The sequence below is a fragment of the Lactuca sativa genome, chromosome 7 (assembly GCF_002870075.4).
Source record: "Lactuca sativa cultivar Salinas chromosome 7, Lsat_Salinas_v11, whole genome shotgun sequence".
NCBI classification, from domain to species: domain Eukaryota; kingdom Viridiplantae; phylum Streptophyta; class Magnoliopsida; order Asterales; family Asteraceae; genus Lactuca; species Lactuca sativa.
This window is the reverse complement of record NC_056629.2, coordinates 12205546-12277634: the sequence shown is the minus strand read 5'-3', so window position 1 is coordinate 12277634 and position 72089 is coordinate 12205546. Positions and strand designations below refer to the sequence as shown.

Genomic DNA, 72089 nt, shown 5'->3' with positions numbered 1-72089 from the left:
TCATTGTTTCACATATCAATCCATATATCACAACCTAAGATCATAACATATAAAAACTCCCCATGTGTGTATTGATCATGCCGGCGCCTTCCCGCAATCCTCACTGGTAACTGAAACACATAACACCAAACATTGAAAGCATAAATGCTTAGTGAGTTCCCCAAAATACCACATACAACACATATTAGCCACTCGAGGCTATAACTCTATATAACCCTCTGGTCAAAGTGTCTTAGTGGGACCATCCAGTCTCATAACTCTATGGACCCTCTGGCCCTAACTCTGTGGACCTTCCGGTCCTAACTCTGTAAACTCTGAATCACATATAGCACAGAATCACATAGATAACACATAGCATACAATATACTCTATCACATAACTCTAATTACCACTCTAGGTAAAGTATAATGAGAAGACTCACCTCGGGTAACTCGGTAAACCTCGATCTCTGAAATACTGCACTAGCCTCCGCCTAATTAATACAACTTCTAAAGGCTAGGCTAACCCCTCTCTATAAGTTCTCTAAGAAGGGTAAAAGACCATTCTACCCCTCTAATCGCTCATAAGTCCAAACACTGACTAAACCCTAAAAGTCAACAAAAGTCAACGGTCAAACTTTGACCCGGCTCGTCGAGTGCACTCGCGTGACTCGGCGAGTACATGCGTGTCCTCATTGCCACTGGTCCTCACTCGACTCGCTGAGTCAACCCTTCACTCAACGGGTCATAACAGGTCGCAAATCGTGGGGCAACCCGACTCGACTCGTCGAGTCCACTTATGAACTCGACGAGTTACTCCCATGTCAACACTAAAATGACCTCCTGAGGTCTGATCCGCTTTCCTAAGCTATAGATCTGGCTTCCCCTACGACCAAAAACAATGTAAAGGTCGAAACTTGACCCGCATACAATGTGTACAAGGCTATCTTTGGCCAAAGGCTTCTAAAATGGCAATCTAGACTCTTTTCTTCCTTAAACCAACATAAAGCCGATTCGGGAAAGCTCTCTGGACCTCTATGGATCCAGATCCGAAGTCCCACACCACAAGGGACCATGAAATCAACATAACAACCTCAAAAAGGGGTATAGAAAACCCTAGATCATAGATATTAATCCCTAAACAGAAAAGGGAACTCGATTTGGTACATCAATAGTGTAGATCTAGGCCTGAAACTCTGGATCCACAGCTCCCCTGACCTCCTCTTGCTTGGAACAACTTCTCCTATGATAGAACACACCAAAATCAATCAATATGGCCTTATCTCTCTATCCACTCGCTCAAGCTCTTAATGGGGTACTCTCTCTAGACAGGTAGCCACAAATGGAGGCCATAAAGGCCTTTAAATAGGGCACAGACCCTGAGAATTAGGGTTTCAATCCACAGCGCGGACTCGTCGAGTCCACTCTTTCCGACTCGTCGAGTCCGTTCATTAATCCAGTCAGCAGTTGCGGTCCTACTCGACGAGTCTACGACTCAACTCGACGAGTCCCTCTCTTTTTCTCAAAAATAAAATGATAAAATATAATACATGGAAATCCGGATGTTACATTCTCTTTACCACTCTCAATACTCTCAAGAAACCTAAAGGCGATTTCTCTAATGGTTCATCTTCTACTTCACGAACCTGTAACAATGGCCGATTCATCATCTGTTCAAGAACACACTGCTCAGTCCTCTTTCCTCACCATCAAGCCCAACCAAAACTTGATCCTCGACTTGGCTCCATTCAAATATGATGTGTACATGCTTCCCATTGTCGAGTGCTTGAAGTACTCACCTTTGGTTATTGCCTTAACCAAGGTTGAATGTGTTCCAATGTCACTGTTGTCGAAGGCCTTCTCATCTGCAAAGTATGCCAAGGAGGATGAAAAGATCATCTTTGAAGTTCTTGATAAGAAACACTCGTTCTCAAAGACTAGGTTTTTCTCTCTTTTATGGCTAACCTATGTCGATTCAATGGTGAATCTGGAGTCTATTTCTATTACCCAGATCTTCGACATGTTTTACCAAATGGGGTATACTGATCTTCTCACCACTATCACCCAGTTAGAGAAGTCATGTCTTCCACCCCAATGGAATGGTCTATTTACTCTTCTTTTCAAGACTGTGCTAGCAAATCATTCATGACAATCCTCTAAGGCCTCTACCATGGGATTAACCTCGATTATGGGTCCGCTCTTTGGGCACAATTGGTGCAGAGTATGAATTCTTCGTCTCGACACAGCGAGATCTCTTGCGCTCGTTTCTAGACGATTGTGGTGCAGCGGGCAATGGAAAAGCTCAATGTTCTGGTGATGGCAGACTCATTAATGTCATCGATTGCCACCTTCCACACTACGAATATTATCATTGTTGATAATTCAAAGTTTTTATTTGTGGGGTCTATTTCGGAGACTATGTACAGGTGTGTTTCTGGGGCTAGCAAAATTATCATTGAGTACAAGAAGCAACCTGTTTCGGGTCCTAGGGTATGACATCCCCATTTTCACGGCCAGAAAAGACCGATTTTGTTTATGCTTTATAAAAATCAGAGTACTTCTTTTAACAAAAATGTTGCGGAATTTGTTCCCAGAAAAACATGATAAATACGTTAATAAAATATTTTCGAAGAAACGTATTTATTTCATTTTAAAACGTTTGGGATGTCATCGTTAATACAGAAACATAAGCATAAACAGAACTTACAATTATTTACACTAGTGATCTACATCTCTTTAAATCTCTCAGTGTAATGTCACTTCATATCGTCACCTGTGATATAAATAAACTGAGTGGGTCAGGTTGGAAAACCTGGTGAGTACATAGGGTTTTCAACCCACAATAATATAATTATTATGTTTAAACAATCAAACAATCAACCCAATTACCCATCCCCATTATCTTCTTTACTCTTAAGGTTTTAACCTAAGAGTCATCTATCCTGCATTCGTTTATTCCGAAGTCCCTTACTTCCAGGGTTATAGGACTAGCACTAAATCCATAGCTGTCAATGTTCGTTCGTAAAGCACTAATTCCATAGCTGCTATATTCTACTCATCGGGTACTAAATCCATAGCTACCAGTGTTTAATAGGTACTAAGTCCATAGCTACCAATTCCTAACAGGTACTAAATCCATAGCTACCAGCGTCTAACTAATACTAAGTCCATAGCTACCGGTGTTCGTCCCATAGGCACTAAGTCTATAGCTGCCAATGTATACTCACATCATCTTCTATCTCTCATCATTCATCTACCCATCTCATACCCAACATATTCGTATATATAAAATACGTATACAGTTTAAATCCTTTAAAACATGTATAAAACGTTCATCCAGCATAGACAGCAACTATTCTAGAAAACAAGCACACATAGCACGTAGTTTATATAAAATACTTCATATCTATGTGTAAGATGAAAGGGACCATGCACTCACCTGAGTAGGTGGTGACTCAGCACTCGGACAGCGCTTCGATACTCTTAAAACAATTTTCCTTCGATAAAACCTAGTACCAATACCACTAGGGTTTAGTCTAACAATAACCGCGACAAATTAATAGCCTGACTATTATTATTATCATATAAGTGTTGAATAACACTCAATATAATTCATAATAATAGTCCAAATAATTATTTTAAGGACCTAATAACATTCATATAATTATTTGAAAGCTATATTAAAAATTGCGTAAGCGTAGCACACTTACAGCGAATTTTATCGAAAACCGGAACTTAATTGGAGCAGCGTTTCGAAACCGAAAGGCTCTTTTTCTCGGGACTCCAGAAGCCTCGGGGCTTCCCTCGGGAGCTAAGGGGTTTAACTAGGGCTTAGGGATGGTTTAGAGCTTTAGAGAGAGAAAGTAATCTAGAGAGAGAGTGGAAAATGTGCAAGAAAGTCGGCAGCCTTCGCTGCCTTTTAAAGTGCGAGCCTTTGGTCTACGCTGGGTGTACCGAAGGTTGTACGTTGCACGTTCGTCGGATAAGACTGCCAAATGTCGAAGCTTCGGTGGGGAGACATGGCTCAAGCTGGACCGAGGAGTAAAAGGTGTACGCGACGCGTACCCGAGCTCGGACGCTGGGCGTAATGCGAGGGTGGCGTGTCGCAATCCGAAGCGACTTCTGAGACCATCATCGGACGGTTGTGGTGTTGTCACGTCATCGATTTAGCAACAGTCTTCGCAAATTTCACTCTCGACTTCTAAAAATCGTAACTTTCGCATACGAGCTCCGTTTTTGACGTTCTTTATATCCACGCGAAGGTGGGAACGTACTCTACAACTTTCGTTTAGACTTTGCTTGCTAATTTTGGCTCGATTTTTAAATTTTATATTATCAACAGGCCGGGACAGGATTGGTCCATTAAATCCTCATAACTTCTTCATCTGATGTCCGTTTTCGCCCATCTTTTTCTCGTTACGCTAATCTTAACGAGATCTTCGATTCTCGTTCAGGTCGTGTCGGCTAAAAACCGCTCGATCTAATATTCGAATTTCGGGCTGTACACTGATAGTCCGAAACTTCGAAAAATCATAACTTCTTCATACAAAGTCAGATTTGGGCTTTCTTTTTATCGATGTTCTTAGTTTAACATATTCTACGACTTTTGTTTAGATTGCTAAGGCTAAATCTCGCTTTATCGTAAATTCACTATTTACGCTTCCCAGTGCCGTGCCGGTTCCGTCGCGAAACTTCGACGGGTCATAACTTCTTCGTTATAACTCGGATTTCGGCGTTCTTTATATGGACGGAAACCTTGTGGCATATTCTACAACTTGGTTAAGATTACTTATTCTTAATAATCTTTTGTCGAAAAGTCGTTTTCGACCCCTATTGCCTCTAAATTGACTAGCTCGGATCTATGGGCGTTACAATTAATTGGGTTAGATCTGATCCCACATCGGCTGGGAAGGAGAACTAAGCATTCCTTATAAGGGATGTGGATACCTTCCCTATCACAACGCGTTTTAAAGCCGTGAGGGTAGCAGATCCCATAAGAACTCTGCAGTTAAGCGTGCTCGAGCGGGAGTAGTACCAGGATGGGTGACCCCCTGGGAAGTCCTCGTGCCGAGTGGCCCAAAGCGGACAATATTGTGATACGTGTCAGAGGGGGATGTTACATAGGGAGCTTACTTCTGAGATGCAACGCTCCTTAGACGAGGCTGAAAGTGAAAGTGAAGATTCACAATCTGAGGGTTCACTTCATGGTGATTCGCCTCCACTTCTCCACAACAAGAGGTACCTTTAAAAGATTTTGTTCCAACTCCACCTCCTTCTCCTACTCACACTACTCTCCAATTACAATCGCACCTTGTCCACCACCTGTCACTACAAAATCAACCCCAATTTCATCTCAGCCACCACCTATCTACACTGAAACCACTACAACGACAACCATAGGCGAACCTCTCATCAATGTCAACGCATCTAATGCAGGGGCAAAGACTTCAGGTTTTGTCACTTCTACTACCACACCTCCTGTATTCTGAAGACCATCTTGCTAATGATGGATCGGACTTTGATACGTTCCATTATAGTCCTTTCTCCATTCAAGAAGACGGTGATGATGATGCTCCTCTCACTCAAAGGCATCTTAAAGAGCTGAACACTAAGCTTGATTCTCTTTTCGCACCTGCCGCTGCTTCTTCAAGTAATGCTTATTCTAAAGGCACAGTTAAGAGTTTGTTCAACTCTTTGGTCAAAGAGCATGCAGCGAAACTTGATAAAGCGAACAAAGTAGTTGAAGATTCCACCCTCTTAAACCAGCAAGCGACCGAAAAAGTCGATAAACTAATCTCAGAACCGAAAGTGTTCATAACATATCTCAATAATATTGTTGAAGGTAATATTGTCAAGGCAAATTAGGCCATTTCAAAGCTCAACACTTCACTGAGGTCTAAACGTGAGAAACTGGAAAAGCTTCACTCCAATATCTCTGACGATAATACTGCTTTTCACTCCTTGGTTTCTACAAGGCTCACCAAATTTGAAGATGATTTGGCTGTAGAAAGCAAAATCATGGATGAGCTCGCTCTTAGAACTACTCAACTTCGTGCTCAATCAATCAAGCTCAAGCAAGCGAAGTCTGAAATCGATGAGCTTAAGTCTGAACGAGCGGTTATGAAGTCATGTATCAGCGACGTCAATTCTTTGCTGTCTAATCTAATTGAAGCGCATGATTCCACTCTGACGATCACCATTCGCAGGCACTTAGCTGATAAGCTTCGTCCTATCTTTGCTCTTTTAAACAGGCTTGAAGGTGTTCCTAAGGACCATGTCCTTCCGAAACAAGGGGGAGAAGAGAAAACTGCTAAGGCATGAGGAAAGAAATCAAAGAAAAACAAACTGAGGGTTAATGTAGCTTCGGGTTCTAAAGGAAAAGATCAAGTGGGCGTTGATGATGAAGAAGACGAAAGTGAAGAGGATCAGTTGAAACGAAAGTCAAGGGAACATGAGCTTAATGAAAGTGATCGCATTGCGAGAGAACTCGAGGAAAAATAACAAAAAGAGAAAGAAGTTCATGACGCGTTGGAATGAAAGAAAACTCTATTTCCATCGTGGACTTTGGAGAAGTTAATGTATGAAGCTTTTGAATTTCCCAGCGTTCAGTGGTTGGAGCCGATGACTTCATTCAATCTGACCAACACGAGGGATAATCAGTTTGACATGCCAATAACGAAAAGGGCTTTCATTTTTCACTGCTTTGATTCCATTGCAAATGTTCCCTCACCAGACGCAAAAGTAAATAAAGCCTTGATTGACTTCTATCTTACTTATGGAAAACCTCAGTACCAGACTTGGAGTCTTCATAAACTAACTATAGTCAAGGTCACAGGGCCAATCGCAACTGGAAGCTTCGTGAATGCAAAATTCAAAGCGATACACGGATCTGATAACTCTTTACACGAGTTCACGCTTGCAGATCTGCCCAACCTTAATCCACATGATTGGATCTTGTTGTTGAATCTTCTTTTGACTGAAGAAGAAAAATAGGAACCCATTATTGCTCATTTGAAGTGAATGTTGGCTTCGTATATATATGAGGTGGCGAAGTTAGATGTAGAGATTGCTAAAGTAATGAAGCGAAAGCCAACTGTGAATCCAATCGGGAAAGCGAGCGACATGAACGAAATGAGCATGGGAAAGACCGATACAGCTCATTTAAATGTGATGTTTCAACGAGGAACTGATGTTCCTGGTGTTTTTCAAAAATATCTTTTCGCTCTGCCTAATAAACACCTTTTCTCCACAAGCTACCTTGAACATATTCTGGAGATTGTCAACATGTGCACCTTAAACGACAATGCTGTAAAGAGGAATTTCAATGACATGATTCGCTGGTATATCCTATTTTGCAGGGCTTTGATCGCTGTGATTCCCAAGATCTTCAAGACGGTTAAGAAGACACAGCAGTGAAGCATCTCTCGACTCAATTGACGCAAAGGGGGAGATTGTAAGGTGTTATGTATCGCGTCATTGGGCTTATTTAATTAGTCCTTTTGTATTCGATATTGGGCATGTCCATGCTGTGTCATTAATTAGGGTTAGATTATTAATAGTGCATGCATGCACCATAGTTAATATCGATCTGATCACTTTGATTGTAACCCTAGCACACCTCTACAGTAGCAATTCTTTATTAGAATTCTTATGAGGTTGTGTCTTTTAATCATTCGGCACCTTGTTGATTCATCTTGTGTTCTTACTTTACTTCGTGTTCATATTATACTTGTTCAATATCTATTCGATCCATAAGGATTTTAGTCATAACACACTTTGTATTCCAAACTGATCATCCAACTTCTGATTACCTTGATGTTAACACTAGAAAACAGAATCACCGACCATTCGCTACTGCCGCAAAACTTTTAACTTGATAAAAGGGATTAGATAATCCTTCGAGTAAAAGACTCATCCTGAAGTTAAGGAATCCATGAACATAATAAGCAACAAGAGGCAATATGGGAGTTAAACATTCTAGCGCTGAACAAGTCACTGATTCCATAACTGCCAAACCAATATGCTGCTGTTATAATTCTGAAACCCCATAACTTGCCAAACCTACACATTGGTAGAACCATTCCAAAGCACAATCACAAGCTTTTCTACCATCAGAACTGAAAACATCCATTTGACCCTGAACCCTTCAGCTAATGCCATTGACATACAGATTCCTTATATCATATCTTGCTGAAATAAAGATCTTACACATAAACACTAACGGTTCCCAACGCGAGTCTCAACCTTAAGCCAACTCGGTACATAACTCATAACCTGAGATCAGAGGATTACATTTTCAATTCACCCAAAATCTTCTGATCCACGGCAACCATTCACTAAACCGGGATATAAAATCCCCAAACCACCGCTGAGACTGCCAGTCTCACACCTGGTCCAGCCACCAGGTTCCTAAAAGTCCAACTGATAAGGCTACCCTAGTGTTACAACCCAAATTCAGGCAACCCGTTCATGACTCTTTGTATTCCAGGAGAACCTATAAAAAGGGCTCTCCTCCCCCTCATTTGTATGCACGAATTTTCTCTGCAATCTAATATAAAGTTCCCGGTTCTAATCTGCAAGTGTTGCTTAGTAACCTCTCGTTATATATTCGACTTACTTGGCCTTCCTTAACAGCAGGATTGCCAAGGTCGCACGGGTCTGAAATCGACCCCGTGACATGTGGTATCAGAGCAAAGGATTATCCTAGGTACTTCCCCAAATGTTGCAACACGATGGCAAGCAAGAATCTGTTATTACGCCCGATAATGTGGATGACCATGTAAGAGAAGCCGAAAAAACGAAGGCTAAGATATCAAAATCTCAAAGCAAGTCTAGACCCCTCCTGTGCCACCCATCAGCTCTAGGGAAGCTTTTGAAAATTGTGTCCAGAATGTGGAATCATCTATTGAAGGCATGTAGGTTCAAATCAACGACTTGTATGGACTGATTGATGCCTTGACGAGGGAAAACGCTATTATGTCCCAACCAGCCAAAACATTGATCGATCACGCGACCACCGAGGTCAAGCAAGAACTAGGCGCCATCTCAGAGGAGTTGCTAGCCCATAAGAATATTGTTGGAGATGAAATCCGGTCCATACGCAAAGAGATGGAGACTTTAAAGCGGGAAATCAAGAAGCGACCCCTTATGTTAGGGAAACTCGGGAGCCATGTCCCTAGCCCTAGCATCAAAGTCGCCAAACCTGATGTTTACATAGGAAACCGGAATGCTACCACGGTCGAAAACTTTCTATTCGGACTAGAGCAATATTTTGACGCAAGTGGTGTAGTTGATGATGCTGCAAAAATCAGAAATATTCTGGCGTTCCTGCGAGAATATGCCCAACTCTGGTGGAGGAGGAAGTATACTGAACGTGAGAAGGGAACTTACAACATTAACACATGGGAACAGTTCAAAATTAAACTGAGGAAACACTTTGTCCCATACAATGCCACTGAATAAGCCATGGGTGAGTTGAGACGGTTACGCCAAGGAGGTACTATTGTTGACTACATCAAAGAATTTACAACTATCATGCTAGAAATAGAAGATCTGTCGGATAGGGATGCCTTGTTCTACTTCAAAGATGGGTTGCGTGATTGGGCTAAGGCTGAACTAAACAAGAGGAATGTCTAAACTCAGGATGACGCAATATCTATGGCAGAATCACTCTTGGATTACAAGCCCCCGCAGAGGAACATGCATGCTGCAAGAATAGGTGGCGAAAAGAATGCCCCTAGGAAATTTGAGGATCCAAGGAAGGATAAGCCATGGTTCGACAACCAATTCAGACGTGACCCTCCGAAATCTCCTAGAAAATCGTGCTTTATTTGTGATGGTCCTCATTGGACCCGGGAATGCCCTAACCAAAAAGCAATGAATGCATTAGTAGCCGAGACGGTAAACAAAAACGAAGGAGAGGCATCAATACAAGAAGAGTTGGGTGCGATGAGACATCTTGTTGCCTTGACAAAGCTACTATCAAAGGAGGAACATGAAGAGAAAGGCCTTCAGTTTGTGGAGTTATCAATAAATGGGAAAGAATCGGTGGCCCTCGTAGACACCAGAGCCTCACACAACTTTCTGGATATGAAGGAGGCAGAAAGACTAGGGGTTTGATGCCTTCCCGGAAGTTGTACCATCAAAGCGGTCAACTTGGGAGCAAGAAAGATTTTAGGGACAGCCATTGTCAAGGTATGTATTGACAACCGGACATCGGATCTGACTTTTATTGTTCCTATGGATGATTTCAGGGTAATCTTGGGGTTATCTTTTTTCCGAAAGTCCCACAAATTCCTGATCCCCTCTGTGAGCTCTATTATCTTCCTTGATGAAAAACTCAACCAAGTGACACAATTGAAAGGAGCCAAAGAATCCGTGCCCTTGTTGTCGGCTTTGAAATTCAAGAAGAGGGCAAAAGATGGAACATGTTATGTTGTAGCAATCTGGGAGACACTCGAAGAACCCAAGAGTTGTCCATCTAGAAGGTTACCCATAGTGATCCAAGATGTTCTGAAGGAGTATGAAGATGTAATGCCAGTGGAACTGCCGAAACGATTGACCCCACGAAGGGAAGTAGATCACCAGATCGAGCTGGAACCAAGAGCAAAGCCCCATGCTACGAGTCCCTATTGGATGGCACCCCCAGAACTAGCAGAACTCCGAAAAAACCTCAAAGAACTCCTTGATGCAAGATACATCTAACCCTCGAAAGCCCCATTTGGCACCCCGATTTTGTTTCAGAAAATGAAAGATGGCTCCCTTGGAATGTGCATAGACTACCGAGCCCTCAACAAAGTTACTGTGAAAAATTGCTACCCTATCCCCTTGATAGCTGACCTTTTCAATCAGATGGGCAGTCCAAGATTCTTTTCAAAACTAGACCTTCGATCGGGCTATTACTAGGTTCAAATAGCTGAAGGAGACGAACCAAAAAATCGTGTGTATCACAAGGTATGGGTCATTCGAATTCCTTGTGATGCCTTTTAGGCTAACGAATGCTCCAGCAACCTTTTGTACCTTGATGAACAAGCTGTTTCAACCATTTCTAGATCGTTTCGTGGTCGTTTACCCCAACGACATAATGATGCACAACAAGACAATCGATGAGCATCGACAGCACTTAAAACGGGTTCTCCAGGTCCTACTGTAGAATGATTTGCTAGAGAAGTGCTCCTTCTAACAATAAGAAGTGGAGTTCTTGGGACACTGGGTCTACGAAGGAAAGCTAATGATGGATCCCGCCAAGATAAAGACCATTCAAGATTGGAAAGCCCCTACCAGAGTACCCAAACTCCGCTCCTTTCTTGGATTAGTAAAATACTATCAGAAGTTCATAAAAGGGTACTCCACTATAGCTACTCCCTTAACGGAATTATTGAAGAAAAACAGGGTTTGGTGTAACACCATAAATTTTCAACTAAATTTGTTCATTTTCAAAATCACTTTATTTCAAATTATCAGTTTTCAAAAACCACAATTATTTAAATTATCACAAAACACAAATCAATAATTGTTTGATAATAATCCAGGATCCTCTAAAACATAAACTCCATCTCGTGTGTACAATCAAGTCGGCGTCTTCCCATGACCCTGAGAAGTACCTGAAACACATATCACATAACACAGTAAGCACAAAGTTTAGTGAGTTCCCCAAAATACCACACACATCTCATTAGCCTCTCATGGCTATATCTCGATAGAGACCCTCCGGTCAATGTGTCTCAGTGGGGACCCTCCGGTCCCACAACTTGGGTTGGACCCTTCGGTCCTAACTCAATAAAGCTCGGAACAATACACAACGTAAATCACAAATACATAATACATGATATCACAATTCTCAATATAAGCATACAAGACCATTCGGTCACACAGTATCACCACTCATGGTAAGTATAGTGAGAAGACTCACCTTGTAAGTAAGCAAGTAATCCTCGTAACCCTCGAACGGTCTAATCCTCGCCTATACGTCATAATCATCTCTAATTAACACTTATCACCTCAACCTAAATAAGTTAAGCTAACCTCTTTCTCTAACCATTGGAAAGGGTAAAAGACCATTTTACCCCTCCCTGGTCTCCATAATCCATGTCTTGACCAAACTCTAAAAGTCAACAGAAGTCAACACTTGAGTCAACAATCCATGTTGACCCAACTCGTCGAGTGCATCTATGTGACTCGTCGAGTTCCCTCGTTTCCTCATAAATGTCGTGAAAATCCAACTTAACTCGTCAAGTTGTCCCGTCAACTCGTCGAGTTACAACGCGTCCATACTCTTCGGGGAAAACCCTATCCGACTCATCGAGTCAGCTCACAAACTCGTTGAGTCCCTTCAGTCCATTTTCTCATTAAGACGTTTTTAGGCAAAAATGATGTCTCATACTCTAGATCTAACCTTCTAAGGCTCACTTATCACGTAAAGTTGCAAGCTTTACATTCATGCATGGCATCTAAACTCAAAATGCCAAAACAAGCTCCATAAAGGGTTTCATGCATGGAGACTTGCCCAAAGCTTGATAAAAACTTGGATCTTTAGGCTCAAGGGACCTCCTTTTGTCTAGATCTAGAGTCTCAACTCCATGACAAGGTCCAGCAACTCAGGAACCACAAGATAAGGGGGGAAGCCCTAAAACTCCATAGAAACAGATTTATCAAAAGAAATGCTCAAGGTGGTAGCTTTTTACCTCCAAACTGAAGCTAGCACAAAGAAACACTTGATCCACAAGCCTCTTCTTGTTTCAAGGCTTGATGCTCTTCACTCTTCTTCAAAATGTGCACTAAAACACCCAAAGTTGGCACCTCTCTCTCTCTCTCTCTCTCTCTCTCACACACACAAATAGATATACACGATTAGGGTTTCTCACAAAGGGTTAGGATGATAGGGGGGCAGAAATGAAGGCTTAAGGTCCTTTAAATAGGACACAAACCCTGAAAATTAGGTTTTTCTCACCCAGCTCCTACTCGTCGAGTCGAGGTCCTCCAACTCGTCGAGTAGACTCTAAAATCCCGCGGCCATTACACTCTCTACTCAGCGAGTTGGTGCTCCCAACTCGTCAAGTTGCCCTACCAAAATGAACAAAATTAATTAAATAATATACCTGGGACTCGAGATGTTATATTTGGGATTGGAACGAGGAATGTGATGGTGCCTTTAACAAGTTGAAGGCAGTCATGATGTAGGAACCTGTCATGAAACTGCCTGATTATACCATTCCTTACGAAGTCCACACTGATGCTTCTAATTTTGCTATAGGGGGTGTAGTGATGCAAGGACATCTGATAGCATACGAAAGTCAAAAACTGAATGAGACAGAAAGGCGCTATATTGTACGAGAAAAACAAATGACGGGAGTGATACATTGTTTGCGTACTTGGAGGTACTACCTGTTGGGGATTCGGTTTATCATCATGACCGACAACATTTCTACGAGCTACCTCCAAACTCAAAAGTGCTTGAGTCTGACACAGGCACGATGGCAAGACTTCCTAGCCGAATTCGATTATGACAAGATGTACAAGCCGGGAAGGACAAACGTTGTTGCTAGTGCCCTTAGTCGGAAAGCCGAGCTGGCAGGAATTTCATCTACCCAACCTCCGACGGACCAAGTAATTTGGTGAAACTTGCAAAAGAAGGAAAAACACGCAGGTTTTGGTTGGAAAAAGAGCTGGTGTACACTGTGGGGAATCGAGTGTATGTCCCCGTATGGAAAAACTTGCATCGAGAGGTGATCAAGGAATGTCATGCATCATTGTGGGCGGGTCACACACGAATACATCAGACCCTTGCTCTCGTCCAACAACGCCACTACTAGCCTGATATGCAGGATGAAAATGATGCGTACGTGAAGACATGTCTCGTTTGCCAACAAGACAAAGGAGAACAAAAACTACCAGTTGGACTATTGGAGCCTCCGTAGATCGCCGAAAGACCGTGGGATAGTGTGTCCATAGATTTCATAGCTACTCTCCCAAAGTCCAAAGGGTTTAGGGCCATAATGGTGGTAGTAGACCGATTTAGCAAATACGCAACTTTTATCCCCGTCACAACGGACTGTAAAGTAAAAGAAGTTGCACGGGCCTTTTTCAAAAACGTGGTTAAGTTGTGGGGGATCCCACGCAGTATAATCAGTGACCGAGACCCAATATTCATGGGGAAATTCTGGAAAGAACTATTCAGACTCTTGGGGACGGATCTGAATTTCTCCACCAGCTTCCACCCACAGAGCGATGGCCATACCGAGCGAGTTAACGCCTTATTGGAGTTATACCTCCGAAACTACATGAGTGCCACCAAAAAGATTGGGCTAGACTATTGGATGTGGCTAAATTTTCCTTCAATTTGCAGAAAAACAAATCCATTGGAAGAAGCCCCTTTGAGATCATGATGGGACAACAGCCCCTTACTCCCGATGCATTGGCGACCCCATACACAGGAAACAACCCATCAGCATTCAAGTTTGCACAGGGATGGCATGAAAAAGCTGATGAAGCCTGGGCTTACATCGACAAAGCTAGAAAGAAAATGAAGAAGTGGGCAGATACAAAGCGGCGACATCTCAAACTCCAAGTCGGGGACCTAGTTATGCTAAAACTCCTACCAAATCAGTTTAAGGCATTGAGGTCATTACATAAAAACCTTATCAGGAAATACGAAGGACCATTCCCTATTACAAAAAGGAATGATTCGACAGCTTACCAATTGGAATTGCCGCCACGACTCTACATGTGAGTATGTTGAAGCGGTATCATAGAGACGGGGAGGATCCAGACCGCAACAAATCGAAGTGTGCCCCGCCAATGATTACTACACAATTTGACAAGAAAATAGATGGTATTTTAGCTGATCAAGTGGTTTGGAAGAAAGGAGTGCCAAGCAGCAAAGAGTATTTGATTCGCTGGAAAGGGGAGGAAGATGGTGAAACAAGTTGGGAACGAGAAGACGCATTGTGGCAATTCAAAGATGAAATTCGAAGCTATGAAAAAGACACAACAAGGACGTCGTGAAATCAAGTAGGGGAGGATGTTACAGCCCATATTCAGGTAGACCGTTTTTGCCTTGTTGGGTCTACTCCAGCCCATAGTTAGATATTTCTGGAACAGGTCCCTTCATTGTAGCTTCCAGAACGTGACTTTTCATTTCCTTGTCTCTTAGTTGGTTTAGCTGTTAGTTTTCATGACTCTTTGTATTCCAGGAGAGCCTATAAAAAGGGTCATCCTCTCCCTCATTTGTATCCACGAATTTTCTCTGCAATCTTATATAAAGTTCCCAGTTTTAATCTGCAAGTGTTACTTAGTAACCTCTCGTTATATATTCGACTTACTTGGCCTTCCTTGACAGCGGGATTCCCAAGGTCGCATGGGTCTGAAATCGACCTCGTAACACTAGCCTATGCATCACTCTATGTCACTAATTGGCCACATAATCATCCCACTAAAACCATGATCTACTTTGGCCCAACCGGTATCTACCAGGTCTCACCTTCACTGCCATAATTATACGGGCCTCGCACATGGGTCGCACCCAGTCTATACCAACAAATGGGCCACGCTGATGGGTCTCACTCCGTCGAGAGCTACACAGGCCTAACCTCACCTCGAACCCCAATGGTCCTCCTCCTATTACATAGAAATGCTCTCCGACAATACTGTTCGCCTTGCCCAATGTGCAAACTGATCCTCCTTTATACCAAGGACCAACTCAACCATGGTCTATCTCAATCTGGCGAATACTACGATCCCATCACAGACTTACAACGTTTCAACGACTTCCTAGTATCTTGGTGAATGTTGCGGCTACCTCGTAGTCTTACAACACTTCCACATTATCTACCAATCCAATGAATGCTACGGCCACTCTGCAGTCTTATGACACTTCAATTATGCCATGGCCACCGCCCAAGGTCTTACCACACCTCTACTGTACCGACCAAAATCAACCTGAGTCAAACTCGCATCCAACTATATACCAACCAAGTGTTCAGACAAGAACAGGCAGAGAGTCTATAACACCACCCTCGACCTAGATCCATCCATATACCCGCCATGTGTCACTAAAGATGTGCAACGAAATGAGAATATCATTCCTTATGCAATCCTTTAGACCAATGATTCTCCCCCACTTTCGTTCGACTGCGCCCTTCCAATCCATAAGATTTGATGGATTTCCAATCCATCTCGCAACCTTGTGATTCAAATTGTCGACATCCTGAGCTTACAAATGCCATCGTTCCATTATTAGCCAATCTCAATGATAGCACAACTCTTAAAATCCAGATGAATACTCCCCGAAATCTCAGCAAGACCGATAATCCGAATCACTTCCTATGATACAGCAACAAATCCTTAGGTCTTTTATGCTGGTGACAAAGACTATAACCCTTGACTGGAACTGGCGAATCTTCACTCCAACTTCCCGTCCTCAAAAGGATCTCTGAATTCTAACCATCTTCGACCCTTGAGATTATAAAATTCCCCTGGCACTTCCAATGACCAAACAAACTCATACGACTACCATCACCATCTTCTTGCTACCGGTCCTTCCCTAGCAACGGTAGTGATTGGACCCAAAGGTCCTTCCATAGACGACTGTTGATCCTACCGAAACAAAAGCTAACACGACTAAACTCTGACTTCATTGGAGAACTAACCAGCTAATCCGACCATAGACCTTCCAAACGATACCTTTGAATTGACCCCATCAAAGATCTGGAACAACAACCGAACAAACTGAATCCCGCTCAGCGAGATACGGCCCACGAGAGCAATCCCTACTAAAATGACCCATCTGACCACAACTGAAACATCCTCGACCTGCCTCCCAACATCCTCCCTCATGGGTCCTCCTGCACTTGGCACGACAACCCCGACCCTGATGGCCTCCCAAACATGAATCTTGAGTCCTAGGTCTCTTCATCTGGCCCACTAAAACCTGAATCTTCTCTAGCTTCCTCTTCCCGAGGTACTCTAAATCATTCTCACGCTCTCAAGCTCTGGCAATCATATCATTCAGGGTCTCGCACCCAGAAAAACTCAAAACTCCCTGATGTCATCCCTCAGCATGTCATGATACCTTACATTCTTCATCTCCTCGTCCGCAGCATTCTGCGGAACCAACAAAGCTCTCTCCCGGAACTTGGCAGTGATCTCTGTCACAGTCTCAGTCGTCTGGCGAAGGCCCTGAGACTCCCTCGCCAACTGCAGCACCTCAATATTTGGTGCAAACTCGACCCTAAACCAGGTCACAAACTCATCCCAATTCATTGTCACCAGGGATTCCCCTCCCAAAGAGAAGTCTACCTCCTCCCACAAATCTCGGGCTCTGTCCTACAGAAGACAGGAGGCAAATCAGACCTTCAACCCCTCAGGGCAGAATCTCGTCCTGAAAGCGTTAGCCATATCCGCTAATCATCTCCTACTGGTAATGGGGTCCTTCTCCCTAAAGAATTTGGGGGCGCCATAAGTAGGGGTGTTCAAAAATATCCGCATCCAAAATATCCGATCCGAAAATCCGAAAATCCGATCTGAAATTATCCGGAATTTCGGATATCCGGATTTTCGGATATCCGAATTTCGGATATCCGATTTTTCGGATTCGGATACGGATAGTGAATTTATAAAGTTTCGGATATTTTGAATATCCGATATCCGAAAAAAATAATTTTTCTTTATTTTTTAATATTTTAAAATGAGAAATTAGAAACATTGACATGCTTAATGGACTAATGTTCCCCACCATTTTCAATTTTTCCGTGACCATTCTTTCCAAACTTTTATTGCAAACCTTTCCGTTTACAATCGTTATATATTTGTTTGTTATAATCCTGGTCCGTTGGCTTATAATCAAAAACTATTAAGTAAATGCTACATATATTTATTTATTGCTATCGATATTCAACTATGTCGCAAGATTTAACATAGTTGCTATTATTAATTTTAAGAGTTGCGGTGATTTTATGGATCGGATGTTCAGATGTGGATATTTATTTAAAATTAATGAAATTCGAATATCCGGTTTATTATCCGAATCCGTATCCGAAATTTCGGATACGGATTCGGATATCAAAAATCAACTATCCGAATTTTCACACCCCTAGCCATAAGCATGCAACTCACAGAAAGAAAGAGTGTGAGCTCCAACAATAGCCATAACCTCAGTATGGAATGCGCCCAGATGCTCATCCAAAATCTCCAAAATCCCCTCCTTAACCGCCCCAAAGATCGCAAGAGTCTTCTCCAAAATACCGTGGGTAATCTCCGACGAGATGAACTCCCGCATATGTTCATCAATCGGCTTAGTACCTGCACCTGAGCCTGAACCCGAACCCGAACCTCCTTCCTGAGTGATCATCACCATTCTGAAAAACAACCATGCAAATTATTAGAACATACTAAAGAATCCTCATCCCACAGGCTTCCTAGATTCTCCAGGACTCTCCCCGATTCGAGTATGGATCATGTGCTTCCAGTAGTACAGGTCCAATACTACTTTCCACACCTATCCATACTTTCCTCAAGAATCATCCCGATTCCTCTAAGTCACCTTCTCAAACTGATACACCAAATACTCGCTAAACAGCGCAACTAAACACACTGAAGCACTTCCTAGGCTTTCCTAGGTTTCCGACCTCACCCTGCCATCAGTTGCTAAAGAACTCCCCGTAATGTCAGTTAACCACCTCATGAATACAATCACATGCAAAAAAAAAAGCTTAGATAATCCTTCGAGTAATGGACTCATCCCTACAACGGTTATACTCTAACAAGAGCTGTGCAATAGGGTCAAATCTATACTCTGAGATTATTCAACCGTTGTCACATGAGACTTAACATATCCACTTAATGGCTAACTCACATCATTTAAGATTTCCACAAAGCACAAAGTAAGCAATTCGTGCAATAGCACTCCAATCCATAAAATAACCACAGAACATTCAAACTCATACTAGGAACTTCCACTCTCACTGTCGGTTGCCTTATGCATGCAAATTATACACGATACATGATCAAATAGACTGTCGAATAAAAGACTCTACCCTAGGACCACAACCAAACGAGGAAAAAGAAATAAGTTCAAATCAATCATTCTACGACTATATGATCCTAATCGTACACAATTTTTAAAGCATACACTTCGCAATTACTGAGACCAATAGATATTCCCAATCTAGCATAGCATACAATGCTTCTTAGGCTACAAAGCATCACATATCAGGCCAATCTATCATGCAATTCCTGAAAGTATCCCTAGCCTCATTGTTGCATGTAATTCTCATAACATATAATCATAACAAACATGTATGGGTACTATGGGAATCACTTACTTGAGCTCGACCTATTGCACGCACCACACCCCCTTTGTCTTTACAAAATCCTTTTAGAAATTTATTCCCTTTTTCAAATATTTTTAGAAACTCATTTTCTTTCAAAGGATTATCAATTCCTCAGTTTGAGTTCAGACATACCCGAGAGTGTGCATGAATCCCTCAAACTAGGGCTCTGATACCAACTTGTAACGTCCCAAAAATTATGATGTAAAAATTTCGATTTTTAATTCAAACAAACATTAATTAACTTTAAATTAAACATTCATTATCAATTTTCTAAATATTCAAAGGTAATTTACAAGAAAACAGTTATCAGAGTACAATCCCAAAATCATCATAATGCGGAAACATAGGTGGATGCGTTGTGATCAGGTCGGGCCCTTCCCTTTTGATCCGGAAGTACCTAAAACCATAACCATAAAAACCGTAAGTACAAAGCTTAGTGAATTCCCCAAGATACCACATACCATACATACCAACAGGCCTAGCCTTCACATTGGGCCCAGGCCGCATATTGGGCCCAGTCCACCATAATGCGCCTAGCCTTGTCAAACCAATAGGGCTAGCCCGATCCAAAAAATGCAAAATTGACAAAGACAGTTAGCACCTACATAATATACAATGGGCCTAGCCCTTCCTGATCCATGGGCCTAGCCCTACATACAAATTGGTCTAGCCCATCATACAATGGGCCTAGCCCAGCATACAAATAGGCCTAGCCCGACATTCCATGCAATAGTCACAAAGACATCTAACATATCAAAACCTAGTGGCCGACATTGGTGCCTTCGACCCACAAGATAAGTGAGGAGACTCACCTCAACTGATGATAACTAAAACAACACTCGATCCGCAAGGAACACTGCTCCTCATGCTAAATCAAAACTAGAAACAAACCCAATCAATAGTTAGGGTTTAACTTAAAACCATGGTCTAGTCCATTCCTTATCGAGATAAGGGCAAGATACCATTTTTCCCTTTTTATACAAGCCCAACTAGACTAAGCCCAAGACCCTTAACTCAAGGCCCAAATATGACACATTGGGCTTCTGCACAGAACACATGGCGTTCCTCCATACGACGCCGAGCGTTCACACGCAAACGCCTTCCGTTTGCTCGATGTTCACCAACTTCCAAACCAGTGACTTAATGGCTTAAGATATCAACTCCAAACTTCATATCCATAGCTAATAGAACATTTAAAGCCATAAAGTTGCAAACTTTATGGCCATGCATGGTTACACTGAGCCCAAAAGCTCAAACTCCGACTCCTTAACCCGTTAAGACACCTCAAAACTTGCATGGAGTGAAAAGAAGGTCCAAGATCATAATTTTATCACTTAATCTACCCTAAAACGACCAAAAGGACAACTCTTTTGGTCTAAGTTAGCTCCTACCCAAAAAGACCAAGAAAATGGGGCTAATAAGCATAAACTTCTAACATAAACAAGATCTAGAGATATGATGATCAAGTTCATAACTTTATACCACAAAATGATGCTCCATGATGTCAAGAGTCCAGATCCACAAGCTAGAGAACAACCACAATACTCCAAAGATCTTCCTTATCTTATCAAGAACACTAAAATGATACCAAAAAGATGCACAAGGCTTCAAACTCTCATACACACTTAGGGTTTTCAAAATAAGGATGGAGGCTGGAGTGGTGAAGGGTTTTGAGGCCATAATGTTCTTTAAATATGGTGCAAACCCTAAAAATTAGGGTTAGGTATCTACGTGTAAACGTCTGGCGTCCATCATAGAACGCCTAGCGTTCTATGCCAAACGTCAGGCGTTTGGACCAAAGTGCCAAAAATTTAAGAAAACAAGGGTCTAAACTGAAAAGTTCTTTGAATCGGGTGTTACACCCTTTAAGTCTTAAAGTCTAGATCTTGGTGATTTGCACCATCTTAATAATAAAGTTGGGAGCTTTATCCATTATGAAGCCATTAGGAATCAAATCTGATGTTTTAACTTTGGTCCTTATGAATTAAGCTCTTTTTGAAGAAAAGCCTTTCAGACTGAGGACCACGGCATGGCCAAGGAACGTCATGGCGTGGCGGCGGGACTTATCGTGTTTGTTTCGTCTGGACGTGCCCACGGCATGGTAGCAGATTTTGATCGGGACTGGATTAAGTGGCCACGGTGTGGCCATGGGTTGACCACGACGTGGGTGTCAAGTGGATTGACTTTGACCAGTTGACTTTTGGTCAACCTTGGGTAGCATGGAGTACTTGACTAAGGTCTGGTAGTGGTTTGGCTTCAGGAAGCTTGGGTTAGCTGATCTGTTGTTGAGGTAGGTGGTAGCTTCTGTTGAATAGTTCAGGTGAGTCTTCTCATAGACTCATACTCCCTCTGTCCCAAATTGATAGTCCACTTTTGATTTTTGAAGTCTTTTTTCTTCAACTTCGACCTTAAATATTTTTATTTGTGTTATATATTACTTGATAAAACTTATAACAATGAAAAAACATTTAAAACACAATCCATTCATATGTTTTGCATCAAGTATTATCTATCAAAAACAAAAATATTTAAGTTCAAAAATGAAGAAAAAATACTTCAAAAGTCAAAAGTGGACTATCAATTTAGGACGGAAGTAGTAGTACTTACGTGTCGAAGGCACCAATGTCGGCCCATTGGATTATGTTATAATATGCTAGCTGTCTTTATGATTTTTGCATGTATTATATGTGTTTGTATGTATACCAGGCGGGGCCCATTGTATGTATGGTATGTGGTATTTTGGGGAACTCACTAAGATTTGTGCTTTCGGTTTTATGTTTATGGTTTCATGTACTTCCGGTACGAAAGGGAAGGGCCCGGCGTGACTACATTGCATCCACCGGAGTTTTCCACATTGGAAATTTTCAATATTTACATTGATGTTTAAATTGTATATTCACTTTGATCGGTTTTGGAACAACTCATTTGTATGGTTTATTGTTTTAAAAATGAAAATTTTACTATGAATTTTTGGGACATTACAGGAAATTTTGAGAATATGTCAATTTTTTTCTTTTGGTGATACGGTTTTTATTCAGGGGTGTGTAGACATGAAGTATAATATTTAAGTCCATGATGACGAAGGCAATCTTTAAACTAATGGTTGACATATTCTCCGCCATTATCAGATCTAAGAATTTGAAGTTTAGCCGAAAATTAAGTCTATATCATAGTGTGAAAGGACCACTTTAAACACTTCATCTGTATGTTTGAGTAAGTAGAGCAAGGTCATGTGAGTACAATCATCAACACAAATCACACACAAACGAATGTTATAAATAGTAGTCACATGAGAAGGGGCCCATACATATGAGTGCATGTGTGACAATTCAAATTAGAGTTTTGCAAATTTAAAAACATATCAAGAAATAAATTTTTCATGCAACCAAAGGAAGGGTGTTCCACCTGACGATGTGAGAGCTAAATCTTTTGCTCTTTAACATTAACCTGGTGGTGTATGTGATATGTTTATCCCTTGCTAAAATCATCCATGTAGTATAGTATGCCCCTCCTAGTATCACACACAATGATCTCCTTGGTGAGAATGTCCTGGAGAAGGAAGAAAGTATGGTAGATAATAGCGACAAAATTTAGATCTGCTGAAACTTGATTAATAGATAACAATTTATGAGAAAGTGACGAAACAAGCAAGTTATATGTAGAGATAAAGTGGGTGCAAAAATCACAGTCTCAGCTCATGTGACAAGGGGATGCGATTTCATTTGTGTTTGCAATACTCCTACGTTTTGGTGGTGTTGTTTTAGAAAAATCAGTTGCATTATATGTCATATGATCGGTGACCCTGAGTCAAGTATCAAGCATTATTATCATCTTCTTGAAGGGAATGAGAATGTCATTATGATAGTTACATGAATCTGAAAAGCATGTTATTCCTTGTGATGGCTCGACTGGTGGAGTGAAAGATAAGGTTCTATTGTAACCAATGCAACCTAACCATCAATTCTTGGATTGTCACATCGTGCTCGTTCCATCATTCAGGATAGCCATGTAGTTTGAAGCAACTTTCACGGGTGTGTTTTGGATTTACCACAATGAGAACATTTAGTTCCATCAGATGTGGTTCATGACTTTGTGTAGATGGATTTTACATTAGCCAGGAGAGAGAGTTGGAAGATGAAGACGATCATGTTGATCTAATGCCTTTGGAGGATAATACGACTCCTAGAGTATCATTCCCTTTGTCAGAGGTCATAACAGTTTGTCGAATAGTTTCTTAACAAACTTATGCATATGCATGTTCAACCGAGGGAAACGGGCATGTCTGTAAAACATCCCCTCGAATTTTATCGAGACTGTCATCCAAACCATCAAAAAAAACATAGACCAGATCTTTTTGAAACAGATTGTTGTAGTGTTTAATATCAATGGCACATTCCATCAAATTTGGACTATGAAAGTCGATTTCACACCACAAACCTTGAAGGTCGTTGAATTATTTTTCTAAGGAATCGTCGACTTGTCTAAGGCACATTACATGTCGTCGAAGGTTGTATAATTGGGAGGTGTCACTTTCGTCAAAGCAAGTAATGGTAATGGAATCGCACACCATCTTGGTTGTTGGAAAACGAATAAAATTGTTGATGAGTGACATGTCTATGGAGTTAATTAACCACCATTTAACAATGGCATTATTTGTTCTTTGTCTGCGAAAGTTTAGATATGATGGAGGGAGGTCGCAAATGATATGACCCAACTTGTATTTAGCAGAGATGTAAATCTCGACAACTGGAGACCACAATACATAGTTGGTATCATTCAACTTTCTGCCAATCCGGGCAGCAAAAGTATCTATAGTTGGGGTATGAACATGTTTGTTCAGAACTCCGGTCATCCAGTAGCGCTATCTTGTTATCTCGTTGATGGTAGAGTCGGAATGAGATCTACTATGGCCATCTTCTGAGTTATCGGTCTCCACCATAGTGTTGAAAAAAAAGGTCAAGAAAATAGAGAAATTAAGGATGAGGCTCTGATACAATGTCAATTTTGGAGAAACCCTATATTCTATTACTTCTCACAAAATAGAGTATACACATATATACACATAGACATCTTCTATCTTTGGCTATAAAGGAAAAATTAACCGTTTGATTACGGGATTTACATCTTTAATGCAAAGATTTATTCCTAAGATTTATACATTTGATAGCTTACACCAACGCAAGATACATAGCGATCATCGATTTGATCGTTATGCATCCTAGGTTGAACTTTTCCAGAAAAAAGGATTGCCGACTCCTAACGAGAATAACAAGCCAACAATAACTATTTTCACTATTCATTCGTCATAACCAACATAAAATACTCGGTGCGGTGTCGATTACCCTTGATCAAATTGATGATCATTTCGCATCAAACTTTTCCAAATCATTACATTTGCCTACAATGTTCTTAACCACATCGATGAAGCCACGCCTCAATCGATGAAGCCACGTAGGAGAGAATTAATGCAATCATCAAGCAATGGGTTTTCAGTCTCTATATTTACTCCAAACCATTGTAAAGTTGTCATTTGATTGTGGAAACAAATGCAATGAATCTTCCAAGATAACAAAGATTTAATGGTTTCTTTATGATTAAAAAAAATTGACGTTTAATCGGAAAAAAAAAATGTAATAGCCGAATCAAAAAAATGAAAATTGTAAGGGCTAAATAAAAAAAATGAGACATGTATGGGCCAAATTGGAATAAAAGAAAAAACTAAAGTTGAGTTTAAACCAGAAAAAAATGTTTATATATAGTTTTTAATACAACTAACCCTAGAAATACCAATATTATGATACCATACATAAATCTATATGGACATATTTTAGTATCTATTATCCGGTGGACATAATTTCATATCTATTATCTAGATTACACTGATTAGAAGATCTCAAAAGTTGACATTACAAAAGATAAAAAGTTTTTGGAATCACCACATACATATACTGAAAATCTATAAGAGCCCAATTTCAGAAAAGATCTATAGAATGAACATCAACAGTTGTGTAACGACCAAACCAATTCTCTATCAATGAAGTTTCAAATATTTTATGTTCATTGATGGAACAATCAAAGGGAAAGCCCGAAATAGTCCACCCGAAATGCAAGAGAAAAAGGAACAAAGAAAAACATTTAAAAACACAATAAGGTTGAGGATTAGGGCATTTACATCTTTTTTTCACATATGAGGGTCCATGTCCATGTTATAAACACAGTATAAGGCATGTATCCCATGAAACTTGGTTAGGAATACCTCTCATTCTTTCCATTGGTATGGAGCACGATCAACAACCAAGTAATCTCCGCGTATATCTTTAGCAACTCGAATATCATCATCCAAGTAGACCGAATCAAACCTAATCCCATCATAGAAGAATCATACAAATCTTATTAACTTACCAAAAGGAACAGGTATATGCTTTGACTCGAGAAGTCAAACATGATAGGTTATTAATTGAAATTGAAATGAATTTTCTTTTTATTTTGTGTGAAACTGGAATTTTTGTTCCAAGTAGAGACGGGTGATGTAAGATAATAGTATGAATCAAGAAAGCATAACACTCACCATCCTTGACCAAATGGTGGCAGTGGAAACTCCCACTCATTCCCACGTAAAACCGCGCTTGTAAACCTACAACAATGACCCCAAATCAAAATGAGCACAATTTGAATGTCAAACATCTGTCCATTTGTAGTATTCTGATGGTTATGTACATATATTCAATGATGAAAGTTATCTAAAAAGTTATAAGGAACACTGCTATTGGAACTAAAAATGGTGCTAAGTTAAGGTGGAATTCATCCGCTGATATACCAGTGGAAAATGAATCAAGTATACCTAAAATTGACACGCTGAGATGAAGCAATTTCCATATCGGATCGAACAAAGAAGACACCATCGGGAGGGAAAGTAATGACATTGTTGAGCTTGCGTTTCTCCACATCGATCACTTGCAAAACATCTCCGGCTTTCGTCCCGAAAAAGCCCGCGTTCTTGATAATAAACAGCTGTTCTTTCTCGGTGGTCCAAAGCAAGCGCCAGGTACCAGAGAGTGAGTTGTTGGTGGTGATCTGGTCAGGGTTGATTAAGGCGATAGAGTCGATGGCGTCAGTGATCTGCGCCAGCTTTTGGGGATCGGATTGGGTGGCGATGCCTCTGTTTTGGTCGGATATTAGATGAAGGAGGTGGGATTTGGCGGAGGTGAGAGATTGTGACGTGAGTGAGGAGCGGGTGGTTAGGGTTCGGTGGGTTTGGGGGGGACTGAAAGGGGTGAAGATGTTGGAAATGGCGGGAAGGGAAGATGTTGTGGCCATGCCCATTAGACTGGAGGGAAGGAGATGATAATTGTATGGTGGTTAGGAATTGGTACTGATTGTATTGAGGGAGGAATTTGTGAATTAATTGTGAGGAAAAATTATATTTCATGCTTTTGATTTTTTTTTAATTGAATCGATATTAAAATTTAACAATTTATCTATTTATATTTTTGTTACAAATATTTTTTGTTAAAGCGTTTTTCCTTTTATATTTTCTTTCATCATGTATTTGAGTTAGTGTAATAAAACTTTATACATATATATGAATCGTTTGATGAGTGTAGACCATTCATGAAAATTTTATACATATATATGAATCGTTTGATGAGTGTAGACCATTCATGAAAATCCGTACCAATGAAGACTATCATTAAAGATTGTGTGTTTCATAAGGCTAGGTGGTATGGGGAAGAAACATATGCTTGATGGCCTATGTGGCATGGCTACCCACATGTGAACACATTTTCATGGCTTGTGACTCACACACCTATCCATGGCTTGTGACGTGATACCAAAAACGTGTGAAGAATAGAAGATGGAAGGGAAACGATAACATATTGGGCAAATGACATTATAGCCCATCGAGTTTTTGGTTTTTGTTTTAAATGGTCCATAAAGTATATTTTTGTTTTATAAGGGCATAAAGTGGGTTATGACCTATTATTTTAATCACTCTGACCTTTAACAACATGTTATCCTCTTCCTCACCAACAAAACAACGACAAAAAAAATGTTCATCAAAGGGCTTGAAGCTTGGTATTATCTCTTTCACATTAACCACCACAGTCATTACCATCTTCATCATTAACAAATGTCACATCGTGCACTATTGTGAAAAACCCAAAACACCCCCACCATATCAATGCTAGGAAAAATTGATCGCAGACTCCTTCTTTCTCTTTCTCTCTAATTGCACCAAAAGATGACAAGGTTCACCTCCTTCCCTTCAATCGAGTTGCGGATTTCAACTTCTTTCTCTCTACCTCTCCAATCATTCCAAAAAGATGAGATTCTCCTCGTTATGTTGCTTATCGATCATTCCCTAAACACTCCAAAAAAAATTGAAGTACAACCACATGATCATAACAGGATAAAAACACGCCACAAGATGAATTTTCTTTTTTGTTCTCCCGCACGAAAGTATAGAAAAAAAATCAAATAATAGGTTAAAGGAGTGATGACATGGTGGGATGGAGATGGTGTTCTGTGGTGTTGGTTCAATGACGATGAAGGTGTGTGAATGGTGACTGAGATGGTGTTTATACGGGTGAGGTTTGATGATTATGTATGATGAAGTGGTGTTTTTTGATGGCTTATGAAGGATGTGAAGGGTTTGTGAGGTGGTGAAGGGTTGGTTGTGAAGAATATGTTGGTGATGTTGGGTTATAAAGATTCTTACAGTGGTGCAACTTATGGTGGGTATGGTTGGGTAAGCTGTTAATGATGGAGTCATGGAGATAATGGTCGATGAAGAAACTTGAGTTCAAGCTCACTCTCATCAATTTATGTTCAACATCTTAAAAGAAAATCGATAGTCAATTGAGAGGAATGATGAATGTGATCATGGTAATGATTGTAGTAGTTTTTGAATTTTTTGTATTTTCCTTTTTTGGACTTTTGTTCATCCATTTTATAAGAGGTAACCGGTTTACCCCTTCAATTTGGCCAAAGTGACCAGTTAGAACACACAAAATCCACTTTTTGTCCTCATAAAGTACTAAAATAACTTTATGGACTAAATCGACCAACTTTTGAAACATTGTAAGGCTTTTGTATCATTTCCCTTAACATATTTGATCCTTGTTGTATACGTTGGAAATAAAAAAAAATTATTTAACTTTCAAAATTAAACTTATATCTTTTACCTATATGTACAAAAGTGGTAGCACCGATTTTAATATTCACAGCCGCATTATACCAATACAAGGTTACCAACAATGGTAAATCATTCAGCCACTAAAAAGAGTGAGAATATTATCGTAACTATCCAAAATGTGTCCCTAATCCGAAGATGGGCGTGGATTGTGGTCTCGATCTTCGACAGCACCGAAGGAGAAGGTCAACCGGGAAGGGACAAAGCGAAACGGGCGGTGTCTTCATCCGGAAAAACGAGTAGCGAAGACATATTTGCGGAAAAAATAAACAATACTCTACTTTTTCTAGAAAAACAAAATATGAATCAACAAAGGAAGCTTGTCGCCGAAAAATAGCACTTACCGATCTTCAAATTATAAACATAAATCCCCAACCGGATCTTGACCCGGAATATCTTGCGACGTTTTTAAAAATTCAACAACAAGTCTGCGAAAAATATGGAAATTAGGTTTTAAGCTTTTTAGGATTTATGGTTTATTTTCTATGTTTTTTTTAGTAATTTAGGTTTAAATTTCTATGTTTTTTTAGTAATTTAGGATTTTAATTTTCTATGTTTTATTTTCTATGAATCCCCACGAGATACCATAACATTTTTGTTTTAACATGTAATATTCTACTAAAAGTAACTATTTTTACCCAAAAATAGCTTTTCAGTCCAAAACAAAAGCTTCTTTAGCCCAAAATCAATCAGGTAATCTAGAAATTTAGGAGCAGGGGAGGGCATGGGATGGAAATAGATTTCGGGTGCGGGGCGGGCGAACAAAGGAGTTTTCGGGGCGGCGGTTGCAACCCTCGTCCCATTTGGCCTCGTTGACATCCCTAATAGGTGGATCCGAAGACCCGCCTAGTTTTTTTAATTTATTTATAAAAAAATAAGACATACTTTAATATATATATATATATATATATATATATATATATATATATATATATATATATATATATATATATATATATATACCTACCTTATATACTTCGACAAAAAAGAATGAAAAAAGAGGTATAAACTACAAACAATAAAAGGCATGACATTAATTTGGTTGGCGGGAAGGAGTTTCTCATCGATTTCAAAAAGACAATTACGGGGTTGAACCAGATTATTGAGACCTTTATCACTTTAATACCGAAAGTTTGTTGAGATCTTGTTTTGAACGGCTTGCTTCAAGGTTTAATTTACTTTTACTCGGAAAAAAAAAAAAACAAGGAATGACTGATTTTGGATTGGTTCTCTCATTGCCAATTTGTTACATGTCGGACTGGATATTTTTATTATTCAAACAGTACGGTTGAACCCATTTTTCTCTTGAACCGATCTGGTTGAACATGGTTAGGAATGCACATGGTTTTCTATTTTAAAATTTCCATTTCTTCATTTATTGTTCTTGATTTGGAGATTAGAAAGGAAAGAGCATGAAGGTTTAGGCTATACAGTATACCTTCTTAAGGAGACCCATAAAATGAAGTGGCATGGTCGACTAGTGGTGTAGGTAGAGTTACAACCGGTGACAAAGAAGAAAGAAAGAGGAACGCTCTTGTGACCAATTCTTTCTCTCTTAAACAAACTATTTCTCGTTCACCAAACATCCAAAACGAATCAAAATCCAAACACACCCCACTTCACCCACCGTTCTATACATACTCAACACAACATCTTGTCAATACCACATTTCGAATCACCAACCAAAGGGTTCATGAACAAGTTATTTCCTACAACCTCACCTACTCCACAACCATCCATTTTCTAACAAAAATTCCAACCAAACTACTTCCAACAACCAGACACAAAATCAATTCCAAAAATTTCAACAGCCTCAAACCTAAACTTCCCAACCTTAATCTCCCCACGATGATGACCTTGAAATGGTGTCGAAAACTCAACCACATCATTATAACACTTCGTTTTTACTTTTCAAGATAAAAATATATAAACCATTGTTTATAAAAATGAAAGTGAAAATATATTAATTTTTAGCAAAAGTTATCTAAAAGAAAGTTGTAGTAGACGTCAATACGAACTCGTGGATATAAAAAACGTCGAAAACAGAGGTCGTGTGAAGAATTTATGATTTTTTGAATTTTGCGAGAAAATAATTGAACCTGATGAGTTAGAAGGGCAGTTGGCTGCAATAAATGCAACAGTCAACCACCCCACCCACCAACATTTATGGAAAGTATCTGGCTGCAGGGACCACGGCGCGGCCCTCAGATTTTCACCCCATAAATAAAGGGTTTGCCCCCCCTGATTCCTTGTACAAACTTCCTCTCAAATCTCTCTCTCTCTCTCTCTCTCTCCCTCTCGATACCTCGATCCCTCGTGATTCTATTTCTCGTTCTGTAGTAGCGTTAGCAAAGAGTTGGTAGTTTTGGAAGGATAATTAAGAGATGAATTAAGCATTGAAGTTAGGCTGGTCGCTTTCCGAGTTATTCGTCAATCGTGTAAGTTACACTTTCACTTAAGTATAACTTAATCTACAGTATAACCATTATCGTTATTATGAACCCATGTATTAGATTAATCATAAATCTCGGTTATTATAGAGATTGATCTACTTACGTGAGCGGGGTCTAAGATAGAATCATTGGCTTGGTTGCTGGATTTCAAAAAGGTTATATGTCAAAATGATATTGCCTCTCGACTGTCTTGACTATCTAATCCTTATTTGATAGTCATTTCAGTGTTAATGGGATTACTGAAGTATCTAGTTATTAGTTACCATATTTTCAGAGTTTTTGATCAATTGTAGTATTATAGGTTTGTTATGTGTGTCATACCAACAAAAATAGGGTACAAATGACTCCAACTACACTATTATTTTGCTATTAAGAGTAGTACAAAGTAAGCAGAGTCGAACCACAAAGACACGGGACAAATATTTATACCTATTTGCATAAGGTTTAAAGTTATAGAAAAATGAGCATTTGTATGTAATAATTAGAGCAAATGACTAAAAGAACAAGATATTAACTAACTGAATAAAGTAAATTCAGAATTTATAAGACCACCAACTCCATGTATGACAACATAGCAATGTCATTCAAAAATGACAAGATATATCCTCAATCCTATCTAAGTTGTTACTTGGAAGTGTTAACAAGCTCTAGCACTTCCCATCCACCGATTTGTCAAATTCAAAATAAGTTCTTTGAAAATAAACTAACCTTTTAATTTGAATCTAAACAAGCTCTTAAATGGAAATCAAAAGGTTGCATTAAGCTTAAAGTGAATGTTCCTAACAACACTCTATACTTGTAACATCCAAAAAGTACTAAGTAAAAGTTTTTATTTTTAAGTCAACCAAAACCATCAATCATTCATCTCAAACCATCAAAGTATGACAATCTGAAAATAGTTAGCAAAGTACATTCCCAAAATCATAAAATGTTGAACATTGGTGGATGCAATGCGATCATGCTTGGCCCTTCCCTTTTGAACCAGAAGTGTCTGAAAAACATTTAAACATATATCATAAGCACAAAGCTTAGTTAGTTTCCCCAAAATGCCTCATACTATAAATATAACGGGCCTCGCCCAACATTCAGCGGGCCCCACCCGGCATCGGTCCCCACCCAATCATATAATGGGCTTCGCCCATCAAACATACAATACATGCAATAGTCACACATACATCTAGCATCCTATAACATAAGCCAATAGGTTGGTATTGGTGCCTTCAACCCACAAATACTATGAGAAGACTCACCTCAATCTGAAGATAACCGAAATCTCACGTACACAGCTGCTACAACGCTCCTCACACTAAACACATCTAAATCAAACCTAATTAATTATTAGGGTAATAACCCATAATCAAAGGTCCAAATCATATTCTCTTTTACTAAGGGTAAAAGATCATTTTACCCTTCCCACACTAGACCCAACTAATCATGGCCCAAAACCCAAAATGGCCCAAATAGACTTTTGGCCCTGCATACTCGGTGTCCATAGAAAAGATCATGGGAAAAACTCGTTATGCCCCGCGTACACATTGGTTACACCCTATGTAAACCTCTGTTGTCCAAAGCCATCTTTTAAGCTCTTAACACCTAAATACTAAACGTCCAACTCATAGATCTTAATCTTGGGAAGTTCTTAACTAACAAATTCGAAAACTTTAAGCTTTTGCATGGCTTAATAGAGCCCAAAATCAAACCCTAGGTCCATAACTTCACATCCATTTGGGGAACTTGCAGTTTTCTAATAACTGCAATGGCAAACACCAATCTAATGGATGTTAATCGCGTTACCGGCAAATATGTATCAAAGTAATATTGACATTCTTTTTGTCTATACCCTTTGATCACCAACCTTGACTTGTATTTATCAATATTACCATCATCTTTCATCTTTCTCTTAAATATCCAACGGTAACCAAGTTGCTTACAACCTGGAGGTAAATCCACTAGTTCCCACATATGGTTTTGCAAGATATATTAATCTATCTCACTTTTGATGGATTCTTTCCATTGTGGTCCCTTAAAAGAAGTAACTGCCTCACGATAGGTTTTAGGTTCATTTTCCTTGGTTTGAACTTGTTAATCCTCTCGAACAACTTCCTTATCCAAAGAAGATGTTTTTTCAACCTCCTTGTTCAAACAAGTAAACACATTTTCAAAGAATGACTGATAAGAAACTATCGTGGGCGTCTTAAGAAAATAATAATTTCACTGCTCAAATGCACTAAGAGGATATCACATGGAAGCAAGGTCAAATCCTCAAGGACACAGCCTAAAAGTCAATGCATCTTTGCGTAAGGCACATTCTAGCATTAAACATAAAATGTAAAAATGGGGATTTTGACTATCAATTAAAGCTAAAAATAGAAGTGACATAAACTAAAGAAAAATCAGTAATAAAAACAAATTCAGTTCTGTTGCGACTTTCCTAATCATGCAATCAACATAAACCTGATTATTCAAAATGTTTTCTATCTAAGCTAGTAATAAGAACAACTAACAAGCTCTAGTATATTCTATTTTACCTAATTAATTAACCAAAAACAAGCTCTTCAGTTAACCCTAACTTTTTACTGATCTAATTAAACAAACTCTTAATTAAATTCAGAAAAGCAGCATTATGATTTGTGTAAAATTCCCGGCAATATTCAATACTTCTCACAAGCTCGGAAGCGTAAAAATATGAAACTTCAGTTTATATCATAGTTAAATCCCAACATGGAACCAATCTGATACTTGTTACTTATTACCAGTTGATTAGAACAATTACAGATTCCATTAACTGATTAACTAGAGTGATTTAACCCGAAACTAGGTGATTAGGCTAAAAATAATCAAAATCAAAAATTTATTAAGCACAAAATGAAACAACTAGATAAAATCACACAATAAAAACCAAAGTTGATAATTAATCACATAAAAAGTACTAATCTTTTGTAGAACTGAAATCTAGGGTTTTAGTCAGACATGGCTAAAATCTGATGAAAAATGATAAAAAGAGAAATCAAACGATTAAATCTTACAAAACTAACTAAAAGAGACGAGCCACAATCTTCAGATGTTCATACACTGATGAAAACGGAGCAAAATCGCCAAAAAAAGGGTTTCTTCACATCTATGGTCGTCTAGGATTCAACTGTGACAACATCTGGTATTTAAATAGCAGACTTGGTAGCAAATAAGGGTTTTGGCAATAAGCACGGCCCGTGCTTGGGGAGCACAGCCTGTGCCAGGTCATCAAAAATTGGAAATCTGAAAAAAAAAATCAGAAAAAATAAAAAAAATTAGACTTCGATTGGGAAGCACGACATGTGCTTGGGCTTCGCAGATTAAAATATCCGATGGCACCGGTTGGGATCAGGAGGTAGGCACGACCCGTGCTTCAAGACTAAAGTTTTAAAAAACCTCAAAAAAAATCAGAAATCTTTCGCTTAGGCTTCGTAAGTGAAGAACAACATGTGTTTGGTGAGATATAGCCCGTATTTGGTCTTTTTTAGCATTTTGGCTCCAGATTTGCTCCATATATGTTCTAGAGACTTTCAAACTACCACTCCACTTCAAATTACCTAAAATAGACAGCAAAACATGATTCGTTTGGGAATTCTTATGAAATACATAAGCTGAACATTATTTAGACTAATACATATGAAAAAAACATAAAATATGGTACAAAATTCTAATAAAAACTACTATAAAAGATGCATAAAAAGGCATCTATCAATGACACATTCCTTGATTCCATTATTGTATTCTTGTGTATTTCAGGATTTTTAAAATCATGCACAAGAAATCGATAAGCACTACTATTTTGTGCATATCTAATGAATACACAATCCACTGTTTTAGGTCCTAGCTTTTATACCTTAAGTGGTGGTACAATAACTCTAGCTAGGCACCCCCACAATCATAAATATTAATATGATGGCTTCCTTCACATCTAATGTTCGTATGGTGTTTCATTCTTTTCCTTGTAGGGTATCTTATTCAAAAGAAAGTTAACCGAAAAAAATAACTTCCCCTCATATGTTTTGGCTTAAACCAAAACTAATTAACATGTCATTCACCATCTCTTCCAAGGTACAGTTCTTTCTATCAACAATACCATTTTGTTGAGGCGAATAGGGTGTTGTGAATTCATGATCAATTCCATTTTGAGAACAAAATTCAGAAAATGGAGAAACATACTCTCCACCCCTATCACTTCTAACCACCTTGATTTTCTTGTTGAGTTGATTCTCAACTTCATTTTTATACACGACAAACTTGTTTATGGCTTCATTTTTACTCTTAAGTAAATATATATATATATATATATAGCAATATTTAATGCTATCATCGATGAACGTGATGAAGTATTTATTCCCACCTCTAGTAGGAATCAATTTTAAATCACACACATCGGTATGAATTAAATCAAGAGGTTTGGTTTTTTTTTCAATCGTATGGACAGAAGATCTAGTAAGTTTGGCTTCAACACGTGTGGTACATTTATGATTTGAATCAATATCAAATTTTTCTATGTAATTTAGTTTAACTAAATGACGAATTGAATCGTATTTTACATGTCCTAAACGATGATTTCAAACATTTGAAAATTCAAGCATATAAGTAGATTTAGTACTTATTGCATTCATTTTGTTTGTCACCATTATATTCAATTTGAACATGCGGTTCATAGCATATCCTTTTCCCACAAACATACCACTTTTGGAAAAAACAATCTTGTCAGACTCAAACATAAGTTTATAACCAGACTTATTCAACAATCATCCCGACACGAGATTCTTACAAAGTTTTGGAACATACAAAACATCCTTAAGCTTCAACTCTTTCCCCGATGTCATTTTTAGAACATCGCCAACACCTTTGATATTAGTGGTGGTTGAATTTCCCATATAGAGCTTCTCACCATTATCAACATCCTTGTAGGTGTTGAAATTGCTCTTGTCATGACACACATGACAAGTAGCTCCGATATCAATCCACCATTCTCTTGAATTTGTATCTAAGATATTCACTTTCGATATCATGGTCGTAAGATCTGTAATCATGGCCGCCAACTCCACATCATCGTTCACCATGTTTGCTTGATAGTGATTATCCCTCTTAGGTTGCTAGCCACCAACTCCATATCGATCCACCATTCTATGGAATTTGGCGATAATTGTAGCACTTGAACTCCTCCTTGAAGTTTCCAACTTTAGGGCCTAGGTTTTTACCAATTTCCTTTCCTTTATTCGCTCCTTTGATTTTATTCTTGGAAGCTTAACCAACTTTCACCATATGAACCTTTAAAGAATCAACACCACCATCTTTCTTCAAGGCCATCTGATTGTCCTCTTCAATGTGAAGATGCACCACAAGCTCCTCCATAGTCATCTCCTTTTTCTTATGCTTAAGGTAGTTCTTGAAGTCTATCCAACCGGGAAGAAGCTTTTCAATTATTGATGCAAATTGCAAAAACTCATTGAAAACCATCCTTTATGCAAGGTTATCATGTACAATGACTTGAAGATCTTGGACTTTACTTATAATAGATTTTGAGTCAATTATTTGAACTCCAAGAATTTTGCAACAACTTGCTTCTTGGTTCTAGCATCTTCGGTCTTATAATTTGTCCAATGATTTCCACAGTTCCTTAGTCATTGCAATTTTGCAATAGACATTGTAAAGTGCATCGGCTAGCCCATTCAACTCATAGTTGCAACATAGAAATTCAGAATGCTTACAAGACTCCACCACGCTCACAGATTGAACGTCAATTTCTCCCTTAGCAACTTGGGGAGCATTTTCTGTAAGGAACCGAGCCAAGTTAAGTGTGGTTAAATAGAAGAACATCTTCTGCTGCCACCTCTTGAAGTTAAGACCACAAAACTTTTCTGGTCTTTCAACATGATTAGACATGGTGTTTGGAACATGTGTGGTAGCATTATGATTCACAACAGGGGGAGGATTCGGTGTTTCATTTGCTCCAGTTGTTATGAAAAGATTATTCAAACGAATAATTAGAACCACAAACAAAATTGTTTACACAAAACATATATAACACGATTAGCATAAATAAAAATGATAAATAAGAAAAAAAATTGATTTAATCGAAACAAACTCGATTGAAACAGTTTAACGAAAGAGAATCTGTTTAGGATTGTTGTTTTTCGTTAATAAATCTGCAAAATAAATAATTAGTAAATAATCACGTTGGTTGATGGAGGCTCATGTTTGACACGATTCCCTTAAACATATTCGCAGTGTAGTGTATTCCCATGGTACAACAACTAAATAATTAGTAAATAATCACGTTGGTTGATGGAGGCTCATGTTTGACACAATTCCCTTAAACATATTCGCAGTGTGTTCCCATGGTACAACAACCAAAGCAGTATGTACTGTCGAATCTGACCACTTGCATGAAAATATCAAATTATCTTAGGGGTTGGCTCGAAATTTCGAAGATGCATTCGTGTCCGTAGGTCGTGCCTACAAAATACATGATTTACACCCCACATAGAAGCTTGTAAACTCATTACACATCTATGTTTATAAGCTCACTAAGAGTTTGCTCGTTTTTCCTATGTGGGACACATTCTCATACCCACTTTATTTCCAAATACTCATGTTTAAGAATCGATATATCATCCACACTTTCTTCATTTTGGACACAACATATATCGTTTATAAGCTCTCACGGTGGATAACATAACCACTAATGGTTAATAAAATATACAATATATATTTATATTTATATGTGTACAAGGTTATGGTGACTTGGTAAAATATGTGGAAAATATAGTAGATAACTTATTGATCCATGTTCAAATCTTGACACTACTCGACCCTTGTGACCGTGGAGGTTCATCTACAGTGACTCCAAGGCATGAGACATAGTCTCATGTTTGCAGCGAGGATTAGTCGGTGCGCAAAAACTGGTCTGAAACCTCATTAGGAAAGTTCTATTTCCAAAAAATTAATAAAAATACATAATTTTATTAAATTTCCACAAACAAAATTTTTTTTAGCCTAGAAATAGATTTGACGCAACATTTAATGGTGGTATTCATTTCCAAAAGTATGAATACATGCACGTTCCAACGCCTGTTCTCGAGTTTTTTAAGGAAGAAAATTGTGTTCTTGATTTTATATGTTAAGGAGGAGAATGGAAAATTTTAGAAAGGAAATGAAAATAAATGAAAGAAAATAAGGACATTGTTTCAGAGTTTTTTTTTTTTTTTTTGAACCTGCAAAAGAAAATTTTATTATGTAACGCCCGCAAATCCGGGCTAGTCAATTTAGAGGAAATAGGGGTCGAAAACGAATTTTCAACAAAAGATTATTTAGAATAAATAATCTTAACCAAGTTGTGGAATATGTCTCAAGGTTTCCGTACATATAAAGAACGCCGAAATCCGAGTTATAACGAAGGAGTTATGGCCCGTCGAAGTTTTACGGCAAAACGGGCACGGCACCGGAAAACGTAAAATAGTGAATTTTCGATGGAGCGAGATTTAGCCTTAGCAATCTAAACAAAAGTTGTAGAATATGTTAAACTAAGAGCGTCGATAAAAAGAACGCCCAAATCTGACTTCGTATGAGGAAGTTATGATTTTTCTAAGATTCGGCTTAGCAGTGCACGGCCCGAAACTCGAATTTTAGTTCGAGAGGTTTTTGGCTTACGCGACCTAAATGAGAGTTGAATATCTCATTAATAGGAACTCAACGGTAAAAAGATGGATGAAAACGGAGTTCGTATGAAGGAGTTACGAATTCTTCGCGGTCATTTAACAGTCTAAACGCCTCCTACTGTTAAATTTGAGATCGGTCGAGAATTAGCCGACCGAGTCTAAATGAAAGTTTTAGATCTTGTTTTTACCTACGCGTGGAAAATAAAGAACGTCGAAAACGGAGCTCGTATGCGAAAGTTACGGAGTTTAGAAGTCGGCAAGGTGCTGCTGCAAAAGGGGTGGCGTGGCTGAATATGGACCAAGGCTTTCTCTTCAAGGAAAGCCATCAGATGACGACACGTGGCACTGACTCGGCGAGTCCATCAGGATTTCACCCTATAAATAGAAGTGTCGGGTTCTCTCATTTCTCACACCTTTCCCCACTTCTTTCTCTCTCTACACTCTCTCTAGCCTATCCTAACCCCCCTAAAGTCTAGGTAAACCCCCTAGCACCCGAAGGAAGCCCCGAGGCTCCCAGAGTCCCGAGAAAAAGGGTCTTTCGGCTCGGAAACGCTGCTCCAGCGAGGCCCGGTTTTCAAGAAAAACCCGTTGTAAGTGAGCTATGCCTACCCTATCTTTAGTATAGCTTATGTTTTAATATAGTAACATTATTAGGAACTTATAATGAGTATTTGGGCTATTATTATGAGTTATATTGAGTGTTATTTAACGCTTATATAATAATAATAGCCAGACTATTATTTTGTCGCGGTTATCGTTAGACTAAACCCTAGTGGTATTAATACTAGGTTTTATCGAAGGAAATTGTTTTGAGAGTATCGAAGCGTTGTCCGAGTGTTGAGTCACCACCTTTCAGGTGAGTGCATAGTTACTTTCAGCTTACACATAGATATGAAGTATTTTATTATAAATATGCTATGTGTGCATATTGTCTGAATACTTGTTGTCTATGCTGGTGAAAGATTTTTATACATGTTTTAAATGATGTAAAATGTATAAAGTATTTTATATCTACAAAATATGTTGGGTAAAACATGGGTAGATGAATGATGAGGGATAAAAGCTGAAATAGAGGAACATTAGTAGCATGGACCTAGTGCCCTATAGGTATACATTGGCAGCATTGGACCTAGTACCCTATAGATGAGCACTGGCAGCTGCGCCACAACCCGTAGATGTTTTAGATCTACGGTAAACGTCCTAGCAGCTGTGCTCTAAGGACAGTATCGGCAGTTGCGCCTAATAGAGAGCCTTATGACCATGACAGTAGCGTTTAAAGGTCAATACCGACAGAAGCGCCTCATTGAAAATGTCCCAATTCTGGCAACTGCGCCTAAGTGACAAGATTAGCAGCTGCGCTTGACCAATGTGTCATTGGCAACAATGGACTTCATGTTGTTTCCTTAGGATGATCCTTAGGAATGAATGAATGAGAAATAACTGATTCTTAGGGTAGATCCTTAAGAATAAAGAAGATAATGGGGATGGGTAATTGGGTTGATTGTTTGATTGTTTAAACATAATAATTATATTATTGTGGGTTGAAAACCCTATGTACTCACCAGGTTTCCCAACCTGACCCACTCAGTTTATTTATATCACAGGTGTTAATATGAGGTCACATTACATTGAGAGATTTAAAAGATATGTAGATCACTAGAGTAATGAATGTAAGTTCTGTTTATGCTTATGTTTCTGTATTGACAATGACATCCCAAATGTTTTAAAAGTGAATAAAAATATATTTCTTTAGAAATGCTTTGATAACGTGATTATCATGTTTTTCTGGGAACAAATTCCGCAACATTTTTATTAAAAGAAGTACTCTGATTTTTATAAAGCATAAACAAAATCGGTATTTTCTGGCCGTGAAAATGGGGATGTCACAGTTGGTATCAGAGCATTAGTTTAAGCGAACTAGGAATATGGATTTATTTCTAGACTTAAACTTAGAATGCTAAGCGATGATTGTGAGGTGTGAGCACTAGATTATTTTAGGAATTATGCCTAAAATACTTTTATGTACTAAATACTTGTGCCTGATATGCTGTTAGTTGTTCGGATCTATGGTCTGTTACCGACCGGATCTGGAAACCTTATGTGTTTAGGATTCTAAACGTACGACTATGATATTAGAACTAGCATATAAACGTTTTGGAGTGATAAGGATGATTTAAACGTCAATCCTAAGTAAAGATCTAGATTCACCTTATTCGGTGTATAGATCAAGATGGAAAGAACCCGTAGCGGAAACGTGAATGCAAATGGGAACCAAAACCAACCCCCAGTGATTGAGCAAATACCGGTTATGGTAGCCGCTGCTGAGCCAATAACGATGGCCGGGGTACAAGCGATGATCTAGGCGATGTTGGATCGTCAAATGGAGGAAACCAGACGTTTGATCCAGCAAAATCGAGAGGAAGCGACCATTCAAATCGAACAGCCCGAGTTGAACGAAGGGCAGACTGAGGAAGGAAACTACAATGGGACTGTTGGTCAAGTCAACCCACCAATAGTTCGACAAAACAACCAAGATGATGAAGTCGAGAGGAATGGATGCAAGTACAAGGATTTTCTGACTTGCAAGCCATCGACTTTCACTGGAAAGGAGGATCCGATTAGGGTCATGGATTGGATCTCGGAGATGAAATTAGCTTTCATGACGTGCGGTTGCAAAGGAAAACAACAGACCACATTTGCAGTGCGTCAGTTTCGAGGAGGCGTTATACGTTGGTGGAATACCTTGGGGAAGACTCTGAGCCCCAACAAGCCCCTGCAACTGACATGGGCAGAATTTCTGGTGCAATTCAAACGAAAGTACTGCTCATCTCAAAACCTGCTCGAGCTAGAGAACCAGTTTCTAACCCTGAAGAAAGGAAGCATGTCAATCGATGAATACACGAACAACTTCACAGAAAAGATGGAGTTTGCCTTGCGTCTTGTTCCGGATGAGTTGACGAAAATTGATAAGTACACAAAGGGATTATCATGGGAGTACGCGGTGCCAGTGCGTCAGGCACCTACCTTGGAGGCAGCTATCTGGGCTGCCAAGTTGGTTGAGGAGATGATCAAGGGAAGAGTCGCCAACAAGACCAAGGTTGGCGAAAAGAGGAAGTTTGAGGGGTCTGCAAAGCCCGATGAGAGAAGCAAGACCAATACCAGGAAGTTTAGAGGATGGAGTGAAGAAAGATGGTGCGAGAAGTGCAAAAAGAAACACTCTGGAAAATGCGGTGAGGAGGTGACTTGTTTCAAGTGTGGGAAGCATGGGCATTATGCCAACGAGTTTAAATTCAACAAAAAGGTGTGTTACAAATGTAACGAGGAAGGGCACTTCAAGCAAGATTGCCCAAAGAGAGAAGGGGCTACAAAGCCAAATGTGCCGCCGAAACCAAAGGCAAGAGCATTTCAAATGATCCTTGACAAAGCAGCTGACGATGCAAGGAATCAGGAGTAAGGATGGATATATAGAGATCAAGTTATGAAGAAGCCATATAGATAGTGTCATATGATGTAGCCTATTAGAGGCATAATCTAGGGTGAACTTGAACACCCATGTAATCGTTTCAAGAAGTAATATAAAACCTTTGTTTTGTTATCTGATGTGTTAATTTGTTGTGTGGTTTTCTTGTATGGTGACTTGGAAAAACTATGGGACAATACTTGGGAAGAGTATGAGTAGGTGTGAATGGTAGTAGAGGCCTATACTACCGGAAGCACAGGACTCACACTTGGATCAGGGAAAGTCACAAGGTTACCAAGAAGCTAGTAATTGATTTCGTTTTATTCAAGTATGTCGTTACCATTGTTTCGGTAATGACTAAGAAGATTGTTGTTATCCCGACCCTAGTGTACATATCCCATTGAGTACGACTACGATGAGTAGGTTACGTGGTTCAGAGAACCAAGTTTGATGTAGCGTCTGACTTAAACCAAACGATTGAAATCAAAGTGATCAATAGAAGTATCGCGCTCTTTGGTAGCTAGAAATGCTACATGTTAAAATGTGATTATATCAGATTAGAACATGAAGGAAGGCATAGTCTGTTTTAGAATTTAACTCTAAGAGACCTAAGTCTAAGCATTGCAACATACGATGATAGGTCATTAGAATATGACACATCGATCCATAGTAGTAATAAAAGAACTTATCTCAAGTTCGTAACCAGTGAGGATCAAGGTTGTGACTTGAAGGTCATAATTTGGAGTCTAACCTTAGGAAGAGAGCAAGTGCACGATCGAGTATTGCTTGCAGTCAATGAGTCTAAGAGATAGACTTGAAGGAATATAGAAGTTATAAATTATTACCTAGGATGAAGAGATGACGTATGGAGTCATTATACGAGCCCTGTTACGTTGATGATTATGGGACGTAATCATCCTAAGGGGGAGATAATTGTAACACCCGCAAATCCGGGCTAGTCAATTTAGAGGAAATAGGGGTCGAAAACGAATTTTTGACAAAAGATTATTTAGAATAAATAATCTTAACCAAGTTTTGGAATATGTCTCAAGGTTTCCGTACATATAAAGAACGCCGAAATCCGAGTTATAACGAAGGAGTTATGGCCCGTCGAAGTTTTACGGCAAAACGGGCACGGCACCGGAAAACGTAAAATAGTGAATTTTCGATGGAGCGAGATTTAGCCTTAGCAATCTAAACAAAAGTTGTAGAATATGTTAAACTAAGAGCGTCGATAAAAAGAACGCCCAAATCTGACTTCGTATGAGGAAGTTATGATTTTTCTAAGATTCGGCTTAGCAGTGCACGGCCCGAAACTCGAATTTTAGTTCGAGAGGTTTTTGGCTTACGCGACCTAAATGAGAGTTGAATATCTCATTAATAGGAACTCAACGGTAAAAAGATGGATGAAAACGGAGTTCGTATGAAGGAGTTACGAATTCTTCGCGGTCATTTAACAGTCTAAACGCCTCCTACTGTTAAATTTGAGATCGGTCGAGAATTAGCCGACCGAGTCTAAATGAAAGTTTTAGATCTTGTTTTTACCTACGCGTGGAAAAAAAAGAACGTCGAAAACGGAGCTCGTATGCGAAAGTTACGGAGTTTAGAAGTCGGCAAGGTGCTGCTGCAAAAGGGGTGGCGTGGCTGAATATGGACCAAGGCTTTCTCTTCAAGGAAAGCCATCAGATGACGACACGTGGCACTGACTCGGCGAGTCCATCAGGATTTCACCCTATAAATAGAAGTGTCGGGTTCTCTCATTTCTCACACCTTTCCCCACTTCTTTCTCTCTCTACACTCTCTCTAGCCTATCCTAACCCCCCTAAAGTCTAGGTAAACCCCCTAGCACCCGAAGGAAGCCCCGAGGCTCCCAGAGTCCCGAGAAAAAGGGTCTTTCGGCTCGGAAACGCTGCTCCAGCGAGGCCCGGTTTTCAAGAAAAACCCGTTGTAAGTGAGCTATGCCTACCCTATCTTTAGTATAGCTTATGTTTTAATATAGTAACATTATTAGGAACTTATAATGAGTATTTGGGCTATTATTATGAGTTATATTGAGTGTTATTTAACGCTTATATAATAATAATAGCCAGACTATTATTTTGTCGCGGTTATCGTTAGACTAAACCCTAGTGGTATTAATACTAGGTTTTATCGAAGGAAATTGTTTTGAGAGTATCGAAGCGTTGTCCGAGTGTTGAGTCACCACCTTTCAGGTGAGTGCATAGTTACTTTCAGCTTACACATAGATATGAAGTATTTTATTATAAATATGCTATGTGTGCATATTGTCTGAATACTTGTTGTCTATGCTGGTGAAAGATTTTTATACATGTTTTAAATGATGTAAAATGTATAAAGTATTTTATATCTACAAAATATGTTGGGTAAAACATGGGTAGATGAATGATGAGGGATAAAAGCTGAAATAGAGGAACATTAGTAGCATGGACCTAGTGCCCTATAGGTATACATTGGCAGCATTGGACCTAGTACCCTATAGATGAGCACTGGCAGCTGCGCCACAACCCGTAGATGTTTTAGATCTACGGTAAACGTCCTAGCAGCTGTGCTCTAAGGACAGTATCGGCAGTTGCGCCTAATAGAGAGCCTTATGACCATGACAGTAGCGTTTAAAGGTCAATACCGACAGAAGCGCCTCATTGAAAATGTCCCAATTCTGGCAACTGCGCCTAAGTGACAAGATTAGCAGCTGCGCTTGACCAATGTGTCATTGGCAACAATGGACTTCATGTTGTTTCCTTAGGATGATCCTTAGGAATGAATGAATGAGAAATAACTGATTCTTAGGGTAGATCCTTAAGAATAAAGAAGATAATGGGGATGGGTAATTGGGTTGATTGTTTGATTGTTTAAACATAATAATTATATTATTGTGGGTTGAAAACCCTATGTACTCACCAGGTTTCCCAACCTGACCCACTCAGTTTATTTATATCACAGGTGTTAATATGAGGTCACATTACATTGAGAGATTTAAAAGATATGTAGATCACTAGAGTAATGAATGTAAGTTCTGTTTATGCTTATGTTTCTGTATTGACAATGACATCCCAAATGTTTTAAAAGTGAATAAAAATATATTTCTTTAGAAATGCTTTGATAACGTGATTATCATGTTTTTCTGGGAACAAATTCCGCAACATTTTTATTAAAAGAAGTACTCTGATTTTTATAAAGCATAAACAAAATCGGTATTTTCTGGCCGTGAAAATGGGGATGTCACAGTTGGTATCAGAGCATTAGTTTAAGCGAACTAGGAATATGGATTTATTTCTAGACTTAAACTTAGAATGCTAAGCGATGATTGTGAGGTGTGAGCACTAGATTATTTTAGGAATTATGCCTAAAATACTTTTATGTACTAAATACTTGTGCCTGATATGCTGTTAGTTGTTCGGATCTATGGTCTGTTACCGACCGGATCTGGAAACCTTATGTGTTTAGGATTCTAAACGTACGACTATGATATTAGAACTAGCATATAAACGTTTTGGAGTGATAAGGATGATTTAAACGTCAATCCTAAGTAAAGATCTAGATTCACCTTATTCGGTGTATAGATCAAGATGGAAAGAACCCGTAGCGGAAACGTGAATGCAAATGGGAACCAAAACCAACCCCCAGTGATTGAGCAAATACCGGTTATGGTAGCCGCTGCTGAGCCAATAACGATGGCCGGGGTACAAGCGATGATCTAGGCGATGTTGGATCGTCAAATGGAGGAAACCAGACGTTTGATCCAGCAAAATCGAGAGGAAGCGACCATTCAAATCGAACAGCCCGAGTTGAACGAAGGGCAGACTGAGGAAGGAAACTACAATGGGACTGTTGGTCAAGTCAACCCACCAATAGTTCGACAAAACAACCAAGATGATGAAGTCGAGAGGAATGGATGCAAGTACAAGGATTTTCTGACTTGCAAGCCATCGACTTTCACTGGAAAGGAGGATCCGATTAGGGTCATGGATTGGATCTCGGAGATGAAATTAGCTTTCATGACGTGCGGTTGCAAAGGAAAACAACAGACCACATTTGCAGTGCGTCAGTTTCGAGGAGGCGTTATACGTTGGTGGAATACCTTGGGGAAGACTCTGAGCCCCAACAAGCCCCTGCAACTGACATGGGCAGAATTTCTGGTGCAATTCAAACGAAAGTACTGCTCATCTCAAAACCTGCTCGAGCTAGAGAACCAGTTTCTAACCCTGAAGAAAGGAAGCATGTCAATCGATGAATACACGAACAACTTCACAGAAAAGATGGAGTTTGCCTTGCGTCTTGTTCCGGATGAGTTGACGAAAATTGATAAGTACACAAAGGGATTATCATGGGAGTACGCGGTGCCAGTGCGTCAGGCACCTACCTTGGAGGCAGCTATCTGGGCTGCCAAGTTGGTTGAGGAGATGATCAAGGGAAGAGTCGCCAACAAGACCGAGGTTGGCGAAAAGAGGAAGTTTGAGGGGTCTGCAAAGCCCGATGAGAGAAGCAAGACCAATACCAGGAAGTTTAGAGGATGGAGTGAAGAAAGATGGTGCGAGAAGTGCAAAAAGAAACACTCTGGAAAATGCGGTGAGGAGGTGACTTGTTTCAAGTGTGGGAAGCATGGGCATTATGCCAACGAGTTTAAATTCAACAAAAAGGTGTGTTACAAATGTAACGAGGAAGGGCACTTCAAGCAAGATTGCCCAAAGAGAGAAGGGGCTACAAAGCCAAATGTGCCGCCGAAACCAAAGGCAAGAGCATTTCAAATGATCCTTGACAAAGCAGCTGACGATGCAAGGAATCAGGAGTAAGGATGGATATATAGAGATCAAGTTATGAAGAAGCCATATAGATAGTGTCATATGATGTAGCCTATTAGAGGCATAATCTAGGGTGAACTTGAACACCCATGTAATCGTTTCAAGAAGTAATATAAAACCTTTGTTTTGTTATCTGATGTGTTAATTTGTTGTGTGGTTTTCTTGTATGGTGACTTGGAAAAACTATGGGACAATACTTGGGAAGAGTATGAGTAGGTGTGAATGGTAGTAGAGGCCTATACTACCGGAAGCACAGGACTCACACTTGGATCAGGGAAAGTCACAAGGTTACCAAGAAGCTAGTAATTGATTTCGTTTTATTCAAGTATGTCGTTACCATTGTTTCGGTAATGACTAAGAAGATTGTTGTTATCCCGACCCTAGTGTACATATCCCATTGAGTACGACTACGATGAGTAGGTTACGTGGTTCAGAGAACCAAGTTTGATGTAGCGTCTGACTTAAACCAAACGATTGAAATCAAAGTGATCAATAGAAGTATCGCGCTCTTTGGTAGCTAGAAATGCTACATGTTAAAATGTGATTATATCAGATTAGAACATGAAGGAAGGCATAGTCTGTTTTAGAATTTAACTCTAAGAGACCTAAGTCTAAGCATTGAAACATACGATGATAGGTCATTAGAATATGACACATCGATCCATAGTAGTAATAAAAGAACTTATCTCAAGTTCGTAACCAGTGAGGATCAAGGTTGTGACTTGAAGGTCATAATTTGGAGTCTAACCTTAGGAAGAGAGCAAGTGCACGATCGAGTATTGCTTGCAGTCAATGAGTCTAAGAGATAGACTTGAAGGAATATAGAAGTTATAAATTATTACCTAGGATGAAGAGATGACGTATGGAGTCATTATACGAGCCCTGTTACGTTGATGATTATGGGACGTAATCATCCTAAGGGGGAGATAATTGTAACACCCGCAAATCCGGGCTAGTCAATTTAGAGGAAATAGGGGTCGAAAACGAATTTTTGACAAAAGATTATTTAGAATAAATAATCTTAACCAAGTTTTGGAATATGTCTCAAGGTTTCCGTACATATAAAGAACGCCGAAATCCGAGTTATAACGAAGGAGTTATGGCCCGTCGAAGTTTTACGGCAAAACGGGCACGGCACCGGAAAACGTAAAATAGTGAATTTTCGATGGAGCGAGATTTAGCCTTAGCAATCTAAACAAAAGTTGTAGAATATGTTAAACTAAGAGCGTCGATAAAAAGAACGCCCAAATCTGACTTCGTATGAGGAAGTTATGATTTTTCTAAGATTCGGCTTAGCAGTGCACGGCCCGAAACTCGAATTTTAGTTCGAGAGGTTTTTGGCTTACGCGACCTAAATGAGAGTTGAATATCTCATTAATAGGAACTCAACGGTAAAAAGATGGATGAAAACGGAGTTCGTATGAAGGAGTTACGAATTCTTCGCGGTCATTTAACAGTCTAAACGCCTCCTACTGTTAAATTTGAGATCGGTCGAGAATTAGCCGACCGAGTCTAAATGAAAGTTTTAGATCTTGTTTTTACCTACGCGTGGAAAAAAAAGAACGTCGAAAACGGAGCTCGTATGCGAAAGTTACGGAGTTTAGAAGTCGGCAAGGTGCTGCTGCAAAAGGGGTGGCGTGGCTGAATATGGACCAAGGCTTTCTCTTCAAGGAAAGCCATCAGATGACGACACGTGGCACTGACTCGGCGAGTCCATCAGGATTTCACCCTATAAATAGAAGTGTCGGGTTCTCTCATTTCTCACACCTTTCCCCACTTCTTTCTCTCTCTACACTCTCTCTAGCCTATCCTAACCCCCCTAAAGTCTAGGTAAACCCCCTAGCACCCGAAGGAAGCCCCGAGGCTCCCAGAGTCCCGAGAAAAAGGGTCTTTCGGCTCGGAAACGCTGCTCCAGCGAGGCCCGGTTTTCAAGAAAAACCCGTTGTAAGTGAGCTATGCCTACCCTATCTTTAGTATAGCTTATGTTTTAATATAGTAACATTATTAGGAACTTATAATGAGTATTTGGGCTATTATTATGAGTTATATTGAGTGTTATTTAACGCTTATATAATAATAATAGCCAGACTATTATTTTGTCGCGGTTATCGTTAGACTAAACCCTAGTGGTATTAATACTAGGTTTTATCGAAGGAAATTGTTTTGAGAGTATCGAAGCGTTGTCCGAGTGTTGAGTCACCACCTTTCAGGTGAGTGCATAGTTACTTTCAGCTTACACATAGATATGAAGTATTTTATTATAAATATGCTATGTGTGCATATTGTCTGAATACTTGTTGTCTATGCTGGTGAAAGATTTTTATACATGTTTTAAATGATGTAAAATGTATAAAGTATTTTATATCTACAAAATATGTTGGGTAAAACATGGGTAGATGAATGATGAGGGATAAAAGCTGAAATAGAGGAACATTAGTAGCATGGACCTAGTGCCCTATAGGTATACATTGGCAGCATTGGACCTAGTACCCTATAGATGAGCACTGGCAGCTGCGCCACAACCCGTAGATGTTTTAGATCTACGGTAAACGTCCTAGCAGCTGTGCTCTAAGGACAGTATCGGCAGTTGCGCCTAATAGAGAGCCTTATGACCATGACAGTAGCGTTTAAAGGTCAATACCGACAGAAGCGCCTCATTGAAAATGTCCCAATTCTGGCAACTGCGCCTAAGTGACAAGATTAGCAGCTGCGCTTGACCAATGTGTCATTGGCAACAATGGACTTCATGTTGTTTCCTTAGGATGATCCTTAGGAATGAATGAATGAGAAATAACTGATTCTTAGGGTAGATCCTTAAGAATAAAGAAGATAATGGGGATGGGTAATTGGGTTGATTGTTTGATTGTTTAAACATAATAATTATATTATTGTGGGTTGAAAACCCTATGTACTCACCAGGTTTCCCAACCTGACCCACTCAGTTTATTTATATCACAGGTGTTAATATGAGGTCACATTACATTGAGAGATTTAAAAGATATGTAGATCACTAGAGTAATGAATGTAAGTTCTGTTTATGCTTATGTTTCTGTATTGACAATGACATCCCAAATGTTTTAAAAGTGAATAAAAATATATTTCTTTAGAAATGCTTTGATAACGGGATTATCATGTTTTTCTGGGAACAAATTCCGCAACATTTTTATTAAAAGAAGTACTCTGATTTTTATAAAGCATAAACAAAATCGGTATTTTCTGGCCGTGAAAATGGGGATGTCACAGTTGGTATCAAAACCGTACTAGCAAGAAGCTAGAACAGGTGCTATCACATTTTCAGTTACAAAGAAATGGTGAATTAACCCAATGATTCCAATCTAATTTATCATATCCACCTCTATGTTTAACTCATACATAAGTGTGGGTTTTTATATCAGAGATGATTTTCGCCGATTCATAACGATGTTTTTTAAAAATTCTTTCATTCCTGGCTTTCCATAGGCACCAAAGGGATGCGAACACAATCGTCGTGAATACATTTCTCCTTTCAGGGTAGTTCCCCCATTTATATGCAAAGCCAAGGATACTCGCGACCGAGTGAAAATCACATGTCCGGATCTTGCACCATTGGAAAATCGACTGGAATACCTCTTTCGCTATTGAGCATGACACCAAAATATGATCCCCCGATTCATCCGCCTCATTGCAAGCACTACATAAAGTCGAAGGCATTGCAACTCCTCTGTTCTTAAGAGCTTCAGCCGAAGGAATACGATTTTGTTTTGCCCGCCATACGAAACACAATACCTTTAATGGGATTGTCTTGAGCCATGGGAATACACCGTCACATACCGGAAAGGAAGCCCTTTCAATTATATCCCGAAGTGTTGCCACGCAGAATTCACCGTCCACAACAAACGGTGATGTCCAACTATTCCCCGACTCTCTTAGTTGCATTACCTCCTCGGGAGGAATATTTAATCTAGCAAGTGCAGCTTTGCTTTTCACAATATTTTTCCACACTCCCGTCCACCTACTCTTTGTCTGGAACTGAGCATGGTTGCCATGCAGGTTATGTAGTCCCCTGATGACCTGAGCCCAAAATGAGTTTGGTTCACATTTCAATTTCCATAACCATCTGGTGAGAAGTGCAAGATTTAAAGATCGGATTGATCCCAAACCTATTCCTCCCACAGCTTTTGGGGCTGTAAGCTTTTCCCACGCCACCCAGTTAATACTTTTTTTACAAGCGGCCCCGCCCCATATAAATTGTCTTCTAATTTTTTCAAGTGATTTAATGACTCCATTCGGGGCATCAAAAATGGACAGGTAGTAAGTTGGTATACTCCCGAGGATAGCTTTAGCGAGTGTAGCCTGACCACCAAAACTCAAAGTTTTTTCTTTCCAAGTCGATAATTTTGCCTTTAGTTTATCCACAATCGCGGATCAAGAGGCCACACGGTTCATGTTCATACCCACCGGAACACCGAGGTAGGTAAAAAGGAGAAATGCTGGTTCACAGCCTAATGGAGTTGACCAGTTAACTACTTCTTGGTTCGGGACCCCAATACCATAGACTTTTAATTTGTTAAAATTAACCTTCAACCCAGAAGACACATAAAAGCATCTCAGAATTCTGGCTAGGTTAACAATATTCCTTTTAGACCACTCACCCAAGAACAAGGCATCGCCTGCATACAAGAGATGAGACAATGATGAAAAAAGTTACTATATCTTGTTCTGAGATTATCTTTTTGAAAGAATAGGAGATAATAGTTAAGAAATAGATGGATGATTTTCCCAAATCGGAGGGATTTGGAGGTGAAAAAAATTCTCACTAAGGAACACAAATACGATTTTTTTTTCATTCTATTTTTTTATTATATTTTCTTCCCGTTTTTTTTTTTTCATTTACTAAAACTTACGAACTATGTTAAAATATCTCCTCCAAATATAAGAGATAATAGATTTTCATTCCTTAGCTTTCATTTCCTCGATTTTTAACTCAAGAACATTGGGTAAAAAATATTAGGGTTTATGCTAATTAATTAATAATTATTAATATTAATCCTCCCGAAAAGCTGTAATTAGCGAGTGAGCACATGAGGGTGCACGTGACTCGTTTGTTTGTGCATCGGGATCATAATCCCTATCTTTCACTCATCACGTGATTCAATAGTGTCGGTCACGTGAATTTCTCTTTTGTTATACCTAAGAATAATATTTCATAATCAAACTAACCAATAGTTAGATGGACATAATTATCATGATATATTTTAGTTTTAGTTGATTTTAGAAAATTTATTCTTTTCTTTTTACAAATGTAACAAAATGAAAATAGATATTCAAAAAGGAACAAAAAAAAATCAATATTCTTCAAATTTGGTAGAAAAATTACTTTGCAAAATAATATGCATATACATTTTTTTTTGCAAAACCTATAATCTAAGTCATGCCATTTTTGTTGGTAATTTCAAAAAATAGTCAATTTCATAATGGGATGATCATATAGCTAAACAACTTGGCAAAATTAATATTTTAAAAAAAACATATGAATATGTTCTGATACATGTGAAAAAAGTAATATTTTATAATAAATTTCCTCTTGTTTTTTTTTTTTTTAACTATAAAGCCTATTTAAAATATTTTAATTAAATTAAATATGTGTTATTACTTATTACTTTAGAAAAAGAGATAAAGAAATGTGAAGAAAGCAAATGGTGATCAGAGCCTCACATTGCATGGTCACTCTACCCACGTTCCATTGCCTCCCTCCCCCTGGAACCCTTAATCCCAAAGCTACGTACTATGTCTAATACCCTATAACATCCCCCTTTCTCACTCCTTCCATATTCCATTCATCCCCTTCTCTCTTCCACCGCCGCCGCTACCACCACCACCACCGAAGAAGCATTTTTAATAGGAGGAGGAGCGATCTATGGATATCTATGGAATGTCGTCGTCCGGACAGGATTTCTCCGGCGTTGACGAGCTACTTGACTTCTCCAACGACCATGGCGCGGACTTATTCTGTACTGCCTCCGCCACTGACACACTTCACCACCATCACAACGTCACCTCCTCCTCCTCCTCCACCTTCACCTCCACCGCCACTGGCTGCCATTTCCAATATGGAGTTAACAACATTAATGAAGACAACAATAATAATGGTAGCAGAGACATTGCTACCACCTACCACCACCACTCCACCGACTTCACCGATGACTTATGTGTGCCTGTATGCTCTCGCCTCCTTTAATTTCGTCACCTTCAATTTTTTATTTGGAATTTGATAACACTGTCTATATTTTGTAACTGATTTTTGTTGAATTTGTTGTTAGAGCGATGACGTGGCGGAGCTTGAATGGCTATCGAACTTTGTTCACGATTCGTTCAGCGATTTTCCGGCGAATAATCTGGCTGGAACTATAAACTATCGACCGGAGAACGCATCATTTCATAACCGATCAAGAAGCAAGAGAACCAGAGCACCTACAAACAACAATAACTGGACATCAACGCCGCCGTTACCCACCACTTCGATCTCCGGAAAAACGTACTCATCGCCTACGTCATCCTCCGATACAACGTCGGAACCTGGCTTAGTCCGTCGATGCACGCACTGCGCATCGGAGAAGACGCCGCAGTGGAGAACCGGGCCGCTAGGGCCAAAGACGCTGTGTAACGCTTGCGGCGTGAGGTATAAGTCCGGGAGGTTGGTACCGGAGTATCGACCGGCGGCGAGTCCAACGTTTGTCCTGACTCAGCATTCCAACTCTCACCGGAAAGTAATGGAGCTCCGCCGACAAAAGGAGATGATTGTCGCCGTCGGCCAACCACAACAGTCACCATCGTCTGAATATCAACTCTACGGCGGCGGACACCATCATCACCAAGTCCGCCACCACCACCACCATAACCGCAACAACTACGAGGTCTGCTGACATCATCATCTTCTACAACAACTACATTCACCATCCTTAACGCCTTTAATTAATTTCACAGGTTTTCGTCTTTTGTTATTCACATCACATCTGCGATCATCGATCAGAAAATAGTTTCAGTAATTTGACTTTGTTCTTTATCTGATGATCATCGATTTTTATTGATTTTCTGAATAAATTAATCAAGAGGTTACTTAAATGTTCAACTACCGGAGTGATGAGTGATGACCTTCCACGTGATAGGCCCTGTACGAACATGTATGATAGTAAAACCCGGCTTTGTTACCGGTTCGGTTCATGAACCCTTTTCTTTTTTTAGATATCATACAAAGTAATTTAAAATTATAAAATTATTACTTTTTTAATGTCACGTGGAAAACAAATATTATAAATGAAGAAATAATTATGATTTGTTTGATATAATCATGTGTGATTTAAATCATATATAGTTGAATTGAAGATAATACTCATGTTTGCACATATGACTTTAAAATACTTCTTAATAATAGGGAATAGTATCATCATGTAACTTTAAAATACCTTATTTGCATGTGTTTATCTCATTTTAGTATCAAAGCACATGATACTTGCCTCTTGTGGTCTAAATAGTAACTTTAACTCAATATATAAATATGGCAGCACATCAAATTTGTTACATATTCTTGCTTTAAAAAACAATAAAACAACCGTCTGTTTTTGCCATAAAAGTCGAATACGTCATACGTTTTATCCTTTTTTTTATTATTAATTTGTTTGAACTATATAAGTGAAACTAGATGATAATTAGAATAAGTGAAACAAGTAATATCCATGTTAGTTTTTAATTTTTACTGCAATAATAACTTTTTTAATGAATTTTCTTTTATTAGAAAGCTAGGGAGGTCTTAGATCAAAAATTACATTATAAAATTATGATTTTGCATCAAACAAATCCACTTCAAATCAATTTTTTGGCTCTTGTTACGAATTTGAATATACCAAGGAGACCAACTTCTAAAAAAATTCATATTTGAAGGCTTAGCCGTCCCAAAAATATTTTGTGTTGTGAAAATAAAGCACCTAAATAATTGTAATAATCTCCGCACTTAACTTAACATTGTCGAAATCTCACCAACTAGCAATCAGCTCACAATATACTCTATTATGGGGAACTTAAAAGAAGGTATTTTGATGTCTCGATAAACGAGTTACCAACTGCGCATAAGGTATACTCAATGTCAATCTCTTAATCAACTAGATTCACACACCCTAGACACATGGTTTTACCACATCATCAAAACCAAAACATTACCTTTAATTGAAACTAAAAATTTCTGTTTTATAGGGTCGTCGGTAATAGTTGTGATATTTGTCTTGCATTAATTGAATTATACATTACAAGTAATATATATGTATCCACACATACATAGGAGTGGGCTAAAACATACATACATGAGAGTGGGTCAATAGCCTACCAAGGCTATATACAAAATACATAAACATATATAATCACTAATATTCCCTTGCAGTTTGAGTGGGAGGTTGGCAGATGCTCAAACTAGAGCGAAAGTCAGAGAACAGCAGGAACGGGAGACATTTGGTGAAGATGTTAGCAAACTGGTAACGGGAAGGAACATGGAGAACTCGAACATGTCGGACAATAAATTTGTCTCACAAAATGTGAATATCAAGCTCAATGTGCTTGGTCCGTCGATGGTGGATCGGGTTGGTTGTCATGTATATAGCACTAATGGTATCACAATACACCATTGTAGCAAACCAAAAAGGAGAGTGAAACTATCTTAGGAGATTGTGTAACCAATCAGTCTCAGAACATGATACGTGTGTTGTCACTTGCATGACCATGAAATGAGGTTGTTTCCAAGAAAAAAACAGTAACCAGGGGTGGATCAACGAGTCACGGGACATCCTCCCAGTCAGCATCTGAGTAGATTGTGAAATACATAAAGGAAGAAATGTATAGTTAGAGATCATGATCAAGTGTGCCCCATATGTATCGAATAGTGTGTTTGAGTTCCTGCAAATGAGGTTGCCTCGAATCTTGCATGTAAAGGCATACTTGGTGAACAACAAAAGATATGTATGGAGTAAAAGTGAGGTATTGTAATTCCACCGTAAGGCTACAGTAGTGGGGCGGGTCAGATACCTGGTTAACCACTACCACCAAGTTTGGCAGTTGACTCAACTCAAGTGTGACATGGGTTGCACTGTGACATGTTAGCATGTTGAAGGATATTAGAGGCGTAATTCTGAGAGAGAAACATCCCTGCACCCAATTGGTTGACTGAAATGCCTAAAAAATAGTTCGATTCCCTAAGACATGCCATCGAGAACTCTATGATGAGAGATACAATGAGTCGACAGAGAATAATCGCACCGGAGGCGGTGAGAATACTGTCATCCATGTATAAAAGTAAATATGTCATGTATTGTCCCCACTAAAGGATAAAGGGAGATGAATCGTATTTGTTATGTTGAAATCAAGAGTAATAGCATGTATAACAAATCTATGGAACCATGCGTGAGGGACCTATTTGAGTCTGTATAAGGACTTATGAAGATGGCATACATGATTTGGCTTCTCTGTATTAATGAAACAGGGTGGTTGGTGCATTAAAACAATCTCGGATAAGTGTCCGTGTAGAAAATGCATTTTTCACGTCTAGTTGACGCACGTTCCGGTTTTGAGATATCGCAAGGCTGATCATAGTGGGAATAGTCACAGGCTTAACAACTGCATTAAATGTTTCATCACAGTCAATACCCAGTTGTTGACTTTTTCCATTTGCCACGAGTCTAGCTTTGTACCTGCTAATATATCCTTCAACATTAAATTTATGTTTGTAAAGCTATATTGGTCGGACCACATTGACATCCAATGGGCGGGGTACGAGAATTCATGTGCCATTTTTAATTAACGCGTTATATTCATCATGCATAGCGGAGTGCCAATTAGGATCTTTAAGGGCATAATTATGGGGTTTTGGAATTGGATATAGACTAGATGTATAAAGGTTAAGGCGTTAAATGGGTTTGACAATGCCACGTCTATATCGAGTGGTCATTGGATGATTGGAGAGCGGAATGGTTGTGTGGATGGCCTTCGGTTGAGGGGCATTTGAGAAGTGAGGAACCGGCGAAGGATAGGATTTCGGGTGAGCTGAAGCAGTAACGAGTGAGGTGTCATCGACTACTAATTTTAAATTAAGTGAATGGGGGTGGTGGAGAGGTCTGGAAAGGTGTGGTGATTGTTGGAATAGTTGAAGTCGGCGGTTTGGAAAGAATAAGGTGAGTTGCTATTGGATTTGGTTGATGATATGGTTCAAGAAAATCATAAAATAGAGGGGAGTTAGGTGTCATGTAAGAAAAAAGAAAGACACATTCGTCAAAGTGACATGTAAGGAAATAATGATCTTTTTGGTGTTGAGATCAAGACATCGAAAACCGCGATGATTTTTGGGATAGCCGAGGAAAACGCATGGGGTGGATTTCAGGGAAAGTTTGTTAGGTGGATATAGATATGGGTAACACAATTATCCAAATACATGGAGGGGGGCCATATGTTGGTTGTGTTTCGAAGATTTTATGGTGTGGCGTGTCATTGACTATAGATTTGGATGGAAGGCAATTTAGGAGGTGTGTCGCTGTGTGGAGAGCTTCCACCCAATATGCGGGTGGGAGATGAGATTGAAACAGAAGGGATCGAACAAGTTTGTTAATTTTTCGGAGCATGCGTTCGGACTTCCCATTTTGTTGGGAGGTTTTTAGACATGAGAAACGAATATGAATGACATTGTTGTGAAAGATGTAACAAATGGTTTGTTATCAAACTCACCCCCATGATCAAATTGAAAAGCATGAATATCATGATTAAATTTATTGTAGATAAATGGTGCAAAAACGAAAGAATTTTGATATGGTGTCACATTTCGGCGAAGAGGATAAACCCATAAGTAGTGTGAGTAATGATCTAGAAATATGACATAATATTTAAGGCCACTTACATTGGGTAATGGTGAATTCCAAATATCGCAATGAATCAAATCAAACGGAGAGTTCACAATTTTATTAGAAGCAAAAAATGGGAGATTAACATGTTTTCCCATTTGGAACACATTACATAATAATTTGGAAATTGTTTTATTACAAGAAAACAAATTGTTGGAAAACAAATGACGAAACACTTCTTTCCCGAGGTATCCGAGTTATTGGTGTCACGCCATAGGTCTTGAAGAGATGAACACTTGAGGAAGAGAGTTGAGATCATGAAATAGATAAAGGTATTCGATGTTATCACATTGGATAAAGATCTGGCGAGTCCGAGTGTCCTTCACCCAAAAAAAAGTAGTTTTGTTAAATTCAAAGGAACAGTCATTATCAATAGTAAATCTGCAAACCTATATCAATTTTCTTTATTATATTTGTTATAACAAGAGCGTTGTGAAAGTGAAGAGGTTAGTGAGGTGTTAGAAGGATGATATGTCTCCTGTACGTGATGGGTATGGGTGACCCGTCATCAACAAGAAGTGATGAAATATGGAAATTATTTAAAAAAAAGTTTCAAGATTATTCGTACCTGACGAGAGGTGGTTTGTAGCACTAGTGTCCATGAACCAACCATAATTCATCGATTCTTGAAGGTTTAATGTTTGAAACGCCTAGTGGGTTGATGAGTCGAATTTGATGTGGGCCAACTAGTATGAAAGGTAATTGGTTGTTGGGCTGCTTGTGATTGTCGAGAGAACCCATCACCACCATTTGGGGTCCAGTTATTTGGAGGTTGGGGTTGGCCTGAACCCCATGGCTATTGATGAGGATATGTGGGCCTATTTTTTGGGTCATTTGTTGGCGCTAGGACGTCCACTGAGGAGGAATTCCTCACGCAAACCAAGCAGCTGGCGGAAAAGGAAGAGGTTGTTGACGATCATGTTGAGGTTATCGACGATCACCACCACATTAAACACCTCTACCATTGTTGCATCGGTCATTGCTCCTTTGAGTCTGATCATTATTATTCCGCTGATTGTTCCGGTTTTCACCTATTAAAGGGAAAGTCGAGCGGCACCGATTTCGGCAAGAAGGGTTATTGGGGCGGAGGTGTTATCGTGGTAAATTCTTTGGATAGTCGTTGTCCGAGAGAGACGACATTATTTAAGCAAAAGCATCGAACACACTTGAAGGAAAGACGACAATGGGTTTCATGGAAAATTATACCCTCGACTTGGTCGAATTTCTCTCCAAATCCGTTCACCAAATAGGTAACCAAGATTTTTTTTCAGGTACCGACTGCTCTATGTTAGCACGAAGATCGGACAAAACTTTGAGTTTTAACGATACTCGATGACCGACATATCACTTACCTCTATAGAGCAAAGATCTTGTTCTAAATGCATGGCATGGGCGTCCTTGTTATCTCGAAAAATGTTCTCAAGACTCACCCAAACATCGTGAGCAGTAACACCCTTCTTGAGTACCATTTGTTGAAGGGTTATTTTGATGTTGCCGTACAACCAAAGCTTGACTAGGAAGTTTATTTTCTTCCATTCCAAAGATAGTTCAGAATGTATGGCTTCGTCAAGGTGGTGTTGGGCTCCAAAACTAACACCAACATGCTTCGACTAGTTCTCAAGAGCTTTTTCACCCAAAAAGCTCATGAAACTATAAAAATAAATAAATAAGTAAAAAAACAAATAAATAAATAAATATAATAAAAGTTATAAAGTGCCATCAAGTGACAAAGCAAGAACTGTGATTCTCTGGGGTAAGCGCGATCTGCGATAGAAGTCGTTCGTACCAAAACACAGTACGAATGTGTACCAAGTACGCTCCGGGTCACGACTCAAGAACCTGAAATTGATGTTCCAAATCTTCAATTCGAACGTACTAGATGTTGTAGCAATCGCGATTTTCCTTATTCCAATACACATTTTCAATCAATTGGAAACATGGGCCAGAATTTGAAGAGTCGATCGACTCAAAATTGATTTCATATTTTCTGTAATTAGGCCTATATTAGACTTCCACTCCATCGTATTTTTCATTCAATTGTATTCCAGAACATCAAATTTCAAATTTCATAGTTTGGTTCTTGATCTTGAATCTCAAACCCAATACCGATTACAGTAACAGTAGACTTACAGTATCATGGTTTTTAGGAAGAAAAATAAACTAATACATGTGAGGAAGATGATGGAGGACAGCAATCACAGTCACAACAATACCAAGAGGAAGATCATTATGTTGATCTTGGCAATGAAGAAGACAACGAGAATCAACAATCAGAAGTTCATACAAGTCGTGGGAGTCAAGTTACACAGCCAAAAACACAAAGTGTAGATGCTAAGCCTTTATATAATGAAGTTACTTTTATTAGTGTCGGTAGTAGTAAAAATCCTGGTGGTTCTAAAAAATGGGTTTGTAAACATTGCCATGGAACATTTACTAGCTCGTATACCCGCATTTATACTTATTTTTTTGGTGCTCAACTCGGAAAAAAAAACTAAAATTAAGAGGTGTCCCGTTGTACTAAAAGACCGAGAAACTTATGAAAGGTTGCAAAAGAAAGTGAAAGAGGCTGAAAAGTTCAGAGTCTCTAAATCCCTAAGAAGTTCTGTTTTAACAAAAAAAAAACAAATTTGAGCTCTAAGAAACCGATAAAACAATCTTTTGCAATAATGGAGAGAAGTGCAGTTGATTTGAAAATTGCGAGGGCCTTATGTGCTAATGGGATTCCATTTAATGTTTTGCGGAATCCTCAATTTCGTGACATGGTAAATGCATTAAGAAATGCACCTGAAGGTTATAAAGCGCCATCAAGTGAGAAAGCAAGAACTCTTTTACTAGACGAATGTGTTAGAGATATTGAGAAAGACTTGATACCGTTTAAAGAAACATGGTATTCACACGTTATTTCTATTGTATCTGATGGGTAGTCAAACATAAAACATAAATCATTGCTCAATGTGTTTGTTGTAAACAGTTACGGTTCTATGTTTATGTATGCCACTAACTTTTCTGGAGTGGAGAAAACAGGTAAAGCAATTGCTCAATTTCTAAGCCAAACGATTGGTTCTATCGGCCCAAGTAATGTTCTCAGTGTTGTGACGGACAATGCCGTTAATTGTAAAGTTGTTGGAAAGAAAGTAGAAAAGATGTACAAACATATTTTTCGAGTCGTCATGTTGTGTTCATACCTTAAACCTGATTTTTAAAGATTTTGCAAGCAAGTTTATTTGGTTACATGACACATATAAAAGGGGAAAAGGATTGTCAAATATTTTCTGAATTATGGACAAGCTTTGTCCATTTTTAGGGAGACTTCAAAGTTGGAGCTTTTAAAGGTTGCAAAAACCCGATTTGTTTCTCACTATTAAAGAGGTTATTCACTATTGAAGAGGTTATTCATTTGTAGAGAGACACTATCTACAACAATTGTTCGTCATTCGTGGAGAGATTGGGTGAAACACGGTGATGAACACATTAGAACAACTGGATAGCTTGTTATTAATCATATAAGAAATGATGACTTTTGGGTCGAAGTTGTTGAAAATATTTTACGCATCACAAAGCCAATCCTAACACCCCCCCCCCCCCCCACGGGTACCGAATTACAATTACAGGGACCTAGCGAATTGCATACTGCGTACCCGTACCAAAGCATACCGCGAATTATGTAACTATGCTTTTTCAAACCTCATATTTTTCAAATAGCTTCCTAATTATCAAGCTCTTGCCTCGTGCTTTTTTAACAAATTGGTGGGTCACATAGCTTTTCTACCAATTAAAATTTTACTAGGGTCCCATGTATAAGTTACTTGAAAAAGCTCTCCTCGTACTTTGGTGACAAATTAAGTTTTTCCACCAAAAAGCTCCAACAAAAACTCTTTTTATTGTGGATGATCTTAGCAATTTACAAGATTTTTGATATGTTAACCATTAATAACCTCATGGAAAGTATTGCTGGTGTTAAATGGCATTTGACTAAATCAAAAGGGATAATTTTTTTGTTATGGGGTTTTTTTGTTTTTTAACAGGCTGTGGACACTTGGAGGAGTTGGATGTGTCCCAAGTTGTATCAGGTTGTGTTGAGATTGTCTTTGATAACTTTGAGAATCACATCTCAGTAAGTAATCTTCATCACCTTGGATAGGAAGCATATATGAAGGCAATTAATAAGGCAATGAATGCAACATTACAGGTAACATAAGTTGTTTTGATGGTGACAAGTGTCTAGAAATTCCAAAAAGATAATTAAAAAATAAGCATATAGCATCAGTAGCACCATGTACATTTACCAAGTCATTCAAGTAAAAAAAGAAACACTCATACTCAAATATTCTCCTCCAAAAAGAAAAACACGAGATCTAAGTAAAAAAAGGGGTTTTGTACTTCCTTTCTTAAAGTAAAACATTATTGAAAAAATGCCAATACAGGCATTACCACGTTACAGTGATTTGTACCAAATGCAAGGGAAGTTGTACTGACATTTTGGTTGTTAAAATCATTTCATACTTCCAAATTGGCTTATGCCTTTCTGATTAAAAATACAACACCATGGACCCAAAAAAAACAATCTTTTACCATATATTTTTTTTCATATCATTTGTTGTGAATGTTTGTTCAGATGGAGATACCATAATTAGATATCTTTTTAACCTCTTTATTAAGAACCCTCCTTTCTCGTTTAGCTTGTGATGCAAGTTGGGACACCTACAAACCACCAATAACAAACTCTTACTCTCACTGTGAATGATAAATGTATAATATATATATATATATATATATATATATATATATATATATATATATATATATATATATATATATAGTGTTAGGTACGCACCTCTGAACGGAAAGCTGATGCATCTCTATTAGGAAGCTCTTTGAGTATGTCTTTCAAGCCTGGTTATGATAAAACACAAGGGCGTAAAGGTCATTTCACAAGTAAACACATAAAAAATAAAATAAAAGGCAAAAGAAAAATATACCCCCGGCTTGTCGTTCGATCTTATAAGCTGAGGTGATGACACCCTGGATTTGCTTTCCTGTTTGTCTATACATTAAAACAAGGGTTAAATGCAAGAAATAGCAACCTACTTGTATTGATTTCTTCATATTATTAAAAAATCAACCCAATTATAGCAATATCATCCAAAAAAAAAAAAACTATTTATGAGCATATTTTTCAACATACAATGAAATGAGATAAGATGATTTTGCCAAACACAAACCTGAGTTTTGTCCTCCCTCGTTTTAGCTCTACTTCAGCATCTGATGAGAATTTCTGAAAATATATATATATATATATATATATATATATATATATATATATATATATATATATATATATATATATATATATATGAAAATGAGAAATTCACTTGTTGAAGCTAATTATAAAAATATTTATTTTTTTTAAAACTTTAGGCACTAAAAAGGATTACCTCCAGCTTTTTGCTTTCTTCTGTTAAGGTTCTCAGAGAGTCCCGTAACTTTTGTACCTTAGCATTAGCTCTAGCAAGCATGGCCTGTTCACACCAGTAACAAATAAAATAATAAATGAGTCACAAAAATAAAAGGTACAAATATTAATAAAAGTTTAAATCATGTTTTGTTTTATTTTACCTCTTCGTTGACAAAAAGACGTAGTGTGTTGTAGTATAAAGAACGCCTTGTGCCTACAATAGAATAGTAAAAAAGTTATCATGGAAGTAGTTTTCGATAGAAAATTTTATGAAAAGTTTTGCATTTTGGTTGTTAGGATTTTGAATGTGTAAAAGGATTTGTGTTTAGAAGCATTTTAAATCTATTAACTGAAATCCGATTTAGAATGTTTTTATGTTTAACGACATAAATGCCCTGAACCAACAATCAATAGAAATGGAATAAATTTTTAAATGACTCACTTTTGACAGCCAGAACCCCTGAGCCAACAATCAATCCACTGGTAGCAAACGGATGTGCAGCAGCAAAGTAAACACCCTCTGTTCACCACCATTCATGACAGACAGACAGCATATTGTTAGTCAAACATGTATGTAGGGGTAAAATATAAACAATGTGGACATTGACAACACTCAGCATTTGATGACAAACCTTTGATTTTTCCAAACACAATAGCTTCATAAACATTATAATCAGATTTCAGGTCTTGCAGAGTTTCCTATAGTAAGATGAAAAAGAAATTTCATTTAGATGATCATTGCATATTGCAAGATTCACATCAGAATATGACATTACCATGCAACAAGGAGCTACAATGTACAAAATTTATGTAATTTGCCACTTCTATTCTATTCCCCTTAACATTAACATTAGATATGATTATCATTCTCCACGATGAGCACTCTTATTAGTCCATGTTTTACAAAATGTCCAACCTATTAAAAGTGACATTACACAAACTTGTTTTTCATTGGTCTTATATAAGCTGGTATAGAGTGATAATGAAAAGAAAGACAACAGATTATGTGTCAAGTGTCAACCTCCCTCCTAGAGTCCTATATGTGTACAGAAAGCTAAGTCAAACCATGTGAACTACAAAATTACAGGGTTTCAATCATTCAACCTCTATAAGTCACATGGCACCTCAAATAGAAAGTTTGCATCGCTAGCAACGCAAAAATGCCTTCCATGTTCCATATTAGTTAATCATCATACACCATCCCTTATTAGCTAATCAATGTACCCATAACCACATACTCCCTTCCAAAAAAGTGCTACGCCTTGATTTCCTTAGTTCATATGCAGTTCTCTCGGTTGTAGGTTTTGCCTAGCTTAACATTGTTATCAATATATTTACCTAAACAATCAGACAAAGCAACAGGTACATAAAACTTATTGATTAAAAGAAGCTTACGATTGACATATGAAGATGAGCGGTCGAAGTTGATTTAATTTGGCAGAGGCGGGATTTGGTGAGAGATATTGTGGATTCTAGGGTTTCCGCGATGGTTTTTTGTGTAATCACTGCCTGTTGGACAGCGTATTCGACCCATTCTACGGCAGAATCACCGGCAAATGGCTTGGCTTTCTCCAATACGCCGAAATCAGCCACGGACGAAGACGACTCGGGTGATATGTTCGATTTGTTTTCCGATGATTCCTCCATATTTCGCCGGAGATCCGAGTAGCAGTCTACAATGATATATGGGTTCCTAATATTTGGAGGACAAAACTGCAAAAATGGACATGTTTTTGTATTTTTGGTTTTAGGACTCTAATGTCTCAAAATTACAAATTTCTCAATTTTAAACGGTGTATTTAGGTTTATTTCAAAACTGAAATGATTACCATAATTTTTAATATATTTTTTATAATTTCTCAAATTATTTTATTAAGAGTATTAAATATAAAAAAACATACAATCCTAAGTTTCTCTATTTTAAACCTAGAAAAATTGAGGTTATTTACTCTCTTTCATCGATCTCTACTCATTTTATATCTCAAACCCAAAAAAATAAGACATTTGATTTTGATTTTAACTATCGGATTTTATACCTAGAAAAGAAAAGGTGGATATAATTTACACTCTTTCTTTCTAAAAAAATCGAACACACAAAAACAACAGAAAAAAAAAATCTAAGTCTTTATCTGCAAGATCGTCCAAAGACAAGGTCGTCAATCGAGAAGGTGGCGAAGATGATGGAACACTCCTCAAAAAAAATGGATGCAACTAAAACACACACACATGAATTCATCACAAACGACTTTACTCTTTTAATTTCATCTGCAAGTGCAACCCTAGATGGATGAAGTCCATGTAACATCCCGAAATCAGGTATTCTTATTAATTATTGAATCATTTTCAAAAGTGACACATTTGGTCCCTTGGAGAAAAAGGCTTGCGAAATTGATTGTACGTAGGGCGTATGTAAGAGTACGCGCAATGTACTCATGCAGCATGAATGATCGCGGATGGACAGCTAGTATGTTGGGCGTACATTTGGTACGTTGGGCGTACTAGCCCAGACTTAAAACCTTAATTTTAAGGTTTGCCCCCTATTTAAAGAACATAATGTATTCATTTAAGCATCCTTATCAGCCACCAAACCCTCTCTAAAACCATAATCCCGAGTTGAGTTGTTTGTGTGAGTTCTTGCAGTTCTTTGTTTATGTTTTATTTTATAATCAGAGTAATCTTTTAAGGAAAACTTTTGCAGAATTTGTTTCCAGAAAACATGATAAATACTTTATCCAAGCATCTCCGAAGAGATGTATTTTATTCGTTTTAAACCATTTGGGATGTCCTGGTCAATACAGACACATAAGCATAAACCGAAATTACATTTATTTACACTAATGATATACATCTCTTTAATCTCTCAGTGTAATGTGTCTTTGTATCCATACATGTGATACAAAAATATTGAGTGGGTCAGGTTTGGAAAACCTGGTGAGTACATAGTGATTTCAATGCCGTAATGTTATAACATATATATATATATATATATATATATATATATATATATATATATATATATATATAATTTAGAATTTACACAATATAAAATTTTCTCCACAATGTTATAACATATATATATATATATATAGAGAGAGAGAGAGAGAGCTAGGTTCAAATGTTTCTAGCAACTATTGTGTGCCTAAATGCACCAATAAGAATTCAAGAATTAATAAATCATTAAATAAATCATTAAAGGGTATTTTGGACTTTTTGTGCTTTTAATTAAAGGAAATGATTTAATTGGGATCCTATAATTAAGGAAATAATAGAATATCACGTATTTCTTCTTCATAACCCTAATTCTATATATCAGAGTATTCATTAAACGAGATCACCCTACAAAACCAACACCCCGAACCGTAACCCCCCCCCCCCTTTCCGTTAACTGAACCACCCAAACCCACCCTATTCTTCTTTATTCTTCCGCTAATCGAAGATGCTAAAACCCCTTATTGACAACAATTGATGATTTCCCCTTCTTCTACCGGTTCCATCCCGTTGGTCAATGATCCTCTGCCACCTATTCCATCGTTTTAGGTAATCGATTTTGTGAACCCCCTTTCTAAAATCGCTTATTGCAATCGTTTTGAATTCACTTATTGTGCACTACGTAGGTTGCGTACGATTTCATTCTTCCACTAATATCACGTAATTTTAATTTTATTGATTACATGATTGTGCTAATCATAACGTGTTTTTTTAGTTGTATCTCCAGTTCCCTACCTCCAAGAAACTAAATTGGTAAGACTCTCGCTAATTTTTTTGAAGAAACTAAATAAGCACACCACGTGTTCGATAAAATGCATAGTTGAAATCTAGTTTTTTTTAATGCATCTTGATGTCGATCATTCTGCTAGAATGGAATATTGAATTCTAATTTTGTCAGAATGGAATCTTAAATTCCTTGTCAACTTAAACAATGAATTACCGTAACCAATTATGTCAGAATAAAATTGGTTTATATTCTTGTTATTTGTCTTGATTCTTATGGAATAACATCCTAAATAATGAAACATTACATTCTTTCAGAATAATATACATTGCAATTGCAAGTTTATGGATGATTGTTGATGTTGGTTTGTAGAAATTATAGTTATATTCTATTTGAATGTATATCACATTCTATTAGAATTTATTGTTTTATTCTATTTAATGCACTAAAATTTTTAATATTTGAAACTTGATTATGTCTTTCTTGTGAATTTAGGTTTTGAAGAGGTTGTCATTAATGTGGAAATGAAGAAAACATGGAGAACGTTAATATTCTTTCAGAATAATATTCTTTCGGAATGGAGGAGTTTTTTTTTGTTACATTTTGATGTTTTTTCTTTTTTAAAATGTAATCCTTAAACCATTATTAGTCATAATTTTTTTAGAATTATTGTAATAATTGTTTATATTCTTTTTCTTTACGGGTTAATGTAAATATTGATTCTTAAAGAATAAAATTCGTATTCTTTAGAAAATGTTTTTCTTGATAATATGTTGTATAATTTTTTAAGCATGTTTAATATAAAAAGTATCTTTAATGAAACAATTTTATGCAAGAATAAAACCGCAAATATATTTACTAGTTTATTGTTGACTTTTTGTCATTCTGACAGAATAAAATCGGTTATTATTACAAGTAATATTAAAATTTAATTAGAATTAATTTAAAAAAAAAATCAGATTTTTTTAAAAATAAAGGAATCAATGATCCCTTAAAATCCGAAAATTTCCTTTTTTAAAATAGGTTAATTGACCAAAATACCATTTTGTTGAAATTTGTGAGATTATATAATATGTGCTACCCTATTGTAATATCATAGACCATCAGATCATGATTGTTGATTCTATTCATCCAGTGGTCCAGATCTGTGCATTCTGGCACACAATAGTTACTAGAAACAATATAACCTAACCATATATATATATATATATATATATATATATATAACCAACTCTTACCCTACCCCGTCAATCTCTCAACGAGACTATCAATACCCTGGGACCTTAAATTTTAACTCTTACTCCCGAATCTAATCCATATTCTCGAGTTCATGATTGTGCTCATTCCATACTCTCGGATAAGGAACAATTGGTCTATGTCTAAATCCATACTCCCAGACTAATGACAGATTCTATGTCCTGTCCATACTCCCGGACTAAGGACAACTGACTATGTATTAATCCATACTCCCGGATCAGTGACAACTAACTAAGTCTTAATCCATACTCCCGGATTAATGACAATTAACTAAGTCCAATCCATACTCTCAGACTAGGGACGAATAACCATGTCTAATCCATTCTTCCGGGTCAATGACACGTTTCAAAGTTCTATTCTCCATATATATCTCGCTCATACTCATAAAGAGATACTATCCCATAACCATTATAACAAACCTTAAGTTTACTCTTTAACTTGATATTATCATAAACAATCAGGTATGTTCTTTATAACATAATTCAGACAACATCAAATAACCCACACAAAACATATATTTAATACATTCAAACAATACTTGTATTAAACCCATATTCATGATAGGGACTATGCACTCACATGATAAGACGATTATCGGACAACACTACGGCTCTTAAAGTAGTATTCTTCAATGAAACCGGGATATCTTCACACACCAGACTTCTCGTGGGCAGAACTTTGGCTCGAAACTCTTTTCTTCTCGGGATATTCGGTACGTCAGGAGTTGCTATGGGTGTCGGGGTGATACTGGGGCTTCGGGGGTTAAAAGTAGGCTTAAGGATGAGTATAGTATGAGAGAAGTTAAGGAATAATAGCCAAAACCGATTGCCTTCGGTTTCTATTTATAGGAGTGGTTTTTCGATTTTCACGTCGTGAACCATCATTTCACGTCGTGACCTTGGACGTCATCAGGTGCGTAGTCGCAACTTGGGTCTGCCAGGCTCAGAAGGGTCACATCACTGAGTTCACGTCGTGAACCCTGACATAGGGTTGGGGTTCGTGCCCCGAACTTCAAAAATTCATATCTTTCGCATATGAGCTCCATTTTCGACGTTCTTTATATCCATGCGTAGGTGAGATTATGATCTATAACTCTTGTTTAGACTTCGTCGGCTAATTTTGACTTTATTTTTATTATATTATTTTTAGTAGTCCGGGACGGGAAAAGTCCGCTGCTAAATCATAATTTCTTCATCCGACGTCCATTATTGTCTGTTTTTTTACCATTAAACTACAATTAACGAGATATTTGATTCGCGTTTAGATTGTTTCGACCAGAAACCACTCGATCTCATATTCGAACTTCGGGTTGCATACTGTTAAGCTGAAACTTAGAAAAATCATAATTTCCTCATACGAAGTCAGATTTAGACGTTCTTTTTATGCACGCTCTCGGTTTAATGTATTCTATGACTTTAAATTAGATCGCTAAGGTCAAATATCGCTCTATCATAAATTCACTATTTACGTCGCGTTGTGTCGTGCCGGTTTTGTCGCGAAACTTCGACAGGTTATAACTTTTCGTTATAACTCGAATTTCGACATTCTTTATATATCCGGAATCCTTTTCACGACCACTATAACTTCGATAAGATTATTCATTCTAAATAATCTTCAATCAAAAAGTAATTTTTGATGCTCATTGTCTCTAAATTGACTAGCCCTGATCTACGGGCGTTACACTCCAGGGAACTGTAGTTGTCCTTTCATGCATTTTAGGACCTTTAGATTCATAAAAATGGTTGCTTGATCGTCCCCTTTATCTCATGCATAAGTAAAGTATCGTAGAGTGTGTTAGAAGTTTAAAGATTGTTACTTTGGGTCCTTCCTAGCCATGCAAAGGCTTAAAGCCATCGACTTTATAGGTTAAGACATCTTATACTAGTCAGATATGAGGTTGGGTTGGTTATCTTGATGGATTAAGACACTGAGTTGGTGGAAATAGCAGCAAACGGAGTACACCGGGCATACTCCTGGCGCGTAGTCGGTTCCGTCCCTAATGAATGCTAATTTTGTAGTCGCCCCGCGTAAGAAGTAGTACGCTCAACGTACTGGCTGATAGTTGAGTTTTCTTAACTTTGACCTTTGGTCAAGATTTAGGGTTTTGGACTATGAGAATGGCAAAATGGTCCTTTTGCACTTAGAAATTTTAGTTGTGGGATTGGGACTAGTGAGTGAGTTTTGGCCCTTAATTATTAATTAAGGTTGATTATTTTGTTGATTACGCAGAGTCTACGTCCGACAGTTCGGGTGTGAGATTTACTTGTCAGTATCAGGTGAGTCTCCTCGCTTTATTCTTACATGTATGGTAGAATAGTTGTATATGTGATGAGTAGTTGGGTCTAGCTGTTATTATTATGTTATGGTGTTTAATATGTGATCAAGATTGTTGATAGTCTTTAGGGTTGCTGATAACCCACCGGGCATGGGTTAGCCCACTGGGACTGCTGATAGTCCCCAGGGTTGCTAATAACCCATAGTTGTTTATTTATGTTATGTTATATGTGGTATCTTGGGGAACTTACTAATTTGTGGGCTTACATTTGTTGATTTATATGTGGTGGGTACTTCCGAGGACCGTGAGAAGGTGAAGGTCTAATTGTACACACACGCTGGAAGATTTACTACTATGACATGTTTATGAACTCTGATAATTGTGACACTGGTTGTTTTGGGATAATTGTGTATTTGATAACTTGGTTTGTAAAACCCTAATTTTGGTAAATTGAAATGAAAAAATTTGGGTTGAAATTTGAGGTGTTACAATCTCGTTCAAATTACAACAATGATAATCAATTTCTTCTTTGTGTTATTCCTAACTGTAACATCCTCACCATAATAAACTGGGCATTTTGGACAAATAGATTCCTCATAAACGGCCTTACTCGTGTTTGTTCAATATTACTTTATGCTTTATGAACCTTTCTACAACACTCTAATGATTTATGGTCATCTAAAACAACCCACACACACATGGAAATCAATAACTTTTCTTTTAACCCAACATGTGTTTGTTAAAATGCCAAAGAGAGATTAACTAACCTTTATGCAAAAACAAAATCGGTAGCGAATGTGTTAATATATAAAAAATGAGGCAGGGGGTACCGATAGCGGCGTTGTGGTGGTGGCGAAGAACGGAAGAAGCGAGATGTTGACAGGAGAGGAGTAGTAGGGAAGCCATGCCTAACGGTAAGCGGTAGGTGGGTGTGGTATTGGCTCCTATATGTATATGTCTCCATTCTCATGTGTATAAATAACAAACTTCCTCCTTAAAAACTCGATTACATGTATGGGTTATTAAAAAAAAAATAAATAAATAATAATAATAATAAGAAAAACAAAAAACATAAATAGATATATTGTTGTAACACCTAAGATTTTTACCAAAATGAATCGTGACACATGGGTGGTCGCAAAGCGCTAATTGAAGGAAAAATGCAAAGTGCATGTTTAAATGTAACATCCGTCTCTCGAGGTATTATTTAATTTAAGTAATTAATATTAGTTATTGGACTAGCAATGGGACAAATGGACTTCTATAATGAACCTTAGCAAAATTGGCCAAATAGTTGGGTTGCCCAAAAGTCATACGTTGGGCGTAACCTGGTGTACGCGGGGCATGGAGGCACCTAGGATTCAGGGGGGCGTATGCATGTATGCGTAGCGTACCAAGGAGTACGCACAACGTACATGAGCAGACTCAAAAACCCTAATTTTTAGGGTTTAAAGCCATATAAATACCCCATTATGGCTCAAACCCTAGCCTCCTTACCAGTCCCTTACCCTCAAAAAATCCTAGTACGCCCTCATACTCCATTGTTGTGTGTGTTTGACCTTTTGA

At 38.4% G+C, this 72089-nt stretch overlaps 3 protein-coding genes across 6 annotated transcripts; 1 reads left to right on the top strand and 2 right to left on the bottom strand.

Moving 5' to 3' along the window:
• Positions 1-19568: 19568 nt before the first annotated feature.
• LOC111904109 (probable plastid-lipid-associated protein 11, chloroplastic) lies at positions 19569-26713 on the bottom strand. Of its 4 annotated transcripts, none has more exons than XM_023899888.3 (4): positions 26148-26713; positions 25875-25940; positions 25563-25665; positions 19569-19703 (listed from the first exon to the last, which is right to left on the bottom strand). In XM_023899888.3, the coding sequence occupies exons 1-3, from the start codon at positions 26627-26629 to the stop codon at positions 25566-25568; spliced, it is 648 nt and encodes a 215-aa protein (XP_023755656.1). In that variant the 5' UTR covers positions 26630-26713; the 3' UTR covers positions 19569-19703; positions 25563-25565. The 4 variants fall into 4 exon arrangements, with proteins under 4 accessions (XP_023755656.1, XP_023755655.1, XP_023755654.1 ...); XM_023899887.3 differs by lacking the exon at positions 19569-19703 and adding an exon at positions 22552-22817; XM_023899886.3 differs by lacking the exon at positions 19569-19703 and adding an exon at positions 22552-22855 and having other exon boundaries at positions 26148-26712.
• A 25869-nt stretch (positions 26714-52582) lies between these two features.
• On the top strand, positions 52583-54022 carry LOC111904110 (GATA transcription factor 4). The gene is made up of 2 exons (XM_023899889.3): positions 52583-53110; positions 53214-54022. Exons 1-2 carry the CDS (start codon positions 52811-52813, stop codon positions 53814-53816), a joined length of 903 nt encoding a protein of 300 aa, XP_023755657.1. The 5' UTR covers positions 52583-52810; the 3' UTR covers positions 53817-54022.
• Positions 54023-62180: 8158 nt separating this feature from the next.
• On the bottom strand, positions 62181-65021 carry LOC111904111 (uncharacterized). Its single transcript, XM_023899890.3, has 9 exons — positions 64675-65021; positions 63912-63978; positions 63722-63799; positions 63441-63493; positions 63260-63343; positions 63047-63099; positions 62804-62868; positions 62659-62717; positions 62181-62525 (listed from the first exon to the last, which is right to left on the bottom strand). The coding sequence occupies exons 1-9, from the start codon at positions 64924-64926 to the stop codon at positions 62436-62438; spliced, it is 801 nt and encodes a 266-aa protein (XP_023755658.1). The 5' UTR covers positions 64927-65021; the 3' UTR covers positions 62181-62435.
• Between the last annotated feature and the right edge of the window lie 7068 nt (positions 65022-72089).

Excerpts from the sequence above, each read along its gene's own strand:
- LOC111904111 (XM_023899890.3), bottom strand. The coding sequence starts at position 64,926 with ATGGAGGAATCATCGGAAAACAAATCGAACATATCACCCGAGTCGTCT. Across the intron at positions 63,800-63,911 it reads TGTGTTTGGAAAAATCAAAG|AGGGTGTTTACTTTGCTGCT; the intron begins GTTTGTCATCAA and ends GGTGGTGAACAG. Across the intron at positions 63,344-63,440 it reads GTCTTTTTGTCAACGAAGAG|GCCATGCTTGCTAGAGCTAA; the intron begins GTAAAATAAAAC and ends TGGTGTGAACAG.
- LOC111904109 (XM_023899888.3), bottom strand. The coding sequence starts at position 26,629 with ATGGGCATGGCCACAACATCTTCCCTTCCCGCCATTTCCAACATCTTC. Across the intron at positions 25,941-26,147 it reads TCTCAGCGTGTCAATTTTAG|GTTTACAAGCGCGGTTTTAC; the intron begins GTATACTTGATT and ends TCATTGTTGTAG. Across the intron at positions 25,666-25,874 it reads CCACCATTTGGTCAAGGATG|GTTTGATTCGGTCTACTTGG; the intron begins GTGAGTGTTATG and ends TGATGGGATTAG.
- LOC111904110 (XM_023899889.3), top strand. The coding sequence starts at position 52,811 with ATGGATATCTATGGAATGTCGTCGTCCGGACAGGATTTCTCCGGCGTT. Across the intron at positions 53,111-53,213 it reads CCGATGACTTATGTGTGCCT|AGCGATGACGTGGCGGAGCT; the intron begins GTATGCTCTCGC and ends ATTTGTTGTTAG.